The sequence below is a fragment of the Pseudopodoces humilis genome, chromosome 12, assembly GCF_049639895.1.
Source record: "Pseudopodoces humilis isolate 2021_Gansu_Grassland_sample_001 chromosome 12, ASM4963989v1, whole genome shotgun sequence".
Lineage (NCBI taxonomy): Eukaryota > Metazoa > Chordata > Aves > Passeriformes > Paridae > Pseudopodoces > Pseudopodoces humilis.
In genome coordinates, this window is record NC_142211.1 from 3,938,477 (window position 1) to 4,010,565 (window position 72,089).

At 41.9% G+C, this 72,089-nt stretch overlaps 1 protein-coding gene across 4 annotated transcripts; it reads right to left on the minus strand.

The window, feature by feature from the left end:
* Positions 1–20,916: 20,916 nt before the first annotated feature.
* Positions 20,917–48,077, minus strand: LOC148183292 (polyadenylate-binding protein-interacting protein 1-like). 4 transcript variants are annotated; one of them, XM_088061519.1, is made up of 11 exons: positions 48,030–48,077; positions 41,643–41,812; positions 35,370–35,558; positions 31,668–31,780; positions 30,310–30,421; positions 28,921–29,046; positions 26,803–26,909; positions 26,306–26,423; positions 26,124–26,178; positions 25,476–25,569; positions 20,917–23,070 (listed from the first exon to the last, which is right to left on the minus strand). In XM_088061519.1, the coding sequence occupies exons 2-11, from the start codon at positions 41,739–41,741 to the stop codon at positions 22,977–22,979; spliced, it is 1,107 nt and encodes a 368-aa protein (XP_087917645.1). In that variant the 5' UTR covers positions 41,742–41,812; positions 48,030–48,077; the 3' UTR covers positions 20,917–22,976. The 4 variants fall into 4 exon arrangements, with proteins under 4 accessions (XP_087917645.1, XP_087917642.1, XP_087917644.1 ...); XM_088061516.1 differs by lacking the exon at positions 48,030–48,077 and adding an exon at positions 44,467–44,794; XM_088061518.1 differs by lacking the exon at positions 48,030–48,077 and adding an exon at positions 44,098–44,209.
* Between the last annotated feature and the right edge of the window lie 24,012 nt (positions 48,078–72,089).

Here is a 72,089-nt window from a genome sequence, read left to right on the forward strand (position 1 = left end):
CCCGGGGGGGGGGAGTGGGCCCTGCGGGAGAGGAGCTGGGTCTCTCCACAAGCCCTGTGAGGGAATGGGGCCCTCAGAGCCTAGAAAGGGTGGGGGTGGGCAGGGAAACCCAGGCAATACCAGCCCTGTGGAAGATGAAGATATGCTTACAGCTGCTCCTGTAGTATACAATAACAGCAGAGGGGCAATGCAGTTACAACATCAGCCTTTCAATTACCAAGTAATCAAAGATATTTGTAAAATAAAAAATGAATTTGGTCATGATTACGAGGTCTTAAGAGGAATAATAAGAACTACATTGAAATCACAGGATTTAATTCCTGCAGATCTTAACGATTTATTTCAGTGTTTGCTAACTCCCTCTGAATATGATCGTTGGGAAAGCTTATGGAAAAAAATCTTTAACAAAACTCCTAGTTGAACTTAAGCAAAGTAATCAAAATACACACAATACAGAGAATAATGAAATCACTTTAGAACATTTGTGTGGAGAGGGAATTTGGACTAATCCTGCTGATCAAGTGAGAGTATTAACAAAGTTTATTGCAGATAAAGTTTGTGATGTAGCTGAAAACATTTTCAACCAGTTACCAACAGTTGAAATTCAAATCAGTTATGTTAATATTAATCAACTTCCATCAGAGAGTTTTTTGCAGTTTGTAGACCGGCTTAGACTGCAGATACAGAGACAAGTCAAAGAACCAGTGGCCCAGACGGAACTGCTTAAAGAAGTAGCGCAAAGGAATGCCAATGAGGCTTCTCGTAGAGTGATTCTGAGTCTACCTATTAATCCTCCACCCACCATAGCAGATATGATTGAAGCCTGTGCGCAGAAAGCAGATTTGTAGAGTGTACATGACAAGAAACCAGGACTATTAAACCCAAGGACTGTAGCAGCAGCAACACCAGGAATGAACAGGCCACAGATGTCACCAGAACAGCTGCAGCACATCATCTGCTTCCAGTGCAAAAAGCCAGGACATTTTGCAAGGAATTGTCCTCAAAACCAGCAACAAGGGAAACACCAGAAAGAAGTTGTAGCCAGTCAACAAAAAAACTGACATCAAAGCGCTTTTCTGTCAAGCGTCGAGACACAAAAATGACAGACCTGAAACAAGAAAAAGACTCTATTTTAATGGGAAAAGGGGAGGAAGGGGAGTGGGGTGGGAGACAGCAGAAACATAATTGTGGGGAACACATGCCTAATAAGGTCTGGCAACCACAAAAGCAACGTAGACTTATAACTTCTAAAGCTTTTCATTTCAGATCTGATCGTTGGACAGTCATTGGAGTGGACCTGCAGGACAATTCACAAGACCTGGCAGGACTGGCTAGCAGGTATTTTATTGGTGACGCAGCACACACACCAATAGAGATGGAAGTGGCTCCCATGACAATTAAGGGAGAACTTACACACCTCACTCTCTTGGCAAGATGTCCTCAACCACCCTTCTGTGTAGCCAAATGGCAGATAATAGCTCAAGTGATCCCTGTTCCAATAGAAGTCCCAGTAGATGACAAAGCACCAGGAGTCTACTGGGCAGAAGTGGTAAGTGAAGACAAACCCATTATGGGGTGTAACCTGACACATAAATCAGAACACCTCCATGTAGAAGAGTTAATTGACACTGGGGCAGATGTGACTATCATACCTGTGTTAATATATTTTATATATTAGTAAAGGCCTGTATGCACAAACCAGCCTTTGAAATAAGTCGTGATATTAAGGGCTAAAATCCTTGAAACTTGCCTGCAGAAGAGAGAGTAAAGCAAAACAATATTCTTGTGTGTAGGAGAAAAAATGTAAACTGTGTGTGTTAGCCAATAGTAGCTTGCTCTGCCCGCGGACCCTGTAGAACCCTATAAAAGGTGTGCTAAAGATAGAAATAAACGGCGTTCACGATTACTTCTGTGAAGACTGGTGAATAGCTGGCGGTCTCTCAATATACCTGAAAAGGTGTGGCCTTCACATTGGGAACTGCAACCCATGGCAGGCAAAATACAGGGTATTGGAGGGGTGAAACTGGCAAAAATCTCTAAAGCTATTGTTCAGATAGAACACCCCGATGGAAGATTGGCTAGTATCCATCATTTTGTCACTGATTACAAGGGCCCCCTGTGGGGAAGAGACATCATGTCCCAGTGGGGAGTGAAATTAACAATTCCTGAGACCCCCCCCCAGGATTTTTAGAAGAGGCCACTGTAGAGCATCCTACCCAAAAGCTAACTTGGTTAGATGATAATCCAATTTGGGTGAATCAGTGGCCTCTTAGCAAACAGAAACTCAGGGCACTAGAAAAATTGGTGGAAGAACAATTGGCCAAGGGGTACATAGTAGAAACAACCAGCCCTTGGAATTCCCCGGTATTTGTAATAAAAAAGCCAGGGAAAAATAAGTGGCGCCTCCTTCAGGATTTGAGAGAAATTAACAAAAAAATTGAGGACATGGTGTCTCTTCAACCAGGAATTCCAACCCCGACAATGTTACCACAAAATTGGCAATTAGCAGTGCTAGATATTAAAGACTGTTTTTTCCAACTTCCCCTGCACCCAGAAGATGCACCACGATTTGCCTTTTCCATTCCCACAATTAACCGGGAAGCCCAAATAAAACTATACCACTGGACAGTACTACCTCAGGGGATGAAAGCAAGCCCCTTCATCTGCCAGTGGTATGTGGGGCCATTGCTGTCCCCAGTACGTGCTGAAAAAAGAGATGCCATCATTTTGCATTATATGGATGATGTGTTAGTGTGCGGTTCCAATGACACTATACTCCAACACACACTTGACATAGTGGTTAAAGTTTTAATCTCTGCTGGATTCCAATAGCAAGAAGACAAGGTTCAAATGATGCCACCTTGGAAATACCTGGGCCTGGAGGTCACTAAATGGACCACTGTTACGCAGAAATTGGAAATCATTAGCAATCCCAAAACTCTAGCAGATCTCCATTCACTGTGTGGGTCTTTGAACTGGGTCAGACCCTGGCTAGGTCTCACTAATGAAGACCTGTGTCCCCTGCTCAATTTATTGAAAGGGGAGAGAGAGCTGCTTTCTCCCAGGGAATTGACTCCATAAGCAAAAACTGCAATTGAAAAGGCACAAAAGGCCTTGACAGAAAGACAGGCACATAGCTTCAAACCTGAGCTGCCTTTCAAATTTATTGTCCTGGGGAAATTACCACATCTACATGGGTTAATATTTCAGTGGGCCGAGGGGCAGAGAGATGCACTCTTAATCACAGAGTGGGTCTTCCTCTCCCATCAAAGACCCAAAACTATTACCAGGCCACAAGAGCTGATGGCTCAGCTGATTCAAAAGGCCAGAGTAAGGCTGCGGGAACTGGCAGGGTGTGACTTTGTGTGTATTCACCTACCAGTCAAGCTTTCTGGCGTAATAAAGCACTCTTCTGAGAAACTGACCAAAGAGATGTTTGAGCACCTGCTGCAGAGCAATGCTAACCTCCAGTTAGCTCTGGACAGCTATAGTGGACAAATATCGGTCCATGCACGATCGCACAAATTGTTTCATGAGGAATTCCACCTCATTCCTTGTGAGAAAAGGAGCCAGAGGCCACTCAAAACTCTTACAGTGTTCACTGATGCATCTGGAATGTCCCACAAGTCGGTGATGCCTTGGAGAGATCCCCAGACTCAGCATTGGGAAGCTGATGCTGAGTTTGTAGAAGGGTCACCCCAGATAGCCGAACTGGCTGCAGCTGTGAGAGCCTTTGAGAAGTTTTCAGAACCAATAAATTTAATTTCTGACTCAGCCTACGTAGCAGGGGTGTTGTCCAGAGCAGAGCAGGCAGTTCTCAAGGACATTGAGAACGAACATCTCTTTAGGTTGCTCTCAAAACTTATTTATTTGGTTTCAACTCAAGAGCATCCTTTCCTATGTGATGCATGTGAGGTCACATACTGATTTACCAGGTGAAATCACTGAGGGGGACCGGAAAGCTGATTCCCTTGCTGCCCCAGCTGAAAAGGAACGTCTCCCAGATGTATTCCAGCAGGCCAAGATAAGTCATCAGCGATACCATCAAAATGTGCCAGAAGTGATTTGTCAGTTCCAGCTGATACGGGATCAGGCTAAAGCCATTGTGGCCACCTGTCCCAACTGCCAGCTCCAAGCTGTGCCATCCCTGGGTGTCGGGGTTAATGCCTGAGGCATTGAAAGCTGCGAAGTGTAGCAAACAGACATTATACATATCCCCAGTTTTGGTTGCCTTGATTATGTACATGTGAGCATTGACACATACTCAGGGGCAGTGTATGCCTCTGCTCATACAGGAGAAAAATCTGTACATGCCAAACAACACTTAGTACAGGCCTTTTCAGTATTGGGAATCCCTAAAGAAATTAAAACTGATAATGGCCCAGCGTATCAATCCAAAGAGTTCCTAGAATTTGTCCAGCAGTAGGGAGTGGAACACAAAACTGGCATCCCCCACTCCCCCACAGGTCAAGCTGTGATTGAGCGTACCCACCAGATGCTCAAACAAGTCCTAGACAGGCAAGGTAGTGAGGCAGTGTGGATGTCTCCAAAACAGAAACTCTGTAAAGCTCTGTTTACCATTAATTTCCTGAACTGCTCATTTGAAAACATGAATCCTCCAGTGGCTCGGCATTTTAACAGTGGTGATCAGTTTAAATTGTCACAGCGTCCGCCAGTTTTAATCAGAGACCCAGAAACCTGGCAGAACAAGGGCCCCTATGAACTTGTTACATGGGGGAGTGGCTACATGTGTGTATCTACCCCTACAGGCCCCCGATGGATTCCTCAGAAATGGGTAAAACATTTTGTTCCAAAGAATCCAACCCCAGCAAGAAGAGAAGAGAAGAGAAGCAAGTGGCTGTTGCTTCCAAGAGAAGACGCTGCCGGGGAGAGCAAGAAGAAACCTTTTTAGCCTCTGACCTGCATACTTTGGCTGTAAATATGTTTTAAAAAATGCTTGTTTCCTTTTTTTTAGAAATAACCTATCTCCCACTCAAAACCATGATGAGCCCTACCCCTGCTGTCATCCTGCTCGCGCTGAGCAGTCTGGCAGCTGCCTGGATCATCCCTCAGCCACAACAGAACATCTGGGTGATCCTGGCACAAACACTCCAACAAGAGAGCATCTGCTTGTACACTGCAGCAGCAAAAGACCCTATGTCCACCTGTCTGGTAGGAATCCCCCTGCAGACTGAAGAATTTCCAGCCAGCTTTAGTAATCTCAAGTTTAACACAGATCCCAAAACACACAGCACCCAGCCACTCAAAAACCATAAATGAAGAACTGTAACAGTAAAAAATCCTGTAGAAGAGTGGCTACCAAAACTGCCTAAAGCAGAAAAAGAACCCCAAGAATTAGAGCTATTAGGTTTTGCCCCTGCACCTTTTGGTATCCACCTTATGTATAACACACTGTCTGATACTAAATTATATCACCACGTAATACAATATCGAAAAGAATTTAAAGCAAGGCAATGGTGTAGTGTGCAAAGTCACGTCACAGCAGATGATCCTCTCCGTTCACATCCAAGAACCCTCCCTAAAAGCATATTTCTGATTTGCAGAGATAGAGCATGGGCAGGGTTCCCATCTCACCTTCAAGGAGGACCGTGTACCTTTGGGAGGCTGTCCCTGTTAGCACCCAACCAAACCCAAATTAAGAAATGGATTCGAAAAGAAAATTCAACCCACAAGGTTTACAAAAGAAACACTGACATTTTAGAGCCAAATTGTGATTCTGACATTTTTCATTGGGCAAAATCAAAAATAATTGCTGTATCCATATTTCTTCCATGGGTTGCAGCTGCCCAGGTATTAGGTGAATTAGGACAGTTAGAATGCTGGGTAGTAAAACAGGCCAACTTAACATCCACCGCCCTCAGCTCCCTCCTTGAAGATGAAGAAATTACCAGACAAGCTACCCTCCAGAACAGGGCGGCTATAGATTTCCTTTTGCTTCTGCATGGACATGAATACCCAGAGTTCTAAGGAGTTTGCTGTTTAAACTTGAACTCGAAAGCTCTCAATGTCCATGGAGCCCTCAGAGAGATGAAAAACTTGATTGGACAGGTGAAACAAGAATCAGAGGACTGGTTTAGTGAGCTGTTCAAAGGCTGGGGACTCACAGGATGGTGGACTTCGATAATCAAAACAATCTTGTTTTTTGTTGCTTTGCTTTTGCTTGTGTTAGCATTTAGAATTGTCCATTGTTTAATTTTAAAAGCCCTTAGCAGTGTCATTTCTACTACCTCAGAAGCTAACCACATGGAACTAGCCGACAGAAATGAATCTAATTGGCCCACCAATTGTGAATGGTGAGCAAGCTCACAATCAAAGACAAAATAAGCTAAAGTTTTTTTTCTTCTCTTTGTATTACAGAACAGGGTGAGGTGTTATAGTGCATTAAAAATCATGGTATGCCCCAAGGGAAGAACTCACCCTCAGTCTGTGTAATGTTAGTCCCTACCTGAAAACCTTTTCCCCTTCCCCTGTCCCATTGGCTGTAACTTCCCTGTGTCCCCTGCTCACCTCCTCCCCCTAGTATAAGAGATAAGACCCAGGGCATTTTGGTCTCTTTCTTGCCCCGGGTGGACCACATACAATAAACCCGGGAATACTCCAAGCAAGTCTGAGCCTCCTTTGTCTAAGATACTTTTAGTTCATGTTGTATCTACTCCAGGATCCCTCCCCCGCCCATGTTCTGTGAAGAGCAGGCCTCTCACCACAGGGGGTAGAACGGAGGGGTCCCCAGGGAAGGATTGCAACATGCAGTGACATCAATTTCTATCTTTTTGTAGCCATCTCTGGATCAGTAGGCATGGCTACTACCTGCATCACATTGATCACGTGTTGAATGAGTCGTACTAAGCAAGGGATTATGCATGGTAAAAAGACTAGAGTTGCTACAACACATAAGAGGAAAAAAAAAGCATTTGCTTAACCCATAGTCCACCAGATAATCATGAAACCATGTCCCATTCCTATCCTTTCCATGTTTGGATGGGTACACATGCTATCTTTCTTACTCTTTTTGTTATTTGTTTTACCACCTTTCCATTGTCATCTATTTGCAAACAGCAGTTTGAGTCATTTAATTTGCCACACACTCCCCCTTCTTCTGCTAATAAATAATCTAATAGTATTTGTCCTGGGGTGAGTTTATGATGCTTGCATCCCCAGTCGCCTTGTTTATGTTATATATTAAGTTCTGCACCTTTAAGACTGGCTCTGAGAGCGAAGGTGGGAAAGAAGAAGCGTGCCGTTTGTGTTAAAGGAAAAACATCACTCCCACACATCCTGCTCCTGGACTGTGGTGTCTGCAGCACGGACAGACAGCAGGACAGAGCTTCTCTTTTGCTTTTAGTTAGTTTTTAGCTAGCTGAGGCAGAGGAGTTCCCTGGATCTTTTTTTCTTTTTTTTCTTGGATCTTTTCAAACCTGCTCTGGACTGAAAAAATCCCAGACAAACCCTGGAAGCTCATGCCTGTGGCCCACCGGGGACTGAGCCTTGGCACTTTCCAGCTCCGGAGGGACTGATAAGAACCTGAGCGAGCCGAGCTACACCACATGAAAATGACTTGTCTTCCTGGATTTGCCATTTCACTGAACAGCGAGAGGTTTTATTGTTTAATATAATTCAATTTCTGTTAAATAAACAGGTTTTTTCCCACTTCTCTCCAAGGATTTTTGTTTTTTTTCCTGAACTAGTTGGGGGATGGGCTGTTTGAATTTTGCTTTTCTGGGGGAACCCCATTTGGTGGTTTTCTCCCAAATCTGCCCTCAAGTAGGACACCATTCAATGTTGAAATATTGCATTTCTCATCTGAGTAGACTGGTCAGCAAGAAGGTCAAAAGCTGTAGCTGTCTGGTTGATTATTATTTCAAAGGCAGCTTACAACCTAATTATCCTGTTTAAATTATAAATGGATTTTCTGGTACCTGATATTAATTCATTTGGAATCCAAGTGCCTGGTCCATAATGTTGCATGTTTCGTGCAGGTCGCCATTCACCTTTACCCTACTTTTGGGTGCTCCCTCCAGCCAGGGATGCATCAATTGACCGCTTTTCTCTAATTAGATCATCATATACTTTGATTCCTAACTGATTTTCCTGAACTTGTGGTAGCAGAAAGAACAATGGTCTGATATACCCTACATAATATATCCCTGACCAGTTTGGGGGTAACCTGTAGTAAGCATATGTGGCGACATGCCTCGGGGGAGGCAAAAGAGTTACATTGTCCCACCCCAAACCCCTTGTGAAGGGTGGCCCAGGTGTTCTGATTGGGTTTGAGTCCCTGGGTGGTTTCTCCCTTGCTGTGTTTCTAGTGGTCCCTGACCCTGAACTCCACCCTCAAGGGTGGAGACCCTCGGGAGTTCTGTCCCTCAAAAACCTCTGCTCAGCCTTTGTTCAGGGCTCTTTGTTCTGGATCTGAGTTTGTTCCCATGCTGAATAAATGGTTTCATGAACTGGGAGCCCATCTCGTTGGTGTTCCATGCTGGTCCCCAGAACCCTGCGGCTTCCTGGACGAGATCCTGAGGTTGCGGACTGCAACAAGCATATTGGCCAGAAATCCAGTAATGCCCCTTTAAAGCCCAGGTCTCACTGGGAAAGGGACCTTCTCAATTTTCATCATCAATTGGTTGGTCAAAATACAGCTTGCTTCTGAGGCCTAGTGGTCCCCCAACAATAGTTACCTTGCCATAAAAATCACAGTATTTGCATTTCCAAGCTCTCACATGAGGTTTCCACTTGCAGTTACATCCCAGATCTGTTTTGTTAGATCCGGACCAGAACCTATTGAAAAGGGTTCCAGTTCCATTCCGGTGTTGCCATTTCCACTGATAGTCACGGACAACATGTGCCTTACTTGTGGAATTATCTCAGGGGCAGCTTAAAATTAAGGGGTCAAAAAACTAATCCTTCCCCACTGCTTTACAGCCTTCAAAATCCTTTTGGTAATTATGGAAGGAATACCTTACCCAGCTACCATTAGTGAGCTTAAGATGCATTTGACTCCATCTGCCTCGATACCTGGAACAATCATAAGGAGGGCAGTTAGGGGTCCAACAATCTAAACCCAAAGATAAAGTCCAGTCACAAACGCTCTTTCCCACGTATGTGCTTCTTGTTCTATTTAGGCAATATATGCCTCTTTCAGAAGAATGAAGCTGCCATGGACTTCCTCCTTTGTCCCAAAATCTTGTTCCATTATGGACTTCACTCAGGGTGCTAACCCACCATTTTGGTTCGACTGGGCTGGCCACCCATGGCCAGTTTTCAGATCCCCCTGGCCCTCCGCAGACCCAATAATTGCTAAGGTTAAAGGTTTTTGCTACTTCTTCTCCTAAGATGAAAAAAATATTTTCCCACTTTTGGCCCCAACCTAACTGACAATATAAAGGTAAGATTATTAAGAGAAACATTCTAATGGTGTAATCTAATTTCCTAACCTAATTTTCCCTTTCACATTGTCTTTTGCACCACCTGTGGCAAGTGAAGGCACAGAAAGAGCTTAACATAAAGAAAGCAATGACAACGAGGATTGGCCCCCAATGACTGGAGATCCGAGAGGAGGGATGCCGACACAAACTATTTCAGCAGCCAGTCTGTGGGCAGGCACTCGGGGCTTCCCCCAATGTCAACGAACCGGCTACTGCTCCAGTCCACTCTTCTGGCATGTCAGTCATGGCTTGCCATCCTTCTCCTCCAGCTGAGAAGTCTAAATCTTCAGGGCCTCAGAGATCTTGACCCAAGTGTGATGGGTCCACCCGTGTTCAGCTCTCCTGATGGCTGTTTCTGTGGTCAGCAACACCTGGAACGGTCCACGCAACTTAGCCACCAGTGGTGTTTCTTTCCACTCCTTAACTAGGACCCAATTTCCTGGATTTCACTTTTGTGAACAGCAAAGTCCAAAGGCAGGGTCTGTGCCAGCTGAACTTCCTGTCAAAGAGATTTCACAAGAGACAGTATCCGGGCCACATATTATTACAAATATACATCACTTTCCTCTACCCCCCTGCGCCAGGCTGAGAATTACAAGGATAAGGAATTCCAAACATAAATTCAAAGGGAGATAATTGAATATCCCCCCTAGGTCAGGCCCTTATTTTTGCCAAAGCCAGTGGCAAGAGCCATACCCACGGCATCTCAGTTTCTATCACCAGCTTCAGGTGGTGTTTCTTTTTTCCACATTCATCCTTTCAACCCGGCCCGAACTCTGGGGGTGCCAGGGGGTATGGAGGCTCTATTGGATCCCTAAAGCAGTCATAACTATTTTAAGAATTTTTCCTGTAAAATGAGTTCCCCTATCTGAGTCTATTGCTTCCACAATCCAATATCTTGGAATTATTTGTTCCAAAAATACTTTAATAACTGACCCTGTAGTTGCTGAAATGGCTGGAAATGCTTCTGGCCACCCTGTTAACTGACATACTATTACCAGAAGATATTTAAATCTTGCCACACAGGGTATTTCAGTAAAATCCACTTGGCATCTCTGGAAGGGAAGTACAGCCCAAGGCCTCCCTCCCCTGGCAAGTTTCTTTGTAACTGTTATTGGTTTTAGCACAAATCAAACAACCCTCAATAGCTCGCTTTGCCAGATTAAAAAGACCCACAGGAGCATACATTTTGAGGAAGGCTCCTGCCAGTCATTGGGAGCCCAAATGACTTCCTTCATGAAGTTGTTTTAACAACTGTAAGGCCAGAGTTTTTGGTATCCACTGCTTACCATCCCTTGTAAACCAATTATCCCCTCTTTCCTCTGCCCCACTCTTTAATCATCTCAAGTTCCTCTGGTGGAAAAGACAGTTTTCCTGGCAGCGGTGCAGTTACTGGGAGCAAGGGGAGGATCTTAGAGATTTCTGACAATATTGCAGCTTTCTGAGCTTCTTCATCAGCCAGTCGGTTTCCTATTACCTCCTCCGAGTACCCTGCCTGGTGCCCCTTCATGTATATTATTGCCACCCTTTTTGGTAAATTCATCACCTTCAATAGGCGAGAGATTATGTTCTCATGAGCCAATGTCTTTCCCCTGCAAGTTAATAAACCTTTTTCTTCCCATAGTTTCCCAAATGCATGTATCACCCCATATGCATATTTAGAATCAATAAAAACATTCACTGTCTTGTCTCGGTATAATTCACAGGCTCTTACAAGTTCATACAGCTCCACAGTCTGCGCTGACTAGGTGGGCGGTAACCTCCCCCCTTCCTTTAATTGTTTTCCATTCACAATAGAGTATACTGTAAATCGCTTCCCTTCTATCACCCTTGAAGACCCATTAATAAACACATTTTCTCCCTCAGGCCAGAGAGCATGTCATAAATCTTCCCTCACCTGGGTCTGGAGATCTATCACCTGAATGCAGTCATGGGTTTCTTCCTGGCCCCCCCTCTTCAGGATCGTGCAAACAGGAGGCTGGGTTAAACCCTTCCCCACTTTTAAATTCTAAATCTTCTTGCTCCATTTGACAAGACTCATACTGTAATAACCAAGTGCTGGTCATCTACTTAGAGGCTCTCTCAGTTAACAGATCTTTAATCTGATGTGAAACTTTAACAATCAGATACCTTCCCCATGTCAGATTTGGGCCTCAGCCACCATCAGACCTGTGGCTGCACAGTTCTGCAGACAATGGGGCCAGCGTTTGGCCACCGGGTTTAACAGCTTAGAAAAATAGGCAACAGGCCTCCGTGTTCCCCCATGCTCTTGCACCAAAACTCCTTTAGCATGATCCTGTTTAACATCCATACATATTTCAAATTCCTTTTCTGAGTCTGGAAGAGCTAAGACTGGGGCCTTAACCAATTTGTCTTTTAATTTTCTAAAGCTTTGCTCTCCTTCTGGTGTCCATACCACAACATTAGGATTGTCTTGGGTTAAAAAGTCATATAAAGGTCTGGCCACAACAGAAAAATCCTCAATCCATACTCTGCAGTACCCCACCAACCCTAAAAACTGCTGTAATTATTTTTATTTTTTTTTGTCTGGCGTAATGATACTTGTAAAATCCCTTTTATTCTTTCTGGATCAATATACCGTAACCTTCCAGTTCTTAAAAACGAGATTCACTTAATAAATTATAAAAAGAATTTAATATAAATAAAAGACAATTAGGAGACAAAAGAAATAAAGCAAAGGGTTAAAATGGCCGGGTGCCCTGGCGCCTTGCCAGGAACACACCTGGTATCTCAGGGATACTCTTTTTATCCCCTTCTTGCTGTGAGGGGTTAATGCATATTCAAGCATGTCCCCTCCCTGGTTCCGCCTTCTTGCATCATGCTCTTCACAGTTTTATTTTCTGCTGGTCAACATATATTTTTTGCTGGTCATCATTATTCTTGCTGGTCAGCATTATTCTGGAGTTTGGTTTCCTTTCTTTTTGCAAATGATCAGGGCAGATAACAGTCCGGGGCCGTCATCCTTCCCCTGAGGACAGCTGGGTTTCATATCTTCCGCTGATAACAGTTTGGCCTCTATTGTTCTCTTGATAACAGCTTGGGCCCCACTGTCCTTGCCCTCTGGGGTTTCCTTGCCTTGTACTTAGGAAATTCTTTTAAGCTTAAGACTTGTTAGCAAGAAAAAAAGTACATACATAGCTAAAAAGTATTTAACATATAATATTCATCTGCGAAAGCCAATATCACAATACAAATTTATAACACAGTCAAAATGTGTCCCAAATATTTGACCTTTTTCTCTACCAACTGCACCTTCTTTTCGGACACTCTAAGTCCCTTTTTAGCAATAAAATGAAGCAGTTTCACAGTAGCCTCTTCAACCACCTTTTCCGATTCCCCTGACAAAAGCAAATCATCCAACAACTTAACTCCTGAGGGTGGGGTAAATGCTCTTAATATTTTCTGAAAGGCTAGCGCAAATAAAACCAGTGACTCTATATCCCTGCAGGATGACTGTCCATGTCAATTGCTGTTTTACCATTTTCTCTCCATCCTCCTGTTCCCACGCAAACGCAAAATACTGTTTACTGTCCTTATCAATCCAACACCTCCAGAAAACATCCTTCAAATACAGTACTGAATAATACTGATTTGAAGAAGGGATTTGAATCAGGATGGTATAGGGATCCGGAACTGTGGGATGCCTTGGTTTGACAATTACATTTATTATTCTTAAATCCTCCACCATTCTGTAGGTTCTATCTGGTTTCTTAACCGGCAGAATAGGGGTGTTATAGGGAGACATGCACGGCTCCAAAAGACCTGCTTTTAGCAGGGACTCAATGACAGGCTGTAACCCTTTCTTTCCCTCCCTTGAAATAGGGTATTGCTTTTTAGACACCACTTGTCCTGGTTGCTTCGAAGTAATTTGGAGAGGCTCTATGTCTAGTTTTCCATATTTCCCTGGGGATGCCCACGCTTCCGGATCTATTTCAGCATAAGCTTTCTCAGACATTTTACACAAAGATATCACAATGTTGGACTCTGTGTCACTTTTTACAATACTAATTTACATTCCCACTTTAGCCATCAAATCCCTTCCCAGTAAATTACAATTACAATTAGGAGCAAACAGGAATTCATGCATTTCAAACCTGTCTCCCACATCTACTAATAGCGGTTAAAGAATATGCACTTGCTCATCCTTTCCACTCACTCCTTGAATAACCAATGATCTTCTCGACAGTTTCCCCCCCATAGGTATAAAATTTAAAGTGGATCGAGAGGCCCCTGTGTCTACCAGAAAACACACCTCCTCTCAATCTGGACCCACCTTAAAAGTTATCAAGGGCTCCAGAGTGGTGGGTCCTTAATATAATGGGAGCCCCTGACACCCCTAACAATCCTTTTCCATTATCCTCTGAACATCCTCCTTCTGATGGTCCAGCTGTTTCTGTGGACATTCCCTTTTCCAATGCCCTTCCGCCCTGCAGATAGTGCACTGGTTCCTCCCCAACTGCTGTTTGGGTTGGCTGTCCCTTGTCAAGGAGGGAATACCTCTGTCACTTCCTTGTGGCCGACCCTGTCCCCTCTGTCCTGGGTGACCCCTTGGACCCTGCGGTTTTTCCCTCCAGGGCTGCAAAAACTCTGCCATCACCTTCGCCGTTACCTTTTCCTCATCCCTTATGTATACTTCCTGTGGTTTTTCTAACCAATTCCTCCAGAGGCTTATTCTGCCACTCTTGATCTTTTTGCACTCCTTTCCTTATATCAGGCCAAGCCTTAGTAACAAATTGTACCTTCAGCAATGTGTCAAAGGCTTTCCCTTCAGGATCTATCCCCCCATGCTTCCACAAGGCATCCCTAATGCTCTCAAACCAATGAGAGGGGTTTTCATGTTTCTCCTGTTCTAATGACATAGCTATGTTGTTAGTTCTGAGAGCCGCAGATTTGATTGCCCTAATCAAATCAGCATGCTAATAGTGGAGGTGAGCCAAACTGGCCTGGTAATTTGGGTCCCACTGGGGGTCCACATGGCGAATGGCATCATCCACTGTAGGTGCATTAGGTCCAGCCCCCCCTGCTCCTTGTGGATGTTCATCTTCCCACAGCTGCAGAACTTTCTGCAAAATCATTAGTTTCTCTGATGACCCAAACAAAATCCCCAAAAGAAAATCCCAGTCCTTTCACATATAATCTGCATTTTCGAAATATTCCTCTATCTTTTCCCCCACCTCTATGGGGTCATCCAAATATGGGGGTAATTCTTTTTTCAACCCTCTTATATCCTGGGTAGTAAGTGGCACAATTACAAACCCAAACCCTCCCCCTTGACCCCCCCAAAGGAACTTGACGCAGTGGCATCTGGTGTACCCCTGTCTCTTGGGTCCTGGGGGCTTCTGATGTCCTAAGTTGAGTTCCTCTTCTAGTTCTAGGGAGTGATATGATATGATGTTCCCCTCCCTCCACACCATTATTGTTCTCAGGTGGGGCTGTAGGAACAGCATTTCCCTGATCCCTTTGCTCTGGAGATTGAGGATACAGCAGACCTGCAGCTAGACCTGGATCAGCTGGCAACACTGGGGGACAAGACAGGGAAAGGTGTTGAAAAACATCCCAATCCTCCCCTTTTTCCTCTTCTCCTTTTTTTCTTTACACATAGATATGTCCTGTTGCTTGTTTAAAACATATCAATCCACATTTCCTTTCAATCCACCCTTTCCAATTCTCCTTGTCGTGGTTTTAAAGCAGTAACTAAAAAATCACTAGAAAACTTACTTATTTCTTTCTGTGAGATATGGATTAGAACAAGAGCAAAACAGGCTTAAAACTTAAAAAGGAACAAAGAAAGTATTAACAAAAACTACAAGAATAAGAAACCAGAATAAAACATCCAGAAACCTTTTTTCCCCCAACTACCCAACCATTCCCTTGTTCACATGACAACATAGAGACAAAAAAAACTTTGGAGTTAAAACAGTCTCAGTTCTTGCTATAGTCCTTTTATCAGTCTTTGTAGAGAAAAAGAAGTCTTCTGCTAATCTATGGAGTTTTTCACAAGAAAACTATTTCCTTTATAGCTTTCTATTTTTCTGATGCCAGCTGCCTGGAAATTCTGCCATCAGTTCACTCCTCCCATTTCACATCACTCTGAGGTGTGTTATGGGTCAAATGAGTCTAGGGATGTCATTTTTAAGGATGAGTTATTCAAAGGCAAAAGTTCTCTTCATCTGTTTTTGTGAGCCCCTCTGGAAACAGAAGATTTCTCTTTGCCTCTTAAAGGCCACAAATCTTCAACTATTACTTTTCCCCCTCTGTTCCAGCATCTCACAGTATCACAACCACTTCATCATTTGCTCAAAATCCACACTTTGAAACACTCCATTCCTCCCAATATACTCTGTCAGGAATTAAAGGAGTTTTTTTTCAGAACACTACTGTCCATCTCCATAGCTTTAACAGAAAAACATTTCAGCTTATTAAAGCATCTCCTTATTTCTCTTTCCCCTCGAAATGCAATTCTTGTCTTTACTGTCTTTGATGGGTTTATGGTGCCTCCTTATATGTTGATCACTCCCTCTCTTCTCTTCCTCTCTCTGGGAAAAAAAACAATTAATCTTCAAGTCTCATCTGGGTAGTAAAAGAGTTAAAGTCTTGCTCAGGCTGCAGATGCTCATGGTGTCAGGTTTCAGTTCAGCGGCAGAAACTGCAACCGAGTCAGGCTGGCCGGCTCCGCTTTTCCTCCTCCCCTCCCCTCCATTGCCTTGTTCGGCCTGGAGGGGGGGGGAGGAGGCCGAGCCGGAGCCTGTTACCTCTCCAGAAGCCGGAAACCAAAGACAACAAGAAATTCCCAGACTTACATCTTAAGGCAGGTGTTCACAGGTTGATCTCACTTTTCAATAGTCAAAATCACTGTCAAGTCTCAGAAATGACCAGTAATTGGTCAGAAGAAAAAACTCCCATCAGCCTCCAGCAGTTTCAACTCCCAAAGTTAATCTTAAAGGTGCAGAACTTAATATATATAAAGCAGGCGATCAGGAATACCAGTATCATAAAGTCACCCCGGGACACTCCTCTAAATACCTCCACAGAATTTGACACAAACAAATTCCATCTGTTCCATAAGGTGGCCATACAAGTCCATTTGGCATCTTATACTCTAGCCACACAAAATAACAATATTTTACCATAATCTCCATAGTTACCCCCGGGTGAATGCATAATCTGTCCCAAGATCTCAGCATTCTCCCCAAGGGACTCTCTGGGGGTATTATGGGATCATCATCCCTTTTGCCGGGGCCCCTTCATGGCTTTACCCTTGCAACTCTCCATGGGTGCCCTCTCAGGTTTACCTGTGCTACCCTCCATGGGTGCCATCCCAGGTTTACTCCCCGAAGATCCCATTTTACTCACCAGTAAGATTTTCAGTGGTCCTCCCCTGTGGACTCTTCATGGACCCCCCTGGTCTGCCACTTGTCTGTCTCCTGGACAGTCTCGGGAACTCGATCAATTGCCCGGTGCTGGCCGCCACCAAGGGGAGCTGATCATCAAAACTGGGTGAGGAGCGCCTTCAGCTCCACTTGCTGCCCCCCATCCCAGACAGTGGAAATATCCCAGACAAGAGCCCCCAAATTGTGAGGAAAATGAATCCACAAACACCAGAGGTTTATGTCCAAAAAGGAGACAGAGGAGTCATTTTACTTTATTCGAATAAAGGAAGAGGCCATGGGGAATTCCCCTGAGGCCTCTCAAATTTTTGGAGGACACAGACTCCTTTTTATCCTAATTTCCCAGCCACATGTCCCTCTCTCTTTCCCCATTGGCTGAGGTACTTGAGAGGTACAGACTTCCCAGAATGCCTGATACCTAAGATTCCCTGCTAATGTATAACCCTCCCTCTTAATTTTTAATTCTTATGGAATTTATAGCGTTTCCCTATTGTCTCTTTCATCTTCCAATATCCAGTTTCATTTATCAGCAAACCTACAGTTTTTTTGTAAATGCAAATATATTTTTTTTCCATTCTTCAATCAGTGGAATCCATCCCATTGTTTCTTTTATCTCTCAGTGCTAGTTTTATCTATCAGCAGACCCATAGCTTGTTTGTAAAGACAAATCTGTCATTCCTCTCAAGCGGAAGACCCAGTGGAGAAAGGGGGCCCCTATTTCCAGGCTGGAGCAGCAGCCTTGGAGGACTGCACCCCATGGGAAGAGTGACCCACGCCACAGCAGTTTTGGAAGGACTGTCTGCATGTGGGGGGAGTTCATGTTGCAGCAGGTGTGGTATGTCTGCTGCTCATGAGAGTGGACCCACACCAGAGAAGTTCACAGAGAACTGTCTCCTGTGGGAGGGACCCCATGGCCTCACAGGGGAAGGATTCCTCTCCCAGAGCAGCAGAAGAAAATCTCAGTGATGAACTGACCAAAACCCCCACTCCCTGTCTCCCTGCACGGTTGGTGGGAAAGGGGGAGTGGCTGCGGGGGGGGGGGGGGGGGGGGGGGAGGGAAACGGTGTTATAAGGGCTTATTCCAGTTGTCAGCATCCTTCTCTGACTCTGTTAGTAATAAATTCACTTTGCATTTTAAGTTGAGCCTGCTTTGCCCTTGAAATATTTCTCCCAGTCCTTATCTCGCTCATGAAACCTTCATTGCCTTCATTGTTGGTTTTTTTTTTTCCTTTTTCCCTCCTCTACCCATCTGTAGCAGGGGAGGGTGAGCAAGCAACTCTAATGGGTGCCTGGTGTTCGGCCAGTGTCAAACCACAACAACCCCCCCTCCTAGAGCCTGTATCCCAGCCCCACAGTGTCTGCCAATCACTGGCATCCCGGAGACAATGCTCTACAGCTGCCGCTGGGGCCCTTAACCCAGCTCCTGAGTGGCCAAATGACCAGCAATCCCTCCTGGGGGAAGGGCCCAGGAAGGCCAAGGGGTATTTAAAGCTGAACAGGAGGTGAACATGCGTTGACCCTGAGAGGAATGATGGATCTGTCTTTACAAACAAGCTGTGGGTTTGCTGATAGATAAAACTAGCACTGAGAGATAAAAGAAACAATGCGAAGGATTCCACTGATTGAAGAATGAAAAAAAATATATTTGCCTTTACAAACTGTAGGTTTCCTGATAAATTAAATTGGATATTGAAAGATGAAAGAAACAATGGGGGAAAATGATAAATTCCATAAGAATTAAAAATTTAAAGGAAGCGTTATACATTAGAGGGGAATCTTAGGTGTTCTGGGAAGTCTGTACCTCTCAAGTACCTCAGCCAATGTGGAAAGAGAAAGGGACATGTGGCTAGGAAATTAGGATAAAAAGGAGTCTGTGTCCTCCAAAAATTTGAGAGGCCTCAGGGGAACGCCCTATGGCCTCTTCCTTTATTTGAATAAAGTAAAAGTACTCCTCTGTCTCCTTTTTGGACATAAACCTCTGGTGTTTGTGGATTAATTTTCCTGACAATCCTACCTCTTCTTGGAATTTCTATTAGCTGAACACCACTGGAACCCAGGAGTTGGTAGCTATATGTGTGCTCTTCCATATCTTTTATGTCTGTCTCTGTTTTTTCTTCCAGTTTCCTCTTCTCAGAATTTTTGAGTAATTTAGAATTGAATGAGCTTAGAGTTTGCTAAGTGGGCTAAGTTAAGGCTTTGAGAAGTATTTTATGTTGATTGAATGTTGCACTAAACCTTTTTTTTGTTTTTTGGGTCTTATGGGTGTTTGCTCCCAATAGCAGAGACTCTGGTCCATACTGGTGGGTCATGGGACATTTCCTCCTTAAATTTCTGGTAGCCCTCTTTAGATTTCTGTTGGTCCTCTTTAATTTCCTCTTTAAATGGCTAGAAGTCCTTGGACAGTCTTTCCACAGATGAGACACAGGCCTGTATTGGGGTGGAGATAGCAAACTCCAGCTATATGAAGAAACTAAGAAAAGTGTCCACTTTTTGTTTACCTTCCTTCCATGACATCACTCTCAATGAGTTGGCATATGACACCGCCATGCTCTGTAGGGATTTCCACCACATGGTTTGTGTACACTGAATGTCATCTGTATTTATATAACATTGCTCATTATTTTAATCCCTATAGATTATCTCCAGCACAGCTAATTCTCTCAGGTACTCGATACTTTTCTCCATGTTGTTCCACTTGTCTTGGTGCACTGATAGAGCATCCTTGTAAAGATACCTTTCTCTCACGCTTGATAGGAATCACCTCCAGAGGCTGTTTCTGTCCTTTTCCCAATCCCCTTGTCAATGCCCATGTCCCAGGACAGGTACCCAAGTTGCTTGGCTTCACTACCATCCAGCTTCATACTGTGGGGGCTGTGATATCCCAGCACTGGAGCAGCCAGGACACTAGGGGCTCAACTGACTCGTGGCTGAAATGTTTTTGCATATCTGGCAGCTTACCAGGAACAGGGAACAGGTGATTGGCTCTGTCTCTTCCACTAGTTGTGAGGGCCCTCTTTCCTCTTCATCCCTCACTAAGCAAACTGATTTGGTCTTGGATTTTTTCTTCTGTATAGGGGTGACTGCTACCAGCATGGGTTGTTTCTCTGGTTCAGCTGCAGAGCTTGAGTGCCTGTTCTGTTCTCTTCTTCCTCCTTCCCCTGAGGGTACTATCTAGTATTGAGCAGTGTCTGATAAGTAGTAGCCAGGACCCAGCATATTGTATAACTTTGTGCCTCTTTGGAACTGCCATAGCATTTTTTAATCAAATATTCTGCCACTTTATCAGGGTCCTGTAGTTTTTCAGGGGTGAGTTTCCAAACCATTTGAGCAAAATACTCCATCAAAAGCTGGCCCATTTTCTCCCACATTCTATGCCACTCATGACTATCCATCCCTGGGGCAGGTCTCAGGACAACTTCCCTAGAAATCTCTGTCCTGACTCTAAACATGGTGTGGACCACACTGAGGAGACCTGGCAGACTTAGCAACAAGAACATGCTTTCCTTAACATCCAAAGGGAATTCAAAATCCTCAAAAGCTGTTGTAACAGGCCTGAAGGAAGAAAAGGGGGTGAAAGGCTGGGAAAAATCATCCTCTCCTGGTTCCCACCACAGGCTGGGTACAATTATTAATGAATTCCCAGAGGTACTAGCCAAAGCCAGGACAGGAGAGAAACACTGAACACACATCTCAAATGACCCCCATTATCCTTGATGTTATCATGTCATAAACTGATAGCACAGTGCAACAACAAAACAATCCTGATCTTGCTCCCTTGCTCTGAAAAAGAGCACTGCTGTGGACACATAATGCATATACAGGAGTATATACAGGGTTAGGTACCACAACCATGTGGACAGACTGAGCAGCCTTGTAACCAGAGAGTTTTGTAGCTAATACACAAATACGTAGATGAAAGATGTTATCTCAACCCTATCATGCCACACGTTGGCCACCAATTGAACATAGTTTAACACCAGCTTGAAACTATACTCCAAATAAGGCACTCCCCTTCCCCCCACCCCCTTTGATAAGAGAGGAACAAAGGCAGAGACTGGGTTGAGATAATTTACTGAAAGCAAACAGCAATGGAATAAGAAATCCACAGTGACAGCAAAATATTAATAACAAAAGCATGTGAAAAAAAAGAAAAAGGTGCTTTACACACAAAATGTGTTCATCACCTCAACTTAGTTCCGTGTGGCCACTGGGACAAAGACAAGAAAGCAGATGCTCCCTGTAAGTCACAGGTATCAGTCGTGTCCATGTGGCCCCCTGGGACAAAGACAAGATGGCAGGCACTCCCTGCACTTGGCTCTCCCGGTCCCTGAGCTTGAGGCAATGGAAAACAATTATAGGAAAAATCCCTAAAAGCTAGATCATCCACACTGCAACATGCTGCTGCTTCAGACTGCTACAATGGGATTGGCTCCACTCTGTTTCACCACTGCTTTGGACTGCTCCACTGGGCTCCATTCTGTGTGGCTGTTGTTGCTTTTCAGTTACGCCTCAGAGCCACATTTGCTTCTTTTCAGAACTGCATTCTGGAGCTGTGCCTCAGAAGCGTGGAAAGAGAATGGGCAGCAGCTGTGGCAGAGGACAAGGTGCACAGGGTTGATCCCAGAAACCCCCTCCAATGAAGAGAGGGAGACAAACGGTGCCATTTCCAGGGGTGTGCTCACCTCTTCTTCCCTCCCAAAGCTACACTCCCCAGCAATTATGTAGGTGATATAGAATAGCAACCTAGCCATGCCCACATGGTTCTGAACTCCTCCTCTGCAAGCAGAACAAATGCATATTTTAATGCAAAAAATAATATATATTTTTTTTAAAGCAAAAACACAAGATAGTGAAAGCTATATGAAAGGAAATAAAGCTGGTTAATTTTTTTTCTTAAAACTTCAACTTAAATGAGTATGTTAAATACCCAGAGAACAGTCAGTACTCACTGTATTAGCAGATACACAAGTAATTTCAACAAATGAGTAAAAATTATTTACATGCATATTTATGACACATGTTCTTTACAATAGCCTTTTGGGAAATATTTCCCCTTTGCTTTTGATAAGGGGTTCTACTCAGTCTAACCAGTAACAGGTAATAGAAAGAAATAGAGCTGAATTTGGCAACAACTACAATGATATATCCTAGGAAGACTAACACAATTATATGGGTTCAAAAAACTAGCAGTTGACTTCAAAATGTCAACATTTATGAAATATCAGTTTACTCAAAATACCAAATTAAACTATATAAAATAATTAGAATAATGGAGAAAGTGACAAGGATTGCTGAGAGACTGGACATGCTAGATAGTTTCAAAAAATATATCAAGCACTGCACATACTCCTGGAGAAGCACGGGTTAAAACATAAATGTATTCATGTAATCTTGAAGAACACAGCAAATTACAGGATAGTTTTTGCTTGTAAAAGTTGAAAATAAGCTTACCTGAACCAAAGGTCTTGAAAGAACCTGACTTCCAAAACACTGCCTGGTTTTTAACATATCAACATGTAACATGTTTATTCTAGGAAAGAGTTCAGGCCTCACATATATGTGTTTTGGAAGAGGAAGGAAAAGGAAAAAGAAAACCAAAACTCCCCACAAAAATAAACCTTCACAAACCACTTATCGTGATTTCATGATTGTGATCTACAGAAAAAAACCCAAAAAATTCATTGATCATGTGCTCTTTAGTCAGAAAAAAAAAAAAAATACCAGATCTTGTATATGGTAAAAAGGATATGTCCTAGTGTATACTAAACCAAGCAAGCAATTAAACTGAAATTGATTTATTCTTCCTCTTTTTCCCCCGCAAGGGTAATCCTATGGGACAGCTCTCCATTAAATTTTCATTTCCATTATGATACTTTTAAAATCAATTTTATTGCAGCCAAACACTGTTCATATACCTGTTCATAAAATGAATTGTGATATATACACAACACTAAGTTACAGAGTTTACAACTTTTGGCAAATTCTGTTTAACCAAACGGAAATTGAATAACTCGAGTACTTGGAGAAAGTGAACTTCCTTATTTTGGTACAAATGTTTTTTTGCCTCCCTGTACTCTAACCAGACCTAGTCTGGTTTATTAAACTAACATTATTGTGTAACATCTCACTGTTTTCTCTTATGTTCTGATTCTAGACAGAATTTTTCATATGCTTCTTCAATTTCTGGATCCATCTTGTTATCAAGGTCATTAAAATACCTAAAGAAACAAAAAACACCCCCCCCACCAAAATTGTTAAGTTTATGTACAGATTTTCAGAAACAGTAAATAAGTGAAATATTTACATAGATGTCAAGGATAAAACAGAGCTTATGGGCCCTAGGAAAACAAACAGAAATCCCAAAGCAGCATAGATATGCACAAATTACTACAGTGTTTGTCACCAGTTTAGATAATCTTAGGCTGTCCACAGGTTAAAAGACAGAAATATTTCCAAGATGACAGAAAAATGCAATAATGTAATACAAGCTTTCAAAAATGTAATAACACATTTGCACAGATACATTTACAAAAAATATTATTAGAATAATATTAGCAAAATTTCAGTTGGTTAACATCCCAGTTCAAACACTGGGTCAACTCTCTTGGTTGCACACTAGTCAGAAAAATATATTTATATAGAAAACCTGTATTCCTATTTGTTGATATATGAAAGAAGGTGACCTTACTTCACCTCCCTTTTGTATCTGCATTATATTACCTTCTATTATATGTTAACCAGTCTTTTGGAAAAGATCTGTCTCATTTAGGTCACAGGAAAGACTGTATCCCATTAATGACAATCAGTATTGTGCAGAATGGAGACTAACGGTTTCAAAAAAAAACAAGATGGGAAGTGATAGGGATCACTTAATAGCTTTTTTATTCTCCTCAGTTACTGAGAAGTAACTTGAGCATTCCCTGTTTTCTCTAGGTCCAACTGGAGTTTTCATCACCATAAACTAGGACAACAGAGTTGTAGCTTGAACATGATAGTGATGCCTTAAGTTTTAGCTTTCGTATTTTTCAGATTCTGTGCTACCTAGGTATGTAGCTCTGAGCTTCATATTAAGTGTCAGTAATCTCTTCACAGAGTAGGTAGACAAAACAATTCCTTTTCCAGCTTGATACCAAGGACAATCGTTACAAGTTTCAGGCCCAAAAGCATAAACAACAGTGGACTGAAGAGAGAAAACAAGAAGGATGGGACTTCATAATCTGAAGCTGTAATTGGACAAATAACCCCAATATGCAGATGGACCAAAACTTATAAAAATGAGAGACCTTGTGACCAGTCATCCATTTTTTTTGTGACCATTTTGGGTCCATCTTGGGTGTAGCCCTGGCCAGGCTCTTGTACTGCCCAAGGTGTATCCTCTAAGGCCTTTTAATAAATACCTACTTTATTCTTAACTGTCTAGCCTCTGTTCTAGGTCAGCCTTCCCAAGGCATCAATAGTGTATATAATTCTAAACAGTCTTAAATCAGCAGCTATTGTCTCTCATAAAGGGTGCATTAGTTTCAGGTGCACAGTTTATTACCTTCTGTGCTTTAGTCCCAAACAGGGAATCAGCATGCACATTAAAGCAGATATCATATTTAGTTTGCTCTTTCTTTACTGTAGAACTGTAGACTTGAGAAGAAACTCAAGAACCCTTTTCCCTGATGTCAGTTATGAGAAATAGCTGATAGACGATCAGGATAGATTTGTCTAAGCCTTTCTTAAGCCTTCAAAGAAGGTTCCACAGTCACCTTGCATCAAGATTGACTCAGTCTTTCACATGCCACTTTTCAGACTTGCTGTGTTTAACTGCTGTCTGTATTCATTTTGCATTTAAGTTGTTCTAAACACAACAGTTCACAAGGGTAGTTTTTTCTACAGTATGATCTTGTTGATTTCTGGTGACATCACTAATTAATCTTCCAAAGTTCCTGTAACTCCCCTCAGCTAGATGCTGTCTCAAAGTTTTCTAACTTACTAACAAAAACACTGATCCAGACCAGCACTCTTATCACACAAACACAACACTGAAAATGCTTTTGAGTATCAAATTATTATCTGAAAGTCCTCCTTCAACCAGTACAGAGCTCAGAGCAATTTATTTTAGACTGTATTTCTTTCACTGATTTCCTATCAAATTCTTATAAACTGCTGTCAGAAGGTGAGACTATATTCCCATCTACTGCTTCCCCTTTTACCATTAATTGAGGGAATACCACTTATCCTGAAGAGAACCTTAACAACTTTCTCCCTTTGAAAGACACTGAAAATTTTGTAATTAGCTAGAATGAATGAAGTTGTCTCACTACCAACACCTGAAGGTATGATGCATCATTTTGCTTGCAAATTTTTTTCTAAAATGCAGAAGAGAGTATGTTTGCACATGTGCAAAAATATATGAAGTTTAATTGCCCTACTCAGTTGGATAAATATGTTTCAAACTTGTGTGATTACAAACCAACTTACACCTGAACAAACACATCATTTCCATTGTAAAACTAAATAATAATTATTAATTTCATTTTTTAAAAGATTGGATTCCTAAATTTGCAGTAAAAATAACTAGTGTTAAAAAAACCCCAACACCACCCCACAACAACTATCACTCAAAAAGAAAACATACTGATCTCCAGGTCCTGATAAAGCCACGCCATTTTCTTCATAATCTGGAAACAAATCCTCTCTTTCAAGCAGTTCTTGGTATTTTTCTTGGTAATCTGCCATAGTAAAAAATGAGACCCAGTAATATATTAGTCCTCTAAATTAATGTGCATCTATACAGTTTGAAAATAGCCTATTTAATGAAACCATAAATGGTATGAAACATCAAAAAAACTCCCACTACAGTGTTTTCTCAGGACATCAATCAATCTCCAAGAATGATACCTACCTTCCCAAAGAAACAAAGGTAGTCACAGTTGTCTTTACCTCAAATGATATTGTGCCATGTTGCACTCAGATTATAGGAAACAAAGAAACAAACCCTTTTGCTACTAACAATGGACAAACAAAAGAAGACCTGTGGAAACCAAGTGATGAAGACTATGGCACAAATTCTTCTGAACTATATGAACTCAACTGCACATTTTCCATTTCAAACATTTACTTTCTTTTAACACAGAATAAGGCATGTGTTACATAAAGCCAGGAGTTCAGCTATAATTTTGTCTGTTAAGTTGTATGAGTTTCAGATATCTTGAGAACAACTTTTTATGTACTTCAACATGACATAATTGCAACTTTTTAAAGACTGATAAAACAGGGGACATACCTGGATCTGCTGCAGTGAAAGGAATGCCATCAGAAGTATAAAATGTTGGTTCATTCTAAGAATAAAGTTATACAGCAAGTTATATGAGTTCAGAGACAGATGTTTGTAGCTTTTAGCAATGTGATTGTCTATGAGTCAAATTCATATTAAACTAAGGAACTGAAATACCAGTACATTCTTACCATAAAATAGTTAGGGTCATTTTCAGGAGTAGCTTTTGTATGTGGAAAACTTTCATGAACTCTACCCCAGTTACTTGATCGTAGTTCCACTACTTTCAGAAGCATATGTTTCACATCTCTGAAATAAACAAAAACAGCACAAAAGTTACAATTATATGTGCAAAACAATAATTGGGCTAATGGTTGGCTAATGGAGGAGGGGAGGGTAAGGACTTAAACCATAGAAACAGAAAACACAAACAGAAAACAAACATACATAACAATCTCATTAAGTGGAACATTAATCTCTAGTAAAAGATAAAAAACAGAACAAAACCAATACTGAAAGAACCACTCCCCCCACAATTCCTACATGAAAGTGACTAACATATCACCTTACTTTTTGTAAATGAAAGTTTTTTAGGAAATATTTTGGATATGGTCATTATTCTTGAAGATTTTTAAGATGTTCTGTTTAATATAAAAGCAAAATACTGCAAATAAATTTATCTTCTCACCTGCTACAGTTTGCATCCAACACAACATTTTCAATTCTCTGAATCATTTCTTCCATATCATTCTTTCCTTTTTCTTTCCAGGCATCTTCTAAAACTGAGCCTGCCAACTAAAGACAAGGTATTAGGTTTTGTTGGGGGTTTTTTTTGCTTAGTATTTTTTTCTCTTTTAAAGTGAATTATAAAAGTTTAAGAAACTGTCAACAGAAGACTATCTTTAACAATCCATAGCATTTAGATGCATTATGTGACTACCTGAGGGTTGAAGGTCCCAGTCTCCAACATCTTTTTGTTGAACAAATTAATGACCACATAGTTTATTTTAGACTACAGACAGTATGGTAACTCTATGTCCAATGTTGCCCAGAATTTCACAGCCACTTCCCTCATTTCAGTCTTGAAATGTAATTTTGAAACAACTCTCCAGTGATTTAATTACACTGTGAAACAGTCACATTACAACAAAATGCATTTTTTAATATTGCAGTGATTTCTTGTAAAAAAGCATTACATTTCATCATCTTTCTTAGACTGTGTATCAGTGGGACATGGAGGTTGCATTTGACCATACTATTACTTGTGTCACATTGACACAAAAATATTGCAACATTCTGAATCCTGCTGAAAGGATTAACAGCATTTGTCAGATCTTAATTGCTTTAAATAAATGTTATGAACAAAGAGACCATATTTTTGCAGATGATGCCAAAGGCTTACCTGATAATAACAATAGGCTAGTAAACTTTAGAAATACTTCAGTCAACATACCTAGAATCAGATATGCCAGAATTTTACCTGGGTATGTGTAAAGAGGAGCCAAGAATTATCTGACCAAGCCAACTTGAGTTTTAATACATAAAATCTGTGAGACTGAAACTGTTGCTGAAAGAGCATTAGCAGCAGTATAGAACTGCTATGGATGAAAGCCTTTTCTTTTAAGAAGAGGTACTTAATTCATTATCCAATAATTAATTGCACCGTAGGAGATAAGAGTTAAACTACAAAAAATTAATTTTGCCACTATGGTCAAACTTAACAGGAGTTCCTAATTGTCCTGGGGTGAGTTTATGATGCTGACATCCCCAGTCGCCTTGTTTATGTTATATATTAAGTTCTGCACCTTTAAGACTGGCTCTGAGAGCGAAGGTGGGAAAGAAGAAGCGTGCCGTTTGTGTTAAAGGAAAAACATCACTCCCACACATCCTGCTCCTGGACTGTGGTGTCTGCAGCACGGACAGACAGCAGGACAGAGCTTCTCTTTTGCTTTTAGTTAGTTTTTAGCTAGCTGAGGCAGAGGAGTTCCCTGGATCTTTTTTTCTTTTTTTTCTTGGATCTTTTCAAACCTGCTCTGGACTGAAAAAATCCCAGACAAACCCTGGAAGCTCATGCCTGTGGCCCACCGGGGACTGAGCCTTGGCACTTTCCAGCTCCGGAGGGACTGATAAGAACCTGAGCGAGCTGAGCTACACCACATGAAAAGGACTTTTCTTCCTGGATTTGCCATTTCACTGAACAGCGAGAGGTTTTATTGTTTAATATTATTCAATTTCTGTTAAATAAACAGGTTTTTTCCACTTCTCTCCAAGGAAATCTCTTTTCCCAAACAAGTTGGGGGGAGGGTCCACTTGAATTTGCTTTTCTGGGGGGACCCCATTTGGAGGTTCTCTCACAAATTTGCCCTAAAACAGGACACTAATCTACTCAGCATAAATACTACATGATCTAAAAACACTTGGAATGGTGTCTGATGATACAAAGGAATAAAATGCAAAGATAAAAGCAAGCACTTGTTTCACATTCCCAGTTTTCTACTGCAGTCCTGCATTGATCCTAAGTAATTAGATAACTCTAAGAAGGTTTAATTAAAAAGAAATATACTGCAAAGCAAATAGGTGAAAAGCCTGTATCTACCAGTATATGAAAGGGAAAGGACAACAGGAGACATCTATTGCTTCAGTTCTGAATCCAGTGTTTCATGAGGTAGCCCAGTCTAGCTACAGATACACTTCAACATTTGTAGGTACTTGGAGCTTCTCTCTTCATTCAGGACTATGATGATATATTACAAAAAATAAAAAATGAACTTTTTTTCTTTTTCTTCTTTTAAAACTACTGTCTCACCTTCAACAGTTTCACTGCACACATCAAATTATTATCCACAGGGTTAGAGAACAGCACATTTAGTAATTCCCGAAGGCCTTCTTGAAGAATTTCTGCTCGTGTGACTTGTCCCTTTGTTCCTTTAATCTGCAAAATATATTAAAAAAAACTAAAACCCAACTACATTTAAAAGACTTAAGTTTTAGAAATTAATTTAATCACATTTTCTCTCTCGGATGCTGTATGATTTGGTTTGTGATTAACATAGTTGAGCTCTTCAGTTCAAAGAACGTCAAATACCGTAACTATTTCTAGAACAGAGTTGTATCCTTGCAATTCTGACATACATAACAATGCCTGCCTAGCATTTTTTGTTTGCTCATAAATTGCTAAGAAAAGCTGCAAAATGCCTGGCAAGTGATCCACATCATCCCAAGTTCTCAGAATCCCATGCTCTTTTCCCATCCTACCTTATGCATTCTCTGCAGCTGCAGAGTACCTTACTTCTAGAAGGCATTCTTTATATATTTAAAAATTAGAAAAAAATGTTTTAAAAATAAATGGTACTGCAAACTGGGAAACTTCCCCTCCACCAAATCCTTTGGAAAGCTTCCTTTTTACTTCTAGTAAGTGAAAATTAGATTTCAAGGCCCATTTATGAATAAAAATGGAAGACTCAGAGTTTTCTTTCCTCATGTCAGCAGAATATTTTAGTAGTGTCTGCTTAAATCAAACCTTTGAAATAATTCAGTTAAAAATATATTTTAAGGACACTACAGTAGTCAGTGAACTTACTGAACTCATGGGTATAAGAGTCAAATAATTTTTATGTGTACATACATTTTTTTGTACTTATCAGAAACAAAAAACTGATCTAAATACAAAATTTCATGCTTCATGTATAAGCCAAGGACCCAACCTTCAGAAGAAATATCTTTCAAGGTCTGCATTTTTATTGTTCATTTTGAAGAGTCCCACGCCTTCCTCAAGCATTTGATAATAGCGCCTACTAGTGGTTGAATACTGAATTACATGGATTATCAATACCTATCTGTTTCTGGTAGGTTGCAACATTTTCTGTGTTGTTTAAGTGTAGTAATCTGGTGTGTTTACGAGACAAAAGAAAATACCAAAAGCTTCATTCCAAAGGTAGTTTATAGCTGGTTATTTTTATGTATTCTTACACCTTTTTTTAATCTTTATATATTTCTCTTCTGATGATCTTGTCCTTTTTCTGTTTCTAGGACACAAATTATAATGAAACTGTTCTAAAGCACTTTTACTTTATTCCCCTTTCCCTTTAAAAAAACAAACTCAAAAACCCCACACCTCAAATGATATTCCATTTTAGTGTTCACTTAAACACAACAAAAATTAATTAATATGAATGACATACAACTTTCTTCTTACCTCTAGGTTAAGGTAAAGTTCAGCTAAGAACAACACAAAAGCATGAAATTGTTTTTGAGCAGTTTCATCTCCTTTGGCAGCTTCATCTCTATTTTCATACTCTGTTTGGCACCTAAAAACATTAAAGAAAAAATCATATAATCTATAGACAACCCAACATATGCAACATGCTACTTATTTAATAGAATGCTAAGAATTTATTCACTGCATTAGAACTATTAAATGCTGAATAGTAGGAAGTTTGATTTGTGAAGTGAGAAGACTTCAGAAAGAATGCAGATTTTTGTTCTAGGTGAGCACTGAGATATCTGAGAAAGCAAAATGAAATAGGGAAAATTGCAACATGTAAAAATTAAAAGACAGTTACACAGTTTATATATTAGAATATGGGTCCAGGAAGTTTAACATGGACAGACAAACATCAACAAAAATAAAATAGGTGTACTCTGAAAGATGTTTTCCCCCTTTCAGGGTGCTGCCCATATTGTTTTAGATGCCTTTACATTTATTCGATAAATTCTTTATCCTACCATTTTAAGTGACAGAAGCAAAATTTAGATATAAATGCAAACAGTGGGGATTAAGATAACATCACAGTGAGGTAATTTTTAGTATTCAACAACTGTCTTCTTTTAAGTTTATCATGCCTTTACTCCTAAACATAGGTGGACTAAGTGAAACTTCTAAAGTAAGAATAAAGTCTGGAGCTTAGGAAGACAAAAGTCCTTTAAGAAAAAGACTAATTTCTAAAGAATTCTGAAGTATTAAAGTGTACTATTCCTTCAAGTGTCATACAGTAAGATGTAAAAGGAAATATATCCATTTAAAAAATGTTGCATTTTTGTCAACTGTGAAGTCTAATCATTATTAAACCTTAATCCCCCAAATTCTGTAGTAACTGAAAATTGAAGAAATTTATCCTTCTGGATTTTATGCATCATAGATGTACAGTCAGTTAGCAAACCAACAAATAAACTTTTCACAACAACTCCAGCCAGAAGAGTAATTAAAGAAAAAACACAATGAAATAAGCCCTGGCAAGAGTCAGAGGACAAAGACAATACATATATATGCATTTAGTATATATTTAAAGTTCACTACCTTCTGAATTTACACTATAACTTGGTATCAGTACAATATACTCAACTGAAAGGAGCCTACAGAACTTGGAGTCCTATTTTCATATTAAAAATATAAAAAATTAAAAATATATGTTAGATGTCTAGTATGTACCTATGCTTTAATAATCTTCAATCTAAATTTCTCTTTTAAATATTCACACTATGTTAAGAGTTACATACAAAAAAGGAAGACAACCTGAGAAAGTAACAGGATTAAAATGACACACTGTTACTGACCTTTGAAGTAACAACTGCCGAAAGCTCCCACTTTGTGGACTAATGGTTAGATGGTGAGATAGATAGTTACACAACCGTGCTCCCATGTAAGAAAAATTTGGGACAGATGTGGCCTTCCAAAATAAAAGTGGAAAAATAAATTATTCATAGCACTCATGATTAGGTTATCAGGAAATATCTTTAAGAGATTTTTGAAAATCTGTCTAGCAACAGTTGACTAGACAATTGAAGAACAGAAGATTAATAATTACTATTTCTCATGTTATTTTTTCTCTCAAACACTTTGCTATATGCATTTCAGCACTTTGAAGTTCATTATACTGATTTTGTGGCTTTAAGAAAATAACCAGCATTGTGCCATTTGTCCTCAATTCTACTTCTCCGTTGTGACCTACGTGAAAGAGTATCTGAAAGTCACTTTTAAGCTGTTAATAAAAAAACCCAAAACAAACCAAAACAAAACAAAAAACCCCACCAAAACCAAGAGTGGACATTAAGACTTTTTTTAAGGACCAGTGTGTTAAAATAAAAATCTGGGATAAATAGCTCTTACACTGAATGAAGTTGATATATTTATTTTTGACAATAAAGAACGCTCAGGGAAAGAGTACAAGAATATGGTAAGTAAAGATAAATACTTTCTCCTGTACATGCTCCAGCAAACTGCAGAATAGCAAACTTCTGATTCAGGTATTAAAACTGTATCATTACAGTTAATAGTTCTTGATAAGTCCTTTTTTCTAAAACAAGTCCAGTTACTTTGAATATTTACACTTTTATAATCTAAAAACAGGTGATGGCAACCAAATTCCACAACATAAGTTATACATTGTCTGAAAAATATTTTGCTTTGAAACTGATACTTGAAAATTCCAAGAGGTGGTAAAAGTAATTTGGAATCCATTAGTGTTTACATTCAACCTCTCTTAGAACTTAAAGTAGAACATTCCCTTATTTTGGCAATTTATTACTGCTCATTTTTTTGGAGTCTCTTCTAACAACTTTGATATTATTTCTCAATTATAGCTTCAGTGAAAAGAGGCTCTGGTCTAAGTAATTTAATCAGCTCTGCCAAAAAAAACCCACCCATGGATACTAAGAATTCATTAAACTTTTCCTTTGGCTTTATCATCTTTGAACATTACTTTTATATCTGTCAGTGCTATAAATGTTTGCATGCTTTTGCTTATAACATGTTTGAAAAAGTATCTTGCCATTATCATGTGAATGCATTATAGCTACTTACCTTCTACAGGCAGAAGAAAATATGCACTAAACATAACTGTACTATGTGCATTACACTACTGGAAAGAACTGAGATATCTTTGAAAGATACAACAAATTTAAGTAATTAAGAAAGTTAAATCAACTTTAGTTTTCAGTAAGAGGCATATAAAATAGCTAATGAGCTTTTTGGTGCTTTAGTTCAATCAGTTGCTTGAACTAGAAGAGGTGGCCCCCTTTTTATAAGGCAAAATATGTTACTTAAATTACACTTCTCTTTCCTAAGGGAAAAAAACCCAACAAATTCAAAACCGACCTCAACCAAAAAAAAAAAAAACCAAAAGCCACAAACAAACAAACAAAAATCCCCAAAACCACCACAAAACAAACCAACAAAATCCCACCAAAACAAACCACCACACAGTCAAAACCAAAAACTACTTCAAACATCATCTGTATTTTTTTAACCCATTATCTTCCCAATTAGTTGGTCTGTATTTGTGGTTGCATCAAATACTGAAACAATGCCATTTGGGGTATTTTGACCTGGCATAGCACACAGAGACAAAAATAAATAAATAAATAAATAAATAAATAAATAAATAAATAAATAAATCTCATATCTTATAACCAATTATTATAGTACAATGATGTCTTCCCTGAATTATTGTTGCTTTGTAATCCCAGTTTATCTCCAGCTCCAAAAAAGTCAAAATCTAAGCATGAAGGCTAGCCTATCAATACATACCTTGAGAAATTTTACTTGCTGTAACAGCGACAGTACACCATACTAACTACACAACAGTCAAGACTCTTAAGCTATGAAGTCAGTGTTCAACTTTTGGAAAACAAGCTAACTGGCACTTCACTCTGTCAAGGCATAAATGGATTAGGAAGAACAGGGGGAAGTATATAATTAAATCTTACAGACAGGCTAAGATACCTGATACCCAGATGAAGGGAAGATTGTACAGGATTTTGGTTTCTTTTATTTTAGCCTTTTTTCCTTCACAAACCTAGCATCTGTAGATCTGCTCAAACATCACTGGTGCAGATTCTTATAAATATACTTCAGCATTTTTAAATGAAGTTTTGAGATAAACCAGGACAAGTAAAAACAAATACTTGAACAGAAGGTCAAGATAGAAGAATAAGCATAGTTGACTGACACTCAAACACTGTCATATCCTGACATACAATGAAGCTGAAATCATGTGCTTTTGGATACCAGGACAGCATTTTGCACTAAGTTTTATTTTCCAGAAAAATTATCTTTCAGACTGATAACATTCAATGCTTCTCAGTTAAAGAAGGCACATCCAACCCTAACATTGGACTTGTTTTAAATAGGGGGAGAGAAAAAGAGGCAACATTAAAATACTTATATTAAACAAGAGTCAATTTATTAAACATCTATGAAGTTTCTTCAAATAAAGTTATATGGAATATTTTCATCTTTTATTAACTTTTCTCCATGTGTCCAAATAAAGGATGAAAAAATTATGCTGCCAAACACAGCACAAGTAATCTTAATGTCTAACTAAACTATTCTGAATTAAATGTGTATCAATTCTGTATTAAAGAAACATAAGCCTCTACAGTTCTTAAGATCCTACACAATGTGTGACAATTACGCAGGTTCTACATACCCCAGATTATTTCACAGTAAAAAAATCTGCAAGTATCTGCACTTAAAAGGTGCACAAAGTTTACATTCTTCAATGCAGAATTTGAAAGCAACTCAGGATAATGGGAGATACCTAATGTAATAAACAGCAAGCAGAAGTGACTTCATTTTCTGCAGAAAGCCCAGAAGACAGTAGCAGCAGCTCATTTGCTAAGCAACACAGATTAAGCTGTTTTTTCCAATGGCTCCCCCAATTAGTACAGAGTTCAGCTCAAAGTCTCTGTCCTCATTTCCATGACTATCAATGGGACTAGACCTAGTTACCAGCAGACTAGCTTTCCTTTTCTCTAATTATGATGTTCTGAAATAGTTATAATACCAAATGAAGAACAAAGCTTGTCAGTAAAAAGAGCATTTTCCAAAGTAGGTATAGTTTTTTTTTAAAATACAAAAGAACAAAAAATATCTGTTATGAAAAATATTTTTGTAGGATATAATAAAAATGTACAACTGACAGTCTCTGCTATGTAAATCCAGCAATTCAAATATAACTTCTTCAATGAACTGCTGTAATTTCAACTCTAGTATGTGAACTGAGAGATTCAAATACACAACAAAGGAAACAGAGTAAATTAGGGAAATTTATCAACCAGCCAAGTATATCTCACTTGAGCTATCATTACAGTTTATTGAGAAAAATCTTTCCCTATACATTTCAGTCCAAAAAGAAAAATTCAAACCATTAAAATATTATGTAGCCCAATGACATAACAAATAATACTAGCATGCATATCTTGCACACTAGGTAGCACAGGCATAACATCCATGTTAAGACAGAATACACAGGCTACCTGTTGATATATGAGTTCAACAAGTTCTTGCAAAGTTTCATCCGCAGTGACCCAGCCATTCACTGTTTCAGCAAACTGCTCTATTTCAGTTTCAAAACAACCTGGTTGATCGGCGAGGTGATTTAGAAAGTCTTGTACATATTCTGCCAAAGTCAGATAGCCATCATATTCATCTTCAAAGGAAGAATCCTATAGCAGTGAAAGAATATACCAGCTATTTAAAAGGAACCTTAAATAAAGTTGTCACACTTACTATCTCCAGAAGTAACCATATAGCCCTTAGTCTTAACTCCTGATGCTCTGCATACCTGATAGTGATCTTTATTACACATTTCACTTAAACATTTTTAGCAAATATAGACCTCTGCATCAAAAAACTCTAGTAGTCAAGAAGTAGATAACATGTTTTTATAGAGATTGTCTCCCAGCAAAACACATCAAAAGACAGATTAAAAAGAAATTAGTTTGCCAAGTTGACTGTAAGATTAACTAACAAATACATAAGTATACCTGCTAAGAGTAAAATTACCAAACTGAGGCTCAACACCCTTTCCTGATGCACACACAAACTGTGCTACAGCTATATGAACTGTAGAAGAAAAAATAATTGAAAATTTGAAACAAAATATTTTGAGCTTACCTAGAGCACAAAAGTGCTCCAAAATATGCAGGAGGGAGAGAAATTACAGAAATACAATACAGTGTAATGTTCCCATGTATAAAATACAGGCAGGAAATAATGCATACTTTATCAATGTTTTTGCTCCTGCTGATGGAACAGAAAGCCACTCTACTAGGTTTGTGTGGCCAGATTTTGGTAGTGGGGGGAACTGCAGAGGTAGCTTCTGTGAGAAGCTGCTGGAAGCTTCCCCCATATCTGGCAGAGCCAACACCAGTCAGCTTCAGGATGGACTTGCCACTGGCCAAGGCTGGGTCAATCAGAGATGACAGTGATGCCTCAGGGATAACATAGTTAAGAAAAAAAAGTTATTGTGCAGATGTAATTGGGGACAGAGGAGAGTGGAGTGAGAATATGTGAGAACAACTCTGCAGACACCAAGGTCAGTGCAGAAGGAAGGGGAGGAGGTGCTCCAGGCACTGGAGCTGAGATTCTCCTGCAGCCTGTGGTGAAGACCATGGTGAAGCAGCTGTGCTCCTGCAGCCCAGGGAGGGCCACAGGGATACAGAGATCCTCCTGCAGCTTCTAGAACAGCCCATGCAAGAGCAGGGGATGCCTGAGAGGAGGCTGTGTCCCCATGAGATGCCTGTGCTGGAGCAGGGTCCTGGCAGGGACCTATGGACCCATAGAGAGGAGTCCACACTGGAGCAGGTTTCCTGGTAGGACTTGTGACCCCATGGGGGACCCACACTGGAGCAGGCTGCCTGAAATACTGACCCTGTGTAAGAGGGACGCACAGTGGAGCAGTTTGGGGAGAGCTGTTGCCTGTGGGATGGACTCACACTGGAGAAATTAATGGAGAACTGTCTCACATGGGAGGGACTCCATGCTGGAGCAAGGGAAAAGACTGACTCCTCTCCCAGAGCAGTGGCAGGAACAATGGGTGATGAACTGACCATAACCCCCATTCCAGTCTCCCTGTGCTGATGGGGGTGGAGAAGGTAGAGCTGGAAAAGGGAGGGAAGGTGTTTTTAAGGTCTTATTTTACTTCTCATTATCCTGCTCTGATTTTTGTTAGTAATAAATTAAATTCATATCTCTAATTCAAGCCTGTTTTGCTCATGGACAGTATTTGGTGAGTGATCTGGTCCTTTACTCAACTCATGAACATTTGTTATATTTTCTCTCCCCTGTCCAGCTGCAGAGGGAAGGGAGTGAGAGGTTTTGGTGGGTGCCTGGCATTCAACCAGGGGCAACCCACTAATTTTGTCCATTCAAAAATGGATGTATGTAACAGTCTCTAAAGTCAATGCTGTGTCCTGGATAATTACAATGCTAGTATATGAGAAGAATAGCATAGGAAGGAACATACTTTGTGATGTAACTAGTAATAACACAGTACAAATAATTTTCATACTGTACAAAAGATTGCGAAAAGTGTCTCATGAGATCTCAGAAGAGCAAGCAGGAACCTGAAGAGGGAACTGCTAAAGAGCTGATAATAATTAGTGATTCAAGACATAAGAGTAACATACAAGATATCAGAATTCTCAACTGATCTACTATTTAATGTGAAATAAATTTAAATATATTACTGCAATGAAAAATCAAGCTAAAAATGATAACCACTTTTTCTTTACTTAGTAGACATAAATACACTGATAAGGTTTATAATTACATTCTCCCTCTTCCCACCTTCCCTCCCTTAATGAGGGGTTATCCTTCACTTTCTGTCTTCAAAATGCCTCATTTTCTTCTCTACTGCAAAGCAACATGGATCTGTGAAAGATAAAAGCTCTGGATATGAACTGTGGAGAAAGACAGATACACATTGCTGAAAATCAAGTATTGGCATTAATTTTACAACCTGTAAAAAATGTGTGGGGAAAAATTCAGATTTTCCAAAATTCTTTAAAGACCTGTGTTGTAAGAGTATACAACTGTGGATGCTAGCTCTGGAGCAAGCAGCAGGGAGCCTGCAGAAATTGCAGGCCGCATAGCTTCCTCAAGTCCAGCTTGAGAAAGTAGCTTGGGAAGTTTTAAGGAGGATTCAAAACAATTCTCAGAGACAGAAAACAGCCGTGCCAGGTGCTGTTTGTCTGTCCCTTATTTTCTTTGCAGGAGAAAGTCAGGGGGTGGTGTGCACCACTGACCAATGATGGTAATGTAGTGATTTGCTGACCAACGAGAGTTTCCTTTCTGTACTTTCCACGTATCAGTCTATAAAACAAAGCTAAAGTAATAAACTACAAGATATTCTCCTGACCGACTCCCTAGAGAGTCTATGTCGCTCTCCCAGCCGTTCCTAATAGAGCGACATACAACTTAAGCTAATGAGGGACACATCAATATATAACAGAAGAAAAACTAGAAAGGTTTCATATGATGTGTAATTGCCCAGTGAATAATACTGAAGACAAAGTTAATGTGGTTCAGCAGAAATAGTATGGATTTAAGGAAATGCTGGCAAATCATTATTACTCGTAAGGATAAAGCCTTCAACAACCTGATCCAAGTTTATTTTGCTCTGAGTTGGGATCGGACCAGAGGAACTTCAGAGGTCCTTTCCAACCTAAATTATTCTATTATTCTAATGGTTTAGAGTTTATGAAGCCAAATAATGAAAGCTAACAAGCCTCTAACTTGCTAAATATTCTATTTCTCTAAAGAAAATCAAACTTTACCAGGCAATTTCAAACAGCTCAGAAAAAGTTTTGTACAACAAACTATTTTGGTCCACAGAACTATGACATTATTTTGCAACAACTGCAGCTTAGTCACATACAGCACAACTAGTATCTCTTCAAACAACCTGTTTGAAAACTCTCCAGCCAAGTTGCAGGGGATGCAGCTGCTGTAGCTAGTAAAAGAAGCTGCTCTTTCTGAAAGTCATCAGGTTGTTACATTTAGTAGAGGAAGGCATATTCCTCTCATCCTCACCTGATAAAAATTTCACTCTTGGAGGAAACATCCTTGTTCTGTAAGGGACTCCAATCCCATTTGGTATACTGGTGTCCTTGTATTCATACTCCTCTTCCCATTTTGTAATTAAAAGGCTAACCACAGAGGCTAAACTCAGCACCACATTCGTCTACCTCTACTAATTATGCAACTTCAAAGGCAGTCTAGGTTTTAGTAATTACGCCAGGGAACAGAACAAATGGGAGAGAAAAAAAAATAATAATTCAAACTTTATTATATGCTGTATATTGCTAAATTAGGAGCACTCAATACTAAAAACCTAATTAGATTTAGTCCAGTAACTTCTAGACATAAACCTCTCATGTTTCTCACTGGCAGATTTTAACAAAAGAGATAGAACAATGTACTGTATCAACTAAGTTTTGGGGTTTTATCTTCAGATTATACCTACTCAGCAAGTATACAATAGTTAATGCAAAATTATGTATAAAGACTGTTACAGGTACAAACCTCATATGACATTAATGGGTGATTTAATTGGCACCTTAATGTTTGACTAAAAGTATAAACCCCACTAGTGAGGCTGCTTAGCCTCCTTTTGGAAATTATTTGAAGAAAAAAAAAGGAGGTGGAGGGGAAATTCCACCTAAGATAATACAAATATCACTCCTAAAACTATTAATTGAGATCATTATGCCCTTCCGATAGAATAACAGTCATGTTATTCTCATATATCCATGTCAGAGAACAAGTCTGACATTTCCTACTGGCAATCCAAACCTCAATCTAGTCACCAGTTCTACTGCAGATATACACCACTTTCAATGGGATGGACAGCTGTATGCAAACAGAATCCCAAAGATCTTTCCTCCCCAAAGTCCTGGTAAAGTTTTTCTGAAAAATCTAGTATGCCTTGGATGCTGTAGCCCTTAAAGTATCTTCACAGGTAGCTGATAATTTTGAGTATCAGAACTAACTGGAGATTAAATAATCTAACAATCAAATGTTATATGGACATACATAGTAATTACAGTAATGTACAATCAAACATGGAATCAAACAACACATTATTTCTAAAACAATAAATGTTTAATAAATAGCAGAAAAAACCATGAATTTTCAGATCTAAAAATTTCAGGGAACATTATAAATGAAAGCTAAGTATTACTTGTAAGAAAAACTGAATTTTCTCAAAACTATTTTGTTTCAAATTTTAAAATCTATGGTGAAAAATCTGTAAGAGTAAAGTGTGCTAAATTCCTTATTTTTATTACAGGTGGACCCAGTTTACAAAATTAATTCAGCTATTAAAGAAAAAAAAACAAATTAAAAAACTCAAAAACCAACAAAAAACTAACAAACAAAAAAATCCCTAAACTTGGTAATAGTGAAGGATTAACAAGTCTGAAGCATCACTATTCTATCCCTAGTATATTCTGATTACATTAGCGTTCCTACCACATACTTCCAAATAAATGTTCTAGGTTTTGCTACCATTTTAAGAGTTATTTTCATTAACAAATGAGTCACTTGCATTCATAACATATTCCTACAACATCTGTGTGTTTTTGCAAAAGAGCTTAAAAGCAACATTGCTGGACTCAAAACTTTGTAATTATACATATGCACACCCATGCCATCCCAAATGGCATTTTTTCTTTATTTATAGAGAGCATGTAACATGTACTGGGGCAAAGTAGTATTTTTTCCTCCTAGATTATCCATTCACAGAAGCATGTTTGTACTGGCATTTGTCAATGGTTGTATATGATTATGGGCTTTTATTATACACAACAGTGATTTTATTCAGTAAGCTGGCAAAGCTGGTAATATCCAGATAACATCAGTTTTACTGGTGAGAAAAAAACCCTTCAAAATTCCAAACCACCATGTTTAGCATTCAAATCAAGTATTTTTCCCTAAGTTATTAAAAATATATTTGTTTCAGTATAATTGTTTATTATCATTTGATTGTATTTGTAAAAGCAATAGTTCCCACCTACTTATACCAGTACCAGTTTATCTGCCTGCATAACAAAAAGATATGGCCAAGAATTCACATAGATCTTCCCTAGAGTAGAATTAGTGTAGCAACAATATGGAAGACCTTGAGAGTAGAAAATAAGAAGTACCAACTTTTATTATGCGATGAGTGTACAATATGGATCGGAGATTACCCTTAGCCTGGCTGCAAATACATTTCATATTAGGTGTGCTGCTAGGAAACCTACTTTTTTGCCCTCTGGTGATACCCCTGAAGGAATTAAAAGATGGTACATAAAGTTAGGCAGTCATGGCAAATCATACCCATGGCACAGTAAATTTAGGAAAGGTAAAGGTTATGCTTAGAAAAGCTAAAGTTCAAGTTTTCTCCCACACTTGTTTCAAAAACCCTTGCAATCTGAATAAAAGTACGGCTAAGTTTTTTATGAAAATGCAGTGCAAATGTAACTATAACAGAGGTAGTTGTGAAAAAGACAGCTTACGCTGATGTTGGGTGTAATCAATAAGGAATGTAGTCATCTGGAGCAAACTTCAAGCAAAATACTAAAGGCTCTCACAGTATAACATTCACTTATCACAACATTCTGACTGTCTCCGGAGGTTATCATCCAAATTCTTGAAATCTCTTCAGCAAATACAACATTCAAGTTAACTGATACACAAGAGCACAACATTGTTAAACTGAATATAAGTAAATTGGCATATACTAAGAAAAGACTAACACTCACTGCAAAGTTCTGGTTATATCCTGATGGATAAAACTCAGGTGCTTTAACAGACAACTTTGATGTTACCACAGGAGCCACAGCCACCTGAGATTCAGCCATTTCCAGTCCAGAATCAGGAACTGAAACTTTTTCTTGTGATCCAAATGGAATTCTTGCCTGTTGCAGGTGTTCTGAAAAGTTTTTGATAAATGGATTTTGTTAATGGTTTTTCTTAGAAACCACTAAATTAGTAGTATGTATTCACACAGAGTACACAAAAACAAATACATCACTTTTTGGACTTTAAATATACTTTTACTTATACTATAAATAGACTTTCCTCCAAGCTCAGGAGGGATCCATCCCAATAAAGAGGAAGTCGGGTAAAATTGTCAGAAGACACCTGCATGGATGAACAAGCTCTTGGACAAACTCAAACACAAAAAGGAAGCCTACAGAGGGTAGAAGGGACAGGTAGACTGAGAGGAAGACATTGTCTGAGCAGCCAGGGATCAGGTTAGGAGAGCAAAAGACCTGAGAGAATTAAAGCTGGCCAGGGACATCAAGGGCAACAAGAAAAGCCTCTGTAGGTATGTCCTACCTGACGAATTTGGTGGCCTACGATGGGGTTACAGCAGTGGTGGATGAGGGAAGAGCAGCTACTATCATCTACCTGGACTTGTGCAAAGCATTTGACACTGTCCCACACAAAATCCTTGTCTCTAAACTGCAGAGACACAGATTTGACAGACAAACCACTTGGTGGATAAAGAACTGGCTGAATGGTCACACTCAGAGTTGTGGTCAACAGCTCAATGTCTAAGTGGAGACCGGTGACAAGTGACCTTCCCCAAGGGTTGGTACTGGGAGCAATGCTGTTTAACATCTTTGTTGGTGATATAGACAGTGGGATCAAGGGCATCCTCAGTAAGTTCGTTGATGACACAGAGCTGTGTGGTGCAGTCAACATGCTGGAGGGAAGGGATGCCATCCAGAAAGACCTGGAGACGCTTGAGAGATAGGCTTGTGGGAACCTCATGAAGGTCAACAAAGCCAGGTGCAAGGTCTTGCACCTCGGATGGGGCAATCCCAAGAACAAGTACAGGCTGGGCAGAGAATGGGTGGAGAACAGCCCTGGGGAGAAAGACTTAGGGGTGTTGGTTGACAAGAAGCTCAACATGAGCTGGTAATGTGCACTTGCAGCCCAGAAAGCCAATGCTATCCTGAGCTATATCAAAAAAGGCATGACCAGCAGGGTGAGGGAGGTGATTCTGCCCCTCTATGCTGCTCTTGTGATACCACACCTGGAGTACTGCATCCAGTTCTGGGGCCTCCAACACAACAAAGATGTGGACTTGCTGGAGCAAGTTCAGAGGAGGGCCATGAAGATGATCAGAGGGCAGAAGCACCTCTGCTATGGAGACGGGTTGAGAGAGTTGGGATTATTCAGTCTGGAGAATAGAAGGCTGGGGAGACCTTACGGTAGCCTTTTAGTACTTTGTGGGGGCCTACGAAAAACACAGAGGGGGAGTTTTTACAAGGCCATGGAGTGATAGGACAAGGGGGAATTACTTCAAACTGAAAGAGTAGGTTTAGATTGGATATTAGGAAGAAATTCTTCCCTGTGAAGGTGGTGAGACCCTGGCACAGGTTGCCCAGAAAAGCTGTGGCTGCTCCATCCCCAGAAGTGTTCAAGGCCAGGGTGGATGGGGCTTGGAGCAACCTGGTCTAGTGGAAGGTGTCCTGGCCCATGGCAGGAAGGTGGAACTAAATGGTCTTTAAGGTCCCTTCCAACCCAAACCATTCTGTCATCCTATACTTCAAATATATATATTTAATATGGATAAAGCTTTCACTTAAACAAACTCTAGGCACCTTTCTACATGACAGAAAGTGAACACAATCAATGTTCATGTGAAGGTGACCAAAAAAAGGGTGAGCCCTCTCTTTCCCCATGAAAACATGTTTTCTAAGAGCTAACCTGAGAAACTAGTAAATTTTCTTATGATATTATTGCTGCTTTTGGGTTTTTCTCACAGATTTTATATGTAAAGTCAAGACTCTAAAGGTCAATAAATGGAAGAAAACACTATTTCTTAACATAATCCTTAAAGACACTTAACTATAATTTTTGTACACAATTTTAAGAAATAATCCAATGAAACAGTGTTTTTTAAACCACATTTTCCAAATCCATGTTTATAGATTAGCTCCTAAATTTACTGAAAACATAATCTGGATCTACCTGAAAAAGGTAACCAACAAATAATGCTTTATGTTACTGTTGGGTTGGCATTATTTTTTTGTCAAACCTTTAGTCCAGAGTTAGAGAATTCTTCTGTAAGGGGAAGAATGAGAACATCTGCAGCCAGATGAACAAATGGCTAAAACACATACATACAGATGTGTGGGCACAGAAAGGGAGGGAGGGACAGAGAGAGAAACGTTGCAAGCAGGCTACAACGGTACATCATACCTTTACTTGGGCACAGGTCCATAGCCCAGAAACACGACTGCTCATCTAAGGAAAACTGCAGTTGCCAGGCCCCCTACGCAGCTCACCTCCATGCGGTGGCCTCTAAGCCCCTAGGTACGTGCGGTGGGAGAAAGTACGTGTCCCCGTGGCTAGGCCGAAGGGAGGTGTGTGGGGGAAGCCCCAGGGTTCCACTCTCAGTGGGACGGCGACGGGAATGGGGGTGGGGGGTGCCGGAGCAGCAAGCGAAGCAAGAGCAGTGCACTGGGCACAAGGGGAGCACAGCGGACTTTAGGGGGCTACTCCTCGATGCCTTCGGCACCGGGGGCCTCTGGAAGGGCGGGGAAGGGGCCACTGCACGGCGGCCAGTACCTGTGTTTCCGGTGCTCAGCGGCGCTGTCTTCGGAGGTCGCAACGGTTCCTGCTGCAGCAAGAGGCCACCCGTTTTATGCTGCTTTTCGGCCGAGACTGAACTGTGGGAACCACTACCCCCAAGACAGGCCCCACCACAGCTCTCCGACGCGTCCGCGCCGCTGAGAACAGCGCGACCCCGGCCCCGGCCAGCACCTGGAGCTCGGTCGAAACTATCCGACATATTCAGGTCGGGGTAGCTCAGGCGCTCATAGGAAGAAGCCAGCTACTCAATATCGCTTCGCCGCGACCCGAGCACTTCACTTTCAGTTTTACCCCCCCCCCCCCCACAAACCCCCACCATGCTCGTGCCCCCGGCCTGCTCACAGCGCCCCCTCGCGCCCTCTCAATACCCGTCGCCATAGCAACCTCAGTGGCACTGAGGCCTAGCACCACCCGCCGCCGGGAGGGAGACGAGCACGGCCCGCCAGCTGCCATTGTCACCCGCAGGTTTGGGTCAGGCGTGGTATTTGTGAGAGTTGTCCCCATCAGCTCGGCTACTAGGGGTTAAAGGCTCTCTCCTGGATGTCGGGCTGCGTAGCCAACCTAACCTATTCAGAACTGATTAGTCAGCTTCTCCCTCTTCTCCCCCAGCATGGACCCGACTTCCAACAGCAAACAAGTTTTGGGTTTGTGTCAGCAGCTGGTTCTGAGGCCTCGGGATGTATTTGAGTCACACCTCCCTCAAAACTCACAAAAAATTGGAAATGGCATTTTCAAAAAGGCAATATTCTCTTGTAATTGTTTCAGACAAGAACTAATAGCATACTGTGACTGCAACAGGACCAAGATTGCAGCTACACATGCTAGGAAACCTGTATGTAGCTACAGGTATCTGCTTTTAAAAGCATCATACCACACTGTGCATATGTGGCTTTTCACAAGACAGGGGTTTGTGTGGAAAAGTTGTAGGCAAGACTGTAAATTTAAGCCAACAAAGTTAACACACCAACTTTTATATATGCGAATGTCTGGTTCCTCTTTTGGGAAGCAACTTAAGTAAATTGAAGGCTCAGATTATATTTAAAGATGGAAAAGTACAATTATTCGTACCCAAGACTAAAGCCATTGAGGCAAGGACTTTTATGTTGCAGGGAACACCAGGACCAGACAATTCTGGAGGAATACCATGAGCAGTAGAAAATGCAGTAACACCCTTGATTTGGGCCAGTGGAACTCCAGACCATTCCCAACAAGCTCAGCCTGTAAGCATTACCCTAAAACCTGTATCAAAGCCAGTAAGGCAGAAGCAGTATCCTTTAAAATTAGAAGCTAGAAGGGGAATCAAGAGTCTAATAGAAAATTTCAGGGAATTTGGATTATTGATAGAATGTGAGTCAGAATATAACATTTCTATTTTGCCAGTTAAAAAGCCTGGGATGAATAAATACAGGCTGGTACAAGACCTACAAGCGATCAGTCAAACAGTTCAGAATATCCACCCTGTTGTAGCTGTTGTGAATTCATGTTGTAAATATTGGCTTTTCACAATTATTCTGATAAACATATATTATATGCTTTCACTATATTCTTTTCTCTCTTAGCAAGTTATAGGCTTAGATAGGAATTCTGAATGGTAAGGATATGTTTCATCCGGACAAGGCAAGACAATGGGAGGATCAAGCTGTGGAAAACAGGCTGTTATCAGCAGCAGGAAATGGAGAGCAAACTGTTATCAAAAAGCCGGTACCAGGACGTGGGCAGGGGGGAAAGATAAGCTCAGCTGCCCTCAGAAGAAGGATGAGGGGCCCAGACCCTTATCAACAACTGACCATCTGCAGAAAAAAGGAAACCAGACTCCAAAAGAATGCTGACCAGCTAGAATAATGATGACCAGCAAAAAAATTATGCTGACCAGCAGAAAATGAGACTGTGCAAGAGCATGATCCAAGAAGGCGGAACCAGGGAGGGGACATGCTTGAATATGCATTAACCCCTCACCGCAAGGATGGGATAAAAGGGGTATCCCTAAGATACCAGGTGTGCTCTTGGCAGCACGCCAAGGCACCCGGCCATAACTCTTTGCTTTACTTTATGTCTCTTATTGTCTTTATTAAACTTTTTTAAAATTTTACAGGAGTGAACTTCGTTTTTCACAAAAATTGGGGGCTCGTCTCAGATGAAGCACCTCGCCCCGGGGAAACCAGGAGATTCCAGGCGGGGGAAGGCGCCTCCCTGCCAGCTTTGGTAATCCGCTTTGGCTCTTCTGGTGTCATCGGTGGTAGCAGGGCAACACCCGGAGGACAAGAGAGAGACAAGTAAAGCAAAGAAAAATAAAAAAATCAAAGTAATAAAGTGCTCCTTCAAAACCCCATAATCTTTCAGGACCTGAACAGGAATTGGTAAGTACTGATCAGTGGGGTGGAAACGGGGGGATGAATGTGTGTGAATGAGACGCAAGCTGGTTACCCCAGACCTGCGGAGCGAGAGCGGAGTCCATACTACCGCGGTTCCTATCTTTCGCGAGAAAATAGGCCGGGAATTGGACGAAGCGAATGAAAAAGGAGTGAAAGAATCCCCCCGGGGTTACTGGGACTGGGGTCTCAGGGAGGGGTTGGACCCCTGGAAAGGAAGGAGTCGGGAGCTCTCCTAAGTTCAGTGTACTAGGAGACGGGACAAAAAGGGGATAAAAAAAATAATAAATCCCCGGGAATATTGCCAGGTTGAGGGCGCAAACCACGGGAAGTGTGGGATACAGTACCCAAGAAAATCTGGGGGGTTGGCCAACAACATTGAAGGTACCTTATTATTGTATTGTCTTGGTGTGAGTGAAAGTGAGTGTGAAAAGCCTATTAAAGAAATGAGAATGCATGTGTGAATGAGAGATCGTGTATAACTGTATCTTGAAGGGGGGAAGGTGGACTGTAACAAGAACATTGAGAGAGGGATTTGGGGTTTGTTGGTTTTGTTGGTGGTGCTGTGAAGGGTAATTAGTGCTTTAAAGAAGTGAACTCATGTTTTTTTTTTTAAGGGAGTTAACATAGGTATTTTAAAGAAGTGAACTGGTGTTTTAAAGGAGTGGAATTGGTATTCTAAAATAGTACAATTGGTGTTCTAAATAGTGGTACTTAAAAGGAGTAGGGTGAAACAGAGAACACTTGGAAAAATGGGACAGAGAACCAGTAAGCTGGCCTTAAGAGAAAAAAGAATTAATAAAATACCAGAGGATATACCTCAAGATAGTCCCCTCGGGGTCAAACTAGCAAATTGGGATACAGATCCCGATACAAAGGGGAAAGACAAAGTAAAAATGATCCAATTCTGCATGAAGGAGTGGGTAAAAAAGGAAATTAGACCTGATCATGTTTACTGGCCAAAATACGGGTCCTCGGAGGCTTGGATCTGCCAGGCTCTAAATATATTTGTGAATTCAAAAGAGCCATACAATCCAGAAGAAAGAGAATATGCCTCTTGCTGGTTAGGAAACACAGAACCTCTGGGAGCCAGAGTTTTTAAAGTATCTAAAACTCCAGAGGTTGAGCAAACAGAAAATAAAAAAAAATGGGACCCCCTGGATGTCTTACCTCCACCACTAACACAGGGAGCCCTCACGCTGCAACCAGCCGCAGGGGTTACCCAGCCTCCGGGAATTCCTCCGCCTCCAATGGCGCTGGGAATCCTCCCACCCCCGCTGATGCTGGGAATTCCACCCATCCCGGGAACTCCTGCCCCCCCCTTCGAACCGGGGAGAGCGCTGGGTGTCCCGACTCTGGCTTCTGCTCCACCCGCCCTGGCGGCCCCGGCTTCACTGCCGGACATCAGCACTCCGGCTGCAGCAGCTCCGGCTTCAATGCCGGACCCCAGCAGCTCTGCACAGGCGGCCCCGGCTTCACTGCCAGGCCCCGCCCTCACTCCTTCTGCACTAGGGATCCCAGCTTCCCTGCCGGACTCTGTTTCTGCCTCTTTTCCTTTGGAGAGTTCAGCGCCTGCCGCCCAGATAACATCTCTTCTTAACGAAGGGGCACCATATCAGAACACAAGGGGAGCAATTAAAGCTCAAAAGCAGCCTGATAACCTCTCTGTTACCAACACTAATACAAAACAAGGGAAGGGGGGTGTAAAAACAGATAGACACGGAGAGTGGAACCAAGAAATCAATTTATTCCCATTACGAGAAGTACCTATGGGAGGAGTCCAGGGGGGAATGGGATTTGTGAATGCTCCTTTAACTTCTACAGAAGTTAGGAATTTCAAAAAGGATATTAAAGGGCTATTAGAAGACCCTATAGGTACGGCTGAACAATTAGATCAATTCCTAGGGCCCAATATTTTCACTTGGGAAGAAATGCAATCAATAATGAAAATAATATTTTCCCAAGAGGAAAGAGATATGATTAGAACTGCTGGGATAAAAATATGGGAAAGAGAAAACCAACAAGGCCCACCGGGAGAACAGAAATTGCCAACTGCACCTCCTGATTGGAACCAGAATGATGAAGTTGGGAGGGGAAGTATAAATTATTATCGTAATTTGATAATCAAAGGGATAAAGGAGGGAGCGCCCCGAGGGCAAAATGTTAGAAAAGCCTTTGAGGGACAACAGGGAAAAGAGGAAACCCCAACTGAATGGCTGGAAAGGCTCCGAAAAAATATGAAACAATACTCTGGAATAGACCCTGAGTCCCTAGCAGGACAAGCCCTGCTAAGGGTCAATTTTGTCACCCGGGCATGGCCAGATATTAGAAAAAAACTAGAAAAATTGGAAGACTGGCACGACAAACCCTTAAATGACTTATTAAGAGAAGCTCAAAGGGTTTATGTACGGAGAGATGAAGAAAAAGCTAAAGTGGAAGCAAAAATCATGATAGCCACTATGAGGGAAAACACTTTCCAGAAAAATCTGAATCAAAAACCCTCAGGAATTCCTCCTAAACACTCAGGGGCTAGAAGTGGGGAAAAGGGAAGAAATAAAAATCCAGCACAATCAAAATTCCCGGGACAACCCAGGAATACCTGTTTTTATTGCAAAAAGGAAGGGCATTTTAAACGAGAATGCCCTCACTTAAGGAGGGATCTAAAGATATTTCAAGAGACACCCCCAGAGGAAGAATAGGGGAGTCACTGGCTCTATTTTTTGGGGGACAAATACCATCTGGAGCCTTTGATAACTTTAAAAGTGGGCCCCCAAGAGGAGACATTAGAATTTATAGTTGATACTGGGGCAGAAAGGACTTGTGTTGTTAATATTCCAAAGGGATGTGATATAAGTAATGATACTGTAAAAGTAACAGGGGCAAAAGGGGAAGGGTTTAAAGTTCCTGTCATTAAAAATGTGGTCATAGAAGGAGAAACAAAAATAGGAATAGGAGATGTTTTACTAGCTCCTGGGGCTGGCAGCAACTTATTGGGAAGGGATTTACAGATACAATTAGGAATTGGGGTTATCCCAGTAGAAGGGAAAATGACAGCCAAAGTGTTAAAACTTGCCCAAGAAGATGAAGAGAAAATTAACAAAGAAGTTTGGGCTGGAAAAGGAAATAGGGGTGGATTGAATATTGACCCCATAAGGGTCACTATTGAAAGGGAAGAACGTCCCATACGTGTACGTCAGTATCCTATTTCTTTGGAGGGGAGAGAAGGCTTAAAGCCAGTAATAGAAGAATTGATAAAGGATGGGACATTGGAACCTTGTAAATCTCCTCATAACACCCCTATACTCCCAGTAAAGAAACCTGATGGAAATTACAGATTAGTGCAAGATTTAAGGGAGGTAAATAAAAGAACACGAGCCCGTTACCCTGTGGTTCCTAATCCTTATACTCTTTTAAGCAAAGTCCCACCTCAACATCAGTGGTTCAGTGTGGTGGATCTTAAAGATGCTTTCTGGGCCTGCCCACTGGCAGAAGAAAGCCGAGATATTTTTGCCTTTGAATGGGAAGACCCAAATACCGGGAGAAAGCAACAATTAAGATGGACAAAATTACCACAAGGATTCACAGAGTCCCCAAATCTATTCGGGCAAACCTTAGAAGAGATACTACAAACTTTCCCCACTCCTGTAGGAATACAAATTATCCAATATGTGGATGATCTCCTAATATCAGGAGAAATAGAAGCTGAAGTTAGAGAAGCTACTATAAAACTTCTGAATTTTCTTGGGGAAAAGGGACTCAGAGTATCCAAAGGAAAGTTACAGTTTGTGGAATCAGAGGTAAAATATCTTGGTCACCTGATAAGCAAAGGTAGCAGGAAATTAAATCCTGAAAGAATTGCAGGGATCCTATCCCTTCCTCCTCCCTCTTCAAAGAAAGAGGTTAGGAAACTGCTAGGACTGTTAGGATATTGTAGATTTTGGATTGAAGGATACACACAAGCAGTAAAATTTTTGTATGAGAAATTGACAGGGGGAGACAATATAAGATGGACTAAAGATGATGATGATAAATTAGAACAATTGAAATTGAAACTAGCCTCAGTACCAGCCCTAAGCCTACCCTCCTTAGAAAAACCCTTTCATTTATATGTTAATGTGGAAAACGGAGTAGCTCACGGGGTTTTAGTTCAAGAATGGGGGGGGGTGAAGAAACCAATAGCCTTTTTATCCAAATTATTGGATCCAGTGAGCCATGGCTGGCCAGTATGTATTCAGGCAATAGCAGCTACTGCTATTTTGGTGGAGGAAAGCCGTAAGCTCACCTTTGGAAGTAAATTAATTGTATGCACACCCCGTGCTGTCCGAAATGTGCTAAATCAAAAAGCTGAGAAATGGTTAACAGACTCCAGGATGTTAAAATATGAAGCAATCTTAATTGACAATAATGATTTGACAATAGAAACAAGCAGGAGTCTCAATCCGGCACAATTTCTGTATGGGGAACCAAAAGATGATTTGGCACATAATTGTCTGGAAATCATACAATGCCAAACTAAAGTTCGGGAAGATTTAGCAGAACAAGCCCTTTTGGAGGGAAAAAAAATATATGTTGATGGTTCATCCAGATGCTTGCAAGGAAAAAGAATGTCGGGATATGCTGTAGTTGATGGGGAAAATATGCAGACCATTGAAAAAGGAAGTCTACCTTCAAACTGGTCTGCTCAATCTTGTGAATTATATGCTCTAAAAAGAGCACTGGAGCATTTAGCACATAAAAAGGGGACCATCTATACTGACTCAAAGTATGCCTTTGGAGTAATTCATACCTTTGGGAAAATTTGGGAAGAAAGGGGGTTACTAAACTCAAAAGGGAAGGGACTAGTACATGAGGGACTTATTTTAGAAGTTTTAGAAGTGTTAAAACTGCCTGAGGAGATAGCTGTAGTACATATCAAAGGACACCAAAAGGGAATGACACCTGAAATAAGAGGGAATAACTTGGCGGATCAGGAGGCTAAAGAAGTGGCAGAAAATGGGGACAAACGAGTAATGTTAATTTTAACCCCAGACAGGGAAGAATTGGAAATCCCTAAATTTAGTGAGAAAGAAGAAAAAGAATTACTTAAGATAGGGGGAGAACGGGATCAATCTGGAAAATGGAAACTCCCTGATGGGAGACAGTTACTTAGTAAGCCACTCACCAGAAAAATATTAGAAGACATGCATCAGAAAACTCATTGGGGTACTCAGGCTTTGTGTGATCACTTTCTAAGGGATTTTGGATGCATTGGAATTTTTGGGGTAGCAAAACAAATAACTGAAAACTGCATAACTTGCCAAAAGGTAAATAGAAAAATAATGAGAAAAACACCATTAGGTGGCCGTGAATTAGCCTTACGGCCATTTCAAAGTATTCAAGTGGATTTCACTGAACTTCCCCAAGTCCAAAAATGGAAGTTCCTATTGGTAATAGTAGACCACTTAACTCACTGGGTGGAAGCTATTCCCGCTGCCAGGGCCACAGCTAATGTGGTGTGTAAAACTCTTTTGGAACAGATTATTCCCAGGTATGGAATGATTAATAAAATAGACTCAGATAGAGGAACACATTTTACATCTAAAGTCTTACAGCAAATAACCCAAACCTTGGGAATAAAATGGGAATTGCATACCCCCTGGCACCCACAAAGTTCAGGCCGGGTGGAAAGAATGAATCAAACTTTAAAGAAGACCTTAACAAAATTAATGATTGAAACCCAGATGTCCTGGGTAAAATGTTTACCTCTGGCTCTATTAAGGGTTCGAACACAACCCAGGTCAGACCTGGGAGTGTCACCCTATGAAATGATGTTTGGATTACCCTTCCTTACCACCCGACATGAAACTGCCACTTATGAAGTAGGGGAAATAAGTGTCAGAAAATATGTCACCACAATTGCTAAAACACTTGAAAACCTAAGGCTAAAAGGAATGATCCCTCAAACCACCCCTTTGGAGTTCAAAATTCATAATATTCATCCAGGAGAATGGGTACTGGTAAAGACATGGAAGGAGCAATCTTTAACTCCTCAATGGGAAGGTCCTTTTCAGGTACTGCTGACAACGGAGGCTGCAATCCGGACCAGGGAGCGAGGCTGGATCCACGCCAGTAGAATCAAGGGACCTGTGAAAAGACCTGAGGAGTGGATTATAACTTCTGAACCGGGTGATACCAAATTGACTCTAAAGCGGGGGCTGGGTGGTAATGAACTGGGACAATCCACAGGATCCAAGGGATGAGCAAAGAATCACGCCTAATTGGGAAGTGAGACCAAGCCTGTATCAGTGGTTTCAAGTCCTGCCTGGACAAGTTCTGAGACACCTTCGATATCCACCTTGGGGAGGAATACTCCCTCTCCAAACAGGAGGATCGGGGCTGTTTCGGTCGGGAAATCCTCATATTTTTGCTTTGGCCTGTGATCTGTATAAAGAAGGGGGAGAATCACAACTTCCATCAGTGCCACACCATATACCTTGTATAAATCATCCCAATACGGGACATGCTAGCTGGGTTAAATATAAGTGTTTAAGTTGTGGGAAAAATTGGTATTGCAGCTCACACAATCGGCGTTCTTGTTGTAGGGAGTGTCGAGCACATAATAGATCCTCTATCCAAACAGAATTGCAGGCAACTGAAATAATAACTCTGCTCTGTGGATGGGAATTACTGGTGCCTGTTGAGTGGGAAATACCTGAAGAACGGTGGGATACTACTGTTAAAAGGTGTCAGAAGAGATTTGCTTGGAAATTACAAAAGAGGAAGTGACAAGGAAATAGGGGGCAAGACCAGATTGGCCTCTATAACTCGCCACCAAGAAGAATATAAAAACACCTGCTGTGAGCCGCAACCTCATAGGCAGGATGGGTGGGGGTGTAAGCCATACTGGACCCCTATTATTCCTTCTTCTGTCACTTATCCTTTTCCCTTTTGGGACACCAGCAAAGCCATGTTACAAATGCTATTGAAAGCTTTACATGGAAAGACACCGGGGTTTCTTTCTTATTACCCACACCAATATCAATAGTCACTGCTATAACCCATCCAAGTTAAGTGCCTGTATACATAAATGGGAAAAATATTGGATCACAGAAAACTTAGGAGTCAGTGGTACTAGATTGGGAAGCACTTGCCCAAAAGGGGAAAAATGGATTTGCTTCACGGGGGCGGTCAAGGGAAAGACCCAAGATTTGATAAAAGAGCAAGTGATAAGAAAAAAGATAAAACCAACACAGAAACCTAAACCTAACTTAACCTCACGTCAGGACCTGTATGCAAGGCTCAAACAGCAATTAAAAGGGGAAATAGATATCTCAAGATTAGGGAAAAACCTGTTTGTGGATTTAGGGGAGAGGATAAGTAAAGAACTTAACATAACAAACTGCTGGGTCTGTGGAGGAGCCTTGATGACGGAGGAATGGCCATGGAAAGGTAGTAGCATAGGCCCGGTGGAACTCCTTAAGTGGAACTGGACCAATATAAGAGGGGGGACTCGACCAGAAGGATGGATTCTAAGTTCAACAGTGATAGGGGAAGAATGTTTATGGCGAACTGGTAAGGAATTTATTAAAGAAATAGGGAAAACTCCCTGTAAAAGGTATAAGGTTAGCAATGGAACTTCTACATGGTGGATCCCAGAGGAACCAACTCTGTATTGGACTCAAGGAAAAGTAAAAGAAAACAATTGTGTGTATGATAATCGAACCAGACTCTTCAGATGTAATGGTAAAGGGAAAAATCCTTACTCTGGAATCCCAGAAATATCTAAATTTTGGGAAAATATAAATCAACAGAAAAATGACTATTGGAAGGCAGCAGATGGCTTATTTTGGATATGTGGGAAAAGGGCATACCCAAAGCTCCCTTCACAATGGAAAGGGAGTTGTACTCTGGGAATCATTCAACCAGGATTCTTCCTTTTGCCAGGACCAGATGGAGATCAATTGGGAGTGCCGGTTTATGAGGACCTAAAAAGAAATAAAAGGGAATTGTTTGGAGGACCTCAAAAATGGGGAGATGAGGAATGGCCCCCTGAACGCATACTAGAAACATATGGGCCAGCTACTTGGGCACAAGATGGAAGTTGGGGATATCGAACCCCAATTTACATGCTAAATCGCATTATAAGACTCCAAGCTGTAGTAGAAATCATAACCAATGAAACAGCTGGGGTTATGGAATTAATAGTCAGTCAGCAACGCCAAGCCAGAGCTGCAATATATCAGAATAAACTGGCTTTGGACTATCTATTGGCTGAAGAGGGGGGTGTTTGCGGGAAATTTAATACATCAGATTGTTGTTTGCAAATTGATGACAATGGAAATGCCGTTCTAGATATCGCCAAGAACATCAGAAAAATAGCCCATGTGCCAGTCCAAAAATGGGAATCAATGATGACCACCAATTGGTGGAATAACCTGTTGGGGACAGAATGGTGGAAGAAGCTAGGTTTCTTCCTCCTATGCGCTACAGCTGGTTTAATATTCCTTCCTTGTCTAATCCCCTGTTTCATCCAACTAATCACCAAAGTGGTGCAGGGCATGCAAATAGTAGCAATGCCTACAGACCCAAAATTGGCTACATCTAGAACGGCACAAAAAATCATGATATTAAGAAAACAAAATAATGTGAAAGATCCGCTAGAAGAAGCTAAATTGATTTGTGAGAAAAATGAACGAGTGCTAGAAGCTAGGAAACAAGAATTATTGCTCAAGCCAAATGATTTATAAAAAAAAATAAAAGGAGGGGTTGTTGTGAATTCATGTTGTAAATATTGGCTTTTCACAATTATTCTGATAAATATATATTATATGCTTTCACTATATTCTTTTCTCTCTTAGCAAGTTATAGGCTTAGATAGGAATTCTGAATGGTAAGGATATGTTTCATCCGGACAAGGCAAGACAATGGGAGGATCAAGCTGTGGAAAACAGGCTATTATCAGCAGCAGGAAATGGAGAGCAAACTGTTATCAAAAAGCCGGTACCAGGACGTGGGCAGGGGGGAAAGATAAGCCCAGCTGCCCTCAGAAGAAGGATGAGGGGCCCAGACCCTTATCAACAACTGACCATCTGCAGAAAAAAGGAAACCAGACTCCAAAAGATTGCTGACCAGCTAGAATAATGATGACCAGCAAAAAATTATGCTGACCAGCAGAAAATGAGACTGTGCAAGAGCATGATCCAAGAAGGCGGAACCAGGGAGGGGACATGCTTGAATATGCATTAACCCCTCACCGCAAGGATGGGATAAAAGGGGTATCCCTAAGATACCAGGTGTGCTCTTGGCAGCGCGCCAAGGCACCCGGCCATAACTCTTTGCTTTACTTTATGTCTCTTATTGTCTTTATTAAACTTTTTTAAAATTTTACTGGAGTGAACTTCGTTTTTCACATAGCCAATCCTTATACCTTGTTAACAGCCCTTATCGAATATCACCAATGGTTTACAGTAATAAATCTGAAGGATGCTTTCTTTTGCATACCTCTTGATAAGCAAAATCAGGGCATTTTTGCCTTTGAATGTGAAAATCTTCAAACTGGCCAGAAGACTCAGCTTACCTGGACTGTGTAACTGCAAGGATTTAGAAATAGTCCAAGGATTTTTGGGAACCAACTAGCAAAAGAATTAGAGGTCTGGAAAAAGGACAACCCCAAACGGTTGGTCCTGCAGTATGTTAATGACATCTTGCTAGCATCTGAAAGTAATGAAAAGTATATGGAATTGACTATCAGTCTTCTAAATTTCCTAGGCCAAGGAGGCTACAAAGTGTCTTTGGAAAAGGCTCAGATCATGAAGCAGCAAGTTACCAAGGATTTGAAATAATACCAAGACAGTGGAAATTAGGAACGGACAGAAAATAAGCCATTTGCCAGGTACCCCAACCTGTGACTGCCTGAGATTTAAGAGCATTCTTGGGTATGGCTGGATGGTGTAGATTGTGGATTTCAAATTATTAACTTTTAGTTAAACCATTGTATGCACTTTTAAAGGAGGCCCCAGAAGGACCTTTGATTTGGACTCCCGAGAGTGAACATGCGTTCTGTAACTTAAAGCTGGCCTTGATGTCTGCACCTGCCTTAGTACTTCTAGACTTAAAGTCCATTGAGCTTTTTGTGCATGAATGACAGCACCTAGCCTTCAGAGTTCTGGCTCAGAAGGTAGGAGACTTCAAGAGGCCTGTGGAGTACTTTTTAAAACAGCTTGACAAGGTCAGCCAGGGATGGCCCAGATGCCTGCAAGCCATAGTGGCAACTCTTGCCATCCAAGAGGCCAGGAAATTGACTTTGGGACAAAAGACAGCAGTGTATACTCCACACACAGTAACCACTGTATTAGGACAAAAAAGGGGGCATCGGCTTTCCTTGAGTCATATGCTGAAGCATCAGACTATTTTAATGGAGCAAGAAGACGTGGAGTCGAAATTAACCACAGTGGTAAATCCAGCCTAATTCCTGAACACCCTGATACAAGGGGATGAACAGGTAACCCATGACTGCTTACAGACAATTGAGCAAGTTTATGCAAGGTGACCAGGCCTACAAGACACACCCACTGAAGATCCAGAGACAGAGTTCTTTACAGATGGAAGTAGCTTGGTCCAAGATGGAAAACGAAGAGCCAGCTATGCTGTAATCATGTCAACCAAGATAACAGAAGCTGCACTGCTGCCCACGGACACCTCAGCACAAAGGGCAGAGCTCATAGCCCTATGAAGAGACCTGGAATCGGCAGCAGGAAAAAGACCAACTCGAAATATGCTTTTAGCATTGTTCATGCCCATGGAGCTATATGGAAGAAGAGAGGCCTATTAATAGCACAAGAATCTCCCATTAAATATAAACAATAAATATTGTCCCTTCTTGATGCTATCCAACTGCCCAAAGAAGTGGCTGTACTACACTGCAAGGTACACCAGTGTGGGGATTCCTGAAATCATACAGGAAATAGACTTGCAGATAAAGCAGCATGAGAGGTTGCACAATAAGACATCCTAGCATTAATACCTGATAAAGCTATGTCACTGCCAGAAGGTAGCCCTGGATATAGTCAAGCAGATTTGAAATTAGCTACTTATCTAAAACCCCAGAATAAAGAGGGTGGATGACTGGGAACTCCCAATAACCAGGTCATAGTCCCACTACAACTGATGTTATAAATTGTAAAAGAGAAACACCAGCAAACCCACTGGGGAATTGATGCTATGATGACAAGTCTACAGATTCAGATACTCAGTGTTCGGATGACAAAAATGGTCAGGTCTATTACAGAAAAATGCCTAATATGTCTTAAAAATAATCCTTTGAATTAAAAAAGACCACCTATGGGGATTACTAAAGGAGGAAACACTCCCAGGGAGTGCTGGAAAATTGATTTTTCTGAGCTACCATGCCAAAAAGAATACAGGTATCCCCTAGTATTAGTGGATACCTTTTCTGGGTAGCCAGAAGCTTTCCCCTGCTGCACCAACAGGGCTAGAGAAGTTTCCAGTGTACTACTCTGTTGCAGTCTGCAACCACAGGATCATGTCCAGGGAAGCCACAGGTTCTGGGGACCAGCATGGAACACCAATGAGACGGGCTCCCAGTTCATGAAACCATTTATTCAGCATGGGAACAACTCAGATCCAGAGACAGAGAGCTCTGAACAAAGGCAGAGCAGGGGTTTTTGAGGGACAGAACTCTTGAGGGTCTCCACCTTTGAGGGTGGAGTTGAGGGTCAGGGACCACTAGAAACACAACAAGTGAGAAACCCCCAGGGACTCAAACCCAATCAGAACTCCTGGGCCGCCCTTCACAAGGGATTTGGGGTGGGGTAACTTCATCCAGGGCTCACACTGCCCATCCCCCAATGCAGGGGATCAAAAATTCACACACATGGCTTACAGCCATGCCTCTCCTTTAACAATGCTTATCTGAAACTAACTCTTTGCCTCCCTGAGGCACTTCACAACACTCCTCAAAGAGATCATACTTAGGTTCAGAGTGCCTATAGGGATGTTACCTGATAAGGGACCTAATTTTATATCCAAAGTGTTGCAGCAACTTAGTAAACAGTTGAGTTTAAGTCAGTATGTACATACTCCATGGAGACCACAATCTAGTGGAAGGGTTGAGCAAATGAATCAAACTTTAAAGAGACAAATTAGAAAAAATTGTCAGAAAACTTTCTTGAAATGGTCACAGGTGTTACCATTAGCTTTGTTAAGAATTAGAGTGCAACCCTGAACTAAACTGATGGTGAGCCTGTATGAGTTAATGTTTGGAAGACTGTATTCTGTTGCAACTTTCCCTGTGTCTGAAGAACAAATTTGGAACAAGAAAATAGAACAATATTAATTTTCATTGGGGAAATCTTTGAATGAACTAAAAAGATTTATCATTCTCTCGGAACCTCTTACCCTAGACACCCCAGTTCATTCATTTCAGCCTGGAGATCACATATACATCAAGACCTGAAAATCTGAACCATTTCAGGAGCAGTGGAAAGGACCTTATCTAGTTCTGTTGACTACAAGAACAGCAGTGAAGGTGAAAGGAATTAACTCCTGGATACATTGCACCCAAATTAAGAGGGCTCCCAACTCAGAGTGGACAGTGGAAAACACCAGACCCCTGTGGCTGGAAATTTCAAAGACATCTGTAAATGAGCAGTAAAACATACAGACTAATGCTTATGGGAATCTTTTTATCTTTAGGTGGAAGTGTTGAAGAAAATTTAATACTGACTTTAATCCAAGGGTGCTGAGGGTTAGGTGTCCTTTTTTTTTGGTTTTGTTGTTCTGGCCTGCCCGTGGAATTTTTACCCATTAGCTGCAGAGACAACCTAACTGTGGGTATTTAGTGGGTGCTCGATAAAGGACAAAGAGTGGCCGGGCCCAGGGCGGGAGGGGGCAGGAAAGGAGGGTGAGGACAGTTTTTGGCTGGCTTTCTTCGGCTTCGGGAAAAGACATTCATTTTTGCTGGGTCTCAGAGCTGCTGCGGTGGGGAGAAGGGAATTTTCGCCATCACCCAGACGGAGCTGCTGCTTCTTCTCCTTCTTCCCTCTTCGTTGGTGGCCTCGCACCCCCTGTCCTGCCGGGACGTGTGGCAGTGCCAGGCACCGCCGCGGAGCTGCTGATACACCTCATCCACCAGCCCAGGATCTCAGCTCATCCCTGCTGTTCCAGCCGACCGTTCCACAGAGCCCTGCAGGAGCACCGGGACTGCCCGCCCGAGGGGTTTGTGAAAACAAAGCCTCTCCTCCATCCCTCTCAGCCGAGAAAGCTGTCACGGGGTCCCTGTTTCTGTTTTCTTGTTAATGCTGTAGTTATTGTTGTTTGTTTGCCTGGTTATACTAGTAAAGAACTGTTATTCCTATCCCCAGATCTCTGCCTGAAAGCCCCTTGATTTCAAAATTGTAATAATTCGGAGGGAGGGGGGTCTACATTCTTTCATCCCAAGGGAAGCTCCTGCTCTCCCTAGCAGACACCTGTCTTCTAGAACCGAGACAAAGGGTTTGGTAAAATGGGAAATCAGTCCAGCATTACAGTCTGCCTCCCTATCCCCAGTTCAGCAGGGGAACCTATTCCTTGGGGAATTATCCCTATAGATCTGTCAATAGTGATTCAATATGATAATCTGACTAATGCAATATCAAAGGCAAATATCACCCACTATTTGGATGAGAAAGAGAGATGCAGGCAATGAGGAGATGGTATTCTTGAGGATCCAACAGCTTGGAGGCTGGGAGATAATAGAACTATTTCTGGGAAAAAATGAAGTAAAGAATGTCCAGCAGGGTTCCATAGTCTTGATCAACATTTTTTAGAATTCGCCTTAGCAGCTCAAGGAGGAGAAGCAACCAGGTTGTTAGATTTATGTGTTACTGAAAATCACACCCAAAATGTTTCAAATGTGCCAGAGTATCAAACTCTCTGAACCAAGCCTCATACCTGGATGAAGCCCTTAGAAGGACAATGAGGACAATGGAAATACTGGGGGGGGATGTTGTCTAGATTGGGGAATCACACCTATGTATAATCTAAGTAAAAATCAACAGAGGTATGGAGAAAAACAAAACAATGGAAGTCAGCCCAGGACCATAAACTGAATGGCCAAATTACTTGTAAACTGAAGTAACCAACCTTTAAATTGTGTTAAATCTCTGGAAGTTCCTTCCCCAGGTTATACTGTTTGGGCTACCTGAGGCAGATATTGGACCACCTGACTACTGTTTGGACCCATCACCAGGCAAGTTACCTTAAAGTTATTAACCTTATGCCCAACTTTGAGAAGAAGCCCCATAAAAGCCCACTACTGGGGTATGGTAAAACAAGACACCAAGGATGAATGAACACGGCCTTCAGCTTCCACACAGTTTGGATGGGCCCTGCAGAGTTTCCTCTTGCCAGGATCCATGGCTCTGGAAAACAGAATTTTGTTAGATAATCTAACTTGGCAAGTAAAGAAACTATCCTAAGCCACAGAAAGGGGATTTCAAATTATAAATAGGGAAATACAGGCAAATACTAAATTGACATCACAAAACAGACTGGCCTTATATCTATTGCTGGCCAAAGAACAAGGGGTTTGTGGGTATTTAAAACTGAATAGAGAGCATTGTTGTGTACACATCCCAAATGTAACAGAAGATCTCCAAAATCAACTTGACAAAATGCGGCAAGTTGCTGAAGATAACAATGCTATCCAAATGGCCTCTGAAAATAATTGGTTCAATAAAATTCTTCAAGGAATAAGAAGATGATCCCTGAAAGGATGGCTGTCTGGAATACTGGAAACTATAATAATTGTGATTGTAATTGCAATAATTATTGGTCTTGCTATTGGTTGTATTCACAAAATGATCAGTCATAATCTTGCAGGAATATATGTGACTATAGATAAAACCTGATTTGAAACTTGTCAAATGGCCTAAAGGAACTTGAGAAGTTTCAAAGGGGGGAATTGATACAAAAAGGCTTAATCAAATTTCTACTGTGCCTGTGTACTTTTAGCAACAAACAGGGTATGTAGGATCTGCTTTCTCAGCAAGGACAGTTGGAAGATAAGGGGAAGACATCTGTCTTAGGAATGCAGCCACAGCAAAAACAAGAACTAAACCTGGGAACTTTAGGAGGGTTTTATAGTAATGAGAAAACCATAATATGCACGTGGTGACTGCATATAAGCAATATACTTGTAGAAGATCCCGTGCATGCAAGGCCCAGAGGCCTGTAATAAATAATGCCTTTCTTAACACTAAATTGGTGTTAAGGAGTCTTATTTGACTGGTTTTCAGTGAATTTTGGTGACACTACCAGGTTTGGGGTATCCACAACCTCCCTGGGGAAACTCTTCCAGTGTCTCACCCACCCTCACAGTAAAAATTTTTTCCTAATATCTAACCTAAATTTCCCCTCTTTCAGTTTGTACCCAATATTCCTTGTCCTATCACTACAGCTCCTGATGAAGACTCCCTCTCTGGCTTACCTGTAAGCCCCCTTCAGGTACTGGAAGGTTGCTATGCAACCTTCTCTTCTCCAGGCTGAACAGCCCCCACTTTCTCAGCCTGTCTTCATAAGGGAGGTGCTCCAGACTTCTTATCAACTTTGTGGCCTTCATCTAGACTTGCTCCAACAGTTTCATATCCTTCTTATGTTGGGGACACCAGAACTGTACACAGTACTCCAGGTGGGGCCTCACAAGAATAGAGGGGGAGAATCACCTCCCTTGACCTGCTGGCCATACTCCTTTTGATGCAGCCCAGGATTTAGTTGGCTTTCTGGGCTGTGAGTGTACACTGCCAGCTCATGTTGAGTTTTTCCTCAACCACCACCCCCATGTCTTTCTCCACAGGGCTGCCCTCAATCACTTCTCTACCCAGCCTGTAGGTATGCCTAGGATTGCTATGACCCAGGTGTAGGACCACTGAGGGAGCCTACATTAGAGGCTACACTAGTAAGATTGGGGATGAAAAGATCTCTTTCTGCCCTTCTTCAGCAACTACGGGGTCTGTTCTCTGCCTCTTTTAGCTGCTCCCATATGGTCACAGACTGGTGGCTGGTTGCTGGATTGCGCTTACCTTGATTCTCCCACTGGGCTGGAGGAGTGGCCTCCTACAGACAGGAGCCTTTCCTATGTGCCCTTCCTTGAAAACTGCTGTGCCATGCCTTGGCTGATATGGCACGCCCTATTTGCCAGCTGTCGAGTTGCTCATGCTTCTTAGGGGCCCCTTATGAGCAAGTGGGGGTGGACACCGTCTCTGCTGGCTCTGCCCATGCTGAGTCACCGCTCTAGTGTGAACTGCCAACCATATGGATCTTGGCACTCCTACTGTTCCCCCGATTCTAGAAACTTGCCCCATTCACAACAATCCCCGATCCCCCACTCTGCTGAGGGAAGTGCCTGCACCGGAGCTGTTCACCTTGGTGAGTGACAGTGTTCAAGGCCAGGCTGGTGCTATTATTGTCCCCCTGCTTCCCTGGGGCCATGTTCGGCCCAGCCACGGGCCAAAAGAGGGGGGAGTTATATCTAAATAGCAAGGATTAGAGGTAAAAACGAGGCTCTTTCCTTCCTGGGACGATGTCCCGGCTTTACTCAGGGGACCTGGTGCAGAAAAGAGGAAGAGACTGACCCCGCGCTGCTTTTTGAAGGGAGGGGAAAAGGGGAAGGGTTACATATTATAACCAATAGGAAAACATTACAAGGGAGGAGTCAGGGGAAGGGACTAACATTCTACAGCTCAGAGGGTATATCTCCGGATCATACCATGTTTCTTAATGTATTACAACACTTCACCCTTTTTTATTATATAAAATTAAAGATAGGGCTTTGGGCTTATCCTGATACAGAACACAAGTTTGTCCATCACTTGTGATTGGCGGGCTGGTTAGGTTGCTTTCGGTTAGCTACTTCTATGTGGTTAACTTCTGAGGTAGAGGGGATTAAACTACTGAGAGTTTTTTAAATCAAACAACGAACAATCCTGAATGCTAGCACAATTAGAAACAGAACAACAAAAAACAACAGGATTGTTTTAACTACTGAAGTCCACCATTCTGTGAGTCCCCAGCCTTTGAACAGCTCGCTAAACCGGTCTTCCGATTCTTGCTTCACTTCTCCAATCAGGTTTTTCATCTCTCAAAGGGCTACATGGACGTTGGGAGCTTTCAAGGTCAGGTTTAAGTAGCAAAGTCCTTCAAATTCCTGGCATTCATGTCCATGCAGCAGCAGAAGGAAATCTATGACCGCTCAGTTCTGGAGCATGGCCTGCCTGGTGATCTCCTCGTCTTCTAGGAAGGAGCTGAGGGGGGTGGATGTTAAATTTGCCTGTTTAACCACCCAGCACTCTAATTGTTCTATTTCACCTAGTACTTTGGCAGCTACAACCTATGGAAGAAATATGGATGCAGCAATTCTTTTTGATTTTGCCCAATGGAAAATTTCAGAATCACAATTTGGGTCCAAAATATCAGCGCTTCTTTTGTGGACTTTGTGGGTCGAATTGTCTTTCCAAATCCATTTAGTGATTTGGGTTTGGTTGGGTGCTAACAGGGACAGCCTCCCAAAGGTACACGGTCCTCCTTGAAGGCGAGATGGGATCCCTGCCCATGCTCTATCTCTGCAAATCAGAAATATGCTTTTAGAGAGGTTTTTTGGATGTGAGCGGAGAGGATCATCTGCTGGGACGTGACTTAGCATACTACACCATTTTTTTTGCTTTGAATTCCTCTCGATACTAGATTATGTGGTGATATAGTTTAGTATCAGACAGTGAGTTGTAAGTGAAGTGGACACAATAAGGTCCGGGGGAAGAACCCAACAGCTCTAATTCTTAAGGTTCCTTATCTGCTTTGGGCAGTTTTGGTAACCACTCCTCCACAGGGTTCTTAATTACTACAGCCCGCCGCTTAAGGCTTTCGCATGGCTGGGCGCTGTGTGTTTTGGGAACTGTGTTAGGCCTGGGAGTGTCAAAGCTGGCTGGAAAGTCTCCAGCCTGCAGTGGAATCCCTACCAGGCAGGTGGACATAGGGTCTTTTGCTGCTGCAGTGTACAAGCAGATATTCTCTTGCTGGAGTGCTTCTGCCAGGGTCACCTAGATGTTCTGTCATGGCTGAGGGACGATCCAGGCAGCTGCCAGACTGCTCAGCGCGAGCAGGATGAAAGCTGAGGTAACGCTCATCATAGGTTTGAGTGTGAGGTAGGTTTTTTCTAAAAGAAAAGAAACAAACATTTTTAAAGCATATTCACAGTCAAGATGTGCAGGTCAAAGAGCAACCAGAGGTTAGGAAGGTTTCCTCTTGCTCTTTCCGGCAGCATCTTCTTTTGGAAGCAACTGCTACTTGTCTCTCCTCCTTTTCTGCTGGGGCTAGGTTTTTGGGAACAAAACGTTTTACCCATTTCTGAGGTATCCATCGGGGGTCTGTAGGGGTGGACACACACACATAGCCACGCCCCCAGATGACAAGTTAATAGGGGCCCTTGTTCTGCCAGATTTCTGGGTCCCTGATTAAGACCGGCAGATGCTGTGACAACTTAAATTGATCACCACTGTTAAAATGCCGAGTCACTGGAGGACTCATGTTTTCAAATGAACAGTTCAGGAAATTGATGGTAAACATGGCTTTACAGAGCTTTTGTTGTGGAGACATCCACGCTGTCCCACTGCTCTGCCTGGCTAGGACTTGTTTGAGCGTCTGGTGGGTATGCTCAATCACAGCTTGACCTGTGGGGGAGTGGGGGGTGCCAGTTTTGTGTTCCACTCCCTACTGCTGGACAAATTCTAGGAATTCCTTGGATTTATACGCTGGGCCACTATCAGTTTTAATTTCTCTAGGGATCCCCAGCACTGAAAAGGCTTGTACTAAGTGTTGTTTGGCATGTATAGCTTTTTCTCCTGCAAGAGCAGAGGCATACACTGCTCCTGAGTATGTATCAATGCTCACATGTACATACTTAAGGTGACCAAAACTGGGAATGTGTGTGATGTCTGTCTGCCACACTTCACAGCTCCCAAGGCCTCGGGGGTTAACCCCGACACCCAGCAATGGCAAAGCCTGGAGCTGGCAACTGGGACAGGTAGCCACAATGGCTTTAGCCTGACCCCGTGTCAACTGGAACTGACAAATCAGTTCTGGCACATTTTGATGGTATTGCTGGTGGCTCAGCTTAGCCTGCTGGAATACATCTGGAAGACGTACCTTTTCAGCTGGGGCAGATAGGCAATCAGCTTTGCGATTCCCTTCTGCTATTTCGCCTGGCAAATCAGTATGTGACCTCACATCACATAGAAAGGATGCTCTTGAGTTGAAACCAAATAAATAAGTTTTGAGAGCAACCTAAAGAGATGCTCGTTCTCGATGTCCTTGAGAACTGCCTGCTCTGCTCTGGACACTACCCCTGCTACATAGGCTGAGTTGGTAACCAAATTGATCATCTCCGGAAACCTCTCAAAAGCTCTCACGGATGCAGCCAGTTCAGCTGTCTGGGGTGATCCCTCTACAATCTCAACATCAGCTTCCCAATGCTGAGTCCTAGGATTTCTCCAAGTCATCACTGACTGGTGGGATGTCCCAGATGCATCAGTGAACACTCTTAGAGCTTTGAGTGGCCTCTGGCTCCTTTTCTCACAAGGAATGAGGTGGAATTCTTCATGAAACAATTTGTGCAATGGTGTGTGGACTGATATTTGCCCACTGTAGCTGTCCAGAGCTAACTGGAGGTTAGCACTGCTCTGCAGCAGGTGCTTAAACATCTCTTTGGTCAGTCTCTCAGGGGAGTGTTTTCCTTTCCCAGAAAGTCTGACCAGGAGGTGAATACACATAAAGTCACAACCAGCCAGTTCCTGCAGCCTCACCCTGGCCTTTTGGATCAGCTGAGCCATCAGTTCTTGTGGCTTGGTCATAGTTTTGGGTCTTTGATGGGAGAGGAAGACCCACTCTATGATTAAGAGTGCATCTCTGCCCCTCGGCCCACTGGAATATCATCCCATGTAGATGTGGTAATTTCCCCAGGACAATAAATTTGAAAGGCAGCTCAGGCTTGAAGTGATGTGCCTGTCTTTCTGTCAAGGCCCTTTGTGCTTTCTCAATTGCAGTTTTTGCTTCTGGAGTCAGTTCCCTGAGAGACAGCAATTCTCTCTCCCCTTTCAATAAATTGAGTAGGGGGCTCAGGTCTTCATTAGTGAGACCTAGCCAGGGTCTGACCCAGTTCAAGGACAGGGAATGGAGATCCGCTAGGCTTTTGGGATTACTAATGATTTCCAATTTCTGCGGCACAACAGTCCGCGCAGTGATCTCCAGGCCCAGGTATTTCCAAGGCGGCATCTTTTGAACTTCATCTTCCTGCATTTGGAACAGAGCAGAGGTTAAAACTTTAACCACTTGGCCAAGGGTGTCTTGCAGCATGTTTTTATTGGGACAGCATACTAACACGTATGTAGTGCAGGATGATGGCATCTCTTTTTTCAGCACGAACAGGGGATAATAATGACGCCACATACTGCTGGCAGATGAAGGGACTGGCCTTCATCCCCTGAGGTAATACCTTCCAGTGTTATCACTTCATTGGAGCTTCCCGATTAACTGCTGGGACTGAGAAAGTTGTTAATATTAATAGTTGTATCTTCAAGTTCTTGGTAATTCTACAAAATCTACCTGCCAATAATCTCCTGGTTCTATTCCTACCTGAATTCTTCCTAACTGTACCTGTCCTCTAGCCACTGTTTTTTTCTTTAAGTAAATTTCACATTTTGACATCACTGACTTTGCCATTGTTAACATCTGCACCGAGATCAAATTTTGTTTTAACAATTTCACCAATGCCTCTGCACCCCAATGACATTCGTTATGTTTAATTTCTAGAATTTGTCTCATTATCAAGTGACCCGGGTTAGAGCTTCCCGGCTGGCTCAAATATGGGTTTTCTTTTCTCTCCAGCTCAAGGCCAGGAGGGGTCCTAGCCAGAACTTCTGTTTGGTTCTGGACTAGGATTTGAGCTCACCGGCTCACCTTGAGCACAAGTCCATCGAACGAGTAAAGAAGCAGGAAGGACTCTTCTTCTGGGTTATATTTCACAGTTTATTCCCGCAAAGGGGAACTCCAAGAGAAAGAGACAAAGGATTCAGAGGTCGGGCTGCTTCTTTTAACGGGGTCTCTTTCAGAGGGTGGGAGTTTAAAAAGGGACCAGTTACTATTCACGGCTGGCCAGCTCACAAACTTTCTACAAATCAGGGATAGACAAGCTAAGATGAGAAATAACAGACATGGACATCTTCAAATGCCAAGCATTAGAGAGTGAAACCGCGGGCGGGGCCGCGGGGTAAACCCGAGCTCGGGGGAAAGAGGAGACGGCGAAGGCACTCACCCGACCTCTTTTAGACGGGACACAGGGAACCGGAAATGCCCGGGCACAAGCGGCGGCAACCCCGCCCTGTGATCGGGAAAACAAAGAGATGAGTCTCCCGCGCGCTCCGGGATCGGGGTCCGCCCGCCGCGGCAACAAAGAGCTGAATCAGGGCGGCGGCGACCGCAGCCCGTGCTGGGACACGGAGCGAACCGCGGCACCCCGGCACAAGCCGGGCGGTACCGAAGTCTCTGTGTCCGCGCCGGAGAAGCATGGGGCGCTCCCGACTGCCGGTAATGGCCGTGGCGCCTCCCTCCCCCGCTCCCTCGAGCTTCCCGCGGCAGCGGCATCGGTGCGGTAGTGCAGAGAAGGGAGAAGAAATCGGCGCTGCCCCGGCGCCGGCAGGGACCCAGGCAAAGGGGCCGGGGGGGGAAAAACCCCGGCAAAAACGGCAAACACAGCCCCCGGCAGGGAGCGGGGGGTAGAGGGTCTTAAAAACGAGATTCACTTAATAAATTATAAAAAGAATTTAATATAAATAAAAGACAATTAGGAGACATAAGAAATAAAGCAAAGGGTTAAAACGGCCGGGTGCCCTGGCGCCTTGCCAGGAACACACCTGGTATCTCAGGGATACCCTTTTTATCCCCTCCTTGCTGTGAGGGGCTAATGCATATTCAAGCATGTCCCCTCCCTGGTTCCGCCTTCTTGGATCATGCTCTTGCACAGTCTCATTTTCTGCTGGTCAGCATAATTTTTTTGCTGGTCAGCATTATTCTCGCTGGTCAGCATTCTTTTGGAGTCTGGTTTCCTTTTTTCTGCAGATGGTCAGTTGTTGATAAGGGTCCGGGCCCCTCATCCTTCTTCTGAGGGCAGCTGGGCTTATCTTTCCCCCCTGCCCACGTCCTGGTACCGGCTTTTTGATAACAGTTTGCTCTCCATTTCCTGCTGCTGCTAACAGCCTGTTTTCCACAGCTTGATCCTCCCATTGTCTTGCCTTGTCCGGATGAAACATATCCTTACCATTCAGAATTCCTATCTAAGCCTATAACTTGCTAAGAGAGAAAAGAATATAGTGAAAGCATATAATATATATTTATCAGAATAATTGTGAAAAGCCAATATTTACAACATGAATTCACAACAAGGGGAAAAAAGCCCCGATGGACTACGGCGCGGCCGCAGGGGGTGGGGGAGGAAAACGCCCCGAGCCAACAGCCAAAGAAAAAATAAACAAAAAGTTTCTAACACTGCTAATACACTAACAAACCTTGCCACAACAATCAAGGGGGGTAACACTATTTGTCCTTGTGTAGTCACATACTGTTAGCGTTCAGGAACACACATAATCACAGAATGATTATATGAAGGTGCTTTATTGAAGAGCTCTGGGTGTCAGGGGTACACATACCCAAATCTGACCCGATTTGGTTTTGAGTTGAACATGTTTTATACTCTATCGTTATATAACTTACATATTGATTATTAAACTTCCATTGTTCTATTGTAAGCATTGTTTTTACCCAAGCATGGATTTCTCGTGATCCCCCCTAGCCCCCGAACATTGTTCCTCATGTTCTTTAAACAATAATTATATCTAATCACATCTAACAATTGTATCATTTATCATATACTGACTACACAGGTGCAGTTTGACCTGATCTTTAGCAAGCACAAGGCCTAACATTTCTCAGGGCCTACTTTTCCCAGGGCTTTCCAAACCTAACTTTCTTTCTAAGTCCCCGAATTTTCTAAGATTTTAGAACCTTTTGCTATCATTCCCCCCTTTGAAAGCATTTTCACTTCACTATAAGGGCAAATGTTTTCACTCGATACAGTTCTTTGTTTCTGAGTTGATACTTGGTGTTCTTCGAATCTTTGCTTGATGTTAACGTTGTCCTGGATGTTGTCATGAATTGGAGAAGATGGTGGGTGTGGATCTCGTGTCAGTGCCTTCATTATTTTCTGGTTCCAGGACGTTTTCTTCTGTATTTCTCCTTTTAAGATGCTGCAAACTAACTAAATTGCTAAAAATACAATTAGTAAGATTATCACACTCTCAATGGTAGATTTAATCTATGAACTCACATTCCACCCTAACCCTTTGAAGATTTTGCCTAACCAACTTATAGTCAAATCTTTTTGCTCTTCCTGTGCTCCATGCTCTATTTGTTGCAACTGATTGATGTCATATTCTACATCTGCAGTCACATTTGGGATGTGGATGCAGCAACGATCAATCCATCCCCTTAAAAAAACTCACACACTCCATGCTCTTTCAGGAGTAATAAATTGTAATTGTATGTTTAGTTCTTTAAATCTTTCCTGGGTGACTCTTGCTAGTCTATCTACCTGACCTGTTTCTCTATTCTGATAGTTTGCTATCTGCTCTAGGGCCCACCCAAATTTCACTCTACTATAAGGTTCTTGCCAAGTGTTATCTTGATTCTATTCCTATCTTAATCCTTCCTAGCTGTGCCTGTGTCTAGCTACTGAGTTGATTTTGCCATTGTTAGCATCCGTACCGAGATTAATTTTTGCTTTAGCAATTTTACTAATGCCTCTGCACCCCAATGATATTTGTTATGTTTAATTTGTAGAACTTCTCTCATTATCAAGGGGGTTAACACTATTTGTCTTTGTGCAGTTAGATACCACTCTTCTGAAATCTTTTGTGCATTTAGCAAATGCCCTAATTTCTCATCTTCTACTGAATATTTTGGTTTTGGAGGCAAATTGAATTGAGATACATTAGCTTTTAAAGGTATCAATGCCACTGCAGTTTGCACTTCTCAAGCAGCTTGTCGGGTTGTCGAGTCTGCTTTTCGATTTCCCTCATGAATTTTGGAGCTTCTTGATTGGTGTGCTCTACAGTGCATAATTGCTACTTGTTCAGGTTTTTGTCCTGCTTTTATTAATTGCAGGACTGCATCTTGATGTTTAATGTGCATGCCTTGAGAAGACAGCAGTCCTCTTTCTCTCCACAGTGCCCCGTGTACATGCACCACTCCAAAAGTGTATTTTGAATCAGTCCATATATCTACCTTCTTCCCTTCACTCAACTCTAATGCCCTGGTTAAGGCAACCAATTCTGCTCATTGGGCAGATGTATTTGGTGGTAAAGCCTTTGCCTCTACTGCTGCACTTATTGTTGTTACCGCATATCCAGTGTATCTGGTCCTCTTTTCCACAAAACTGCTTCCATCTGTAAACAGCTCCCAGTCTGGCTGTTCTAGTGGGACGTCTTTCAGGTCCACTCTAGCTGAACAGGTGTGTTCTATCACTTCCACACAATCATGCTCCAATGGGCCTTCTTCAACTGTTGTACCTAAAAACAAGGATGGATTCCAAAGGTTAGTGTTTTTAATGCTACATCATCCTGTTCTGTTAGAATTACCTGGAATTTCATCATTTGACTTGGAGATAGCCAATGGGCCCCCCTTTTGTTCTAAAACAGTGGTTGCCATATATGGCACGTAGACATCTATGTGTCTACCCATTGTGAGTTTTCTAGCTTGTATCAGCATCACAGTGGCTGCAACTGCCTGCAGGCATGAAGGCCATCCGGCACTCACATTGTCAAGTTGTTTGGAAAAGTAGCCTACTGGCCTTTTCCAGCTTCCCAAACATTGGGTCAGTACACCCAGTGCTAGGCATAGTCTTTCATGTACAAGCAGCTGAAAATCTTTGGACAAATCAGGTAATCCTAATGCTGGAGCAGTTGTCAATGCCTCCTTTAGTTTGAGGAAGGCCTCCTTCTGTGGTTTGTCCCAGGTAAATGGCTGCGTCTTCTGGGCTTCATACAGGGGTTTTGCAATTAGTCCATAGTCCATGATCCACGGCACCACTCTGTCATCTGAAGGAAAACTCGCAGCTCATGTAGGTTCTGGGGTTCTGGAATGGCACAAATA

Bases quoted from the DNA above. Each gene is read 5' to 3' on its own strand.
- LOC148183292 (XM_088061516.1), bottom strand. From the start codon at position 44,689: ATGTCGGATAGTTTCGACCGAGCTCCAGGTGCTGGCCGGGGCCGGGGT. The intron at 26,910-28,920 runs GTGAGACAGTAG...CCTTGTCTTTAG, and splicing joins GTGCAGTGAAACTGTTGAAG to TTGGCAGGCTCAGTTTTAGA. The intron at 26,424-26,802 runs GTGAGAAGATAA...TGTTTATTTCAG, and splicing joins TTGGATGCAAACTGTAGCAG to AGATGTGAAACATATGCTTC.